This window comes from Meleagris gallopavo, chromosome 2, assembly GCF_000146605.3.
Source record: "Meleagris gallopavo isolate NT-WF06-2002-E0010 breed Aviagen turkey brand Nicholas breeding stock chromosome 2, Turkey_5.1, whole genome shotgun sequence".
Classification (NCBI taxonomy): domain Eukaryota; kingdom Metazoa; phylum Chordata; class Aves; order Galliformes; family Phasianidae; genus Meleagris; species Meleagris gallopavo.
In genome coordinates, this window is record NC_015012.2 from 89,059,265 (window position 1) to 89,110,003 (window position 50,739).

At 36.4% G+C, this 50,739-nt stretch overlaps 2 long non-coding RNA genes across 3 annotated transcripts; both read left to right on the plus strand.

The window, feature by feature from the left end:
* The first annotated feature begins 8,050 nt into the window (after positions 1-8,050).
* Positions 8,051-46,539, plus strand: LOC109366264. Of its 2 annotated transcripts, XR_004158987.1 has the most exons (3): positions 8,064-8,154; positions 16,011-16,157; positions 44,403-46,539. It is a non-coding gene; the product is annotated as an uncharacterized LOC109366264 (long non-coding RNA). The 2 variants fall into 2 exon arrangements; XR_002112484.2 differs by lacking the exon at positions 44,403-46,539 and having other exon boundaries at positions 8,051-8,154; positions 16,011-16,159.
* Positions 34,987-38,013, plus strand: LOC109366263. The gene is made up of 3 exons (XR_004158988.1): positions 34,987-35,098; positions 35,487-35,546; positions 36,047-38,013. It is a non-coding gene; the product is annotated as an uncharacterized LOC109366263 (long non-coding RNA).
* Positions 46,540-50,739: the final 4,200 nt, after the last annotated feature.

The following is a 50,739-nucleotide window of genomic DNA, read 5'->3' on the forward strand; positions in this document are numbered from 1 at the left end:
TTTTTTTTTTAAAGTACAGAACATATGTGCTCGCTAAATTTTGGTTTTGGCTAAGCAACAAAGCCCAAGCTATTTTAATTTATTCTCCTAAAATAGATTCCAAATATTTCTGAGCATCCCAATCATTTTTCTTTGTACCTAGTCCAGCTTGAATCCTAAACTGATCCATTGGCTGCAGTGGAAGCTTTCACAGAATAATTTTTTATTTAATATATCTCACTTCACAACAAACAAATTTCACAGCAAAGAGTCCATTGAGCAATTCTTTTCATTTATTGTTTGGTTTAGAAACATGAAGCTAGATTAGACAAACCACGCTTACTTGCTTACAACATGTGAGGATAGAAGGATAGAAGGAAAAAGCTGAGTGTGTATCCCAGGAAAAATTCAAGAAATTATCCAAATAAAAATGTTGCTTTTTTTCATAATACGGTACAATTTACACAGAACCAAATGACAGATATTCAGAAACTAAGAATAATATCAAAAAGATTTTAATACATTTAATAAGATATGTCTTTGAGAGTTCCGGCATTTCTAAGTTATGTGTTTATGAATTCCATTTATGTAGTAAAATATGTATCTTTTCCAGTCCTGAGTATTGACATTTATATTTTCTGGTGCCACTTACTTCAGTGTTGCGTTTGCTTTGTAGATATGTTTTAAGAGATGCAGTACCTGTGAAATGGAACATAGGGATTTGAGTAAGAAAAGTAGTGTACTCACCTTATCTATGTAAGCTTTGTAAAGCATTGCATAAGTCCTTTTAGTGCCATGATAGTGTGTACAAATATTTTCAAGGATTGCTAGCAGAGCGTTAATACATTAAGCATTTTGATCCCAAACCTGCAGTGAATGTAACCGTGAATAATGCAGAGGATATAACACATTTTGCTTCTGGGCTTTGTGATTTCTCTCTGTTGCCTCTGTATTTAGATCTTTTTGGCTTAAAGATCTTTTTCATTTAATTAAAATTCAGCCCAACTAGTATATTCAAAATGAAAATAATTCAAGCTGTGGTAGAGCCTGAAATGTAACACATATCATTTGCAATTTCTAATGTTTTTACTAATTCATAGCCAATTCACGGCCACAGAGTAGACATTGCCAGTTGCCTGAATGGCTCTAATGGAGCCACTTTCTGCTCACTCCTTAATCTCACTCTGTTCCCCCAGACGGATTAAATTGGTAGTGACAGTATAAGTCCATTTTCAGAGTGTATGCTTTAAGGAACATATCCTGCTTTATTTTTTGAAAAGTAGTCATCCAGTCACAGCAGAGTGATTGAGGGCACTTAATTCAGGAGTTTAAGATTTGTCTGCAACTAATGGAAAAGGCAGCACAGACTTCCAAAGAAAAATTAACATAACTTAATCTGTAATGTGTTTTTCCAATCTTAGTAAAGGACCTGGTACTGTGCATAAAGCCAGATGAAAGACAAAAGTGGGCACTGAAATGTCTGAAGTCATACCTGATGTGGGATTTCACAACTAATATTTCTATCTGGTTGAGCTTTAGATACTGCATTATCTTTGATGGAATAAGTACCCACTGAATAAAAAGAGCAATGGCCTTTGGGGATGCTTGGGTGCAATGTGACTGTGGTGGGTGAATTAACAGTTGTGTATTTTTAGAAGAGACTTTTAGCCATGAACTAGAAGGACATGTTCCTTTGAAAAGTGAGGGTTTTGTTTTGTTTTGTTTCTTACTTTGGGTCACTTTGAAAGAAGGGATGCAATACTTTTGGAATGGAACAGACACAAGAAGATTGATAATGGATGTGGGGATTTTTTTTCCCAAGAAGCATGCAAGTTCCACTCAGTGGAAAGCATGTTAGCACTGTGCTAAGCCTAAGCCAATGTATCTACCACACCACAGAACTCTTTGGTGTATGCAGCTGATGTACATGTGTTCATCTCAGACAATGGACAGGGCACAGAATCTGTACATATCCTCCTTAGCTGAGTGAAAAGGTCACTCCTGGAAGGATGAGTTGTGGGTTCTGGTCACTCTAAAAAGAGATATGTGCTTATTCTTACAGTTTTCAGCTGCTTTCAGAAGCCAGCTGATGCATGGGAGTGCAGCCTGAACTGCTCTTTGGGACCTTGAGTACATGACACAGCTCAGTGTGTCTTTGTCTTTCATCTTTCATTTTGAAGTCAAAACAACTTTTAGGACACTTGAGCTTAAAACATGATTTTTTTCAGATTGAAAGCACAAAAGCAAGTGTATAGGTTTAGCTGTCAAACATCGTTATAACTTATGAAGATCCATGACATCATATCCAGTGGAACTATGCTAGACTACAAAGGGCGGAAAAGCTTATTCAAATAGAAGATCATTCTAAAAAGTGTCTTAAGCTTTTTAAAGTAATAAAGGAGTCAAGGTTTTGAAGTGGTACCGTGACTTTATATGGATATTTCATAGCTACTTCTTAAACTTGTCTAGCATCATGCTGTCAGCAATGACAAGCACTGTCCGAGTAATTTTAGGCCTTGTTACTGGTGCTGCTTTGTTAGATAATGAAAGACCTCTCTGTTTCTTCTAGAGGAAGGGTGTTCATAAATAATGTAGTACATATTATTTAACAGTACACAATAGGAAATAGCAAACAGGCCATTTTCTGGTTCAGAAAACCAAGCTTTCTTGTAAAGACTGTTGCTCCAAACAGGCTCTTTTCACACTATATAATTGACATTGAGTGTGTCCATCAGATCCCATAGCCATAGACAAAAGTTTTCTCCAGCACAGAATAAATTTTTGGACATCTCTTTTAGTTGTTCTACCAAGTTTTACTGGCAATATCTACTGATGGCTCATTGTCTCGTATCTCAGTTAGTGTTGATCTCCAGCTAACTCTCCAAGACCACCATAGGATTCTGATGGAATGCTTGTGTGGACATCAATCTGTTTGCATGGTAAAGAGCCAAATGTTAATAGAACAACATTGCACAACTTGATAGTTGTGCTTGATTAATATCTTGCAGTTTTTCAACTTGCCAGAAACTGGAATAGTAAGAACTAAGTTAATTCTTGTATCAAACGATAGAACCACTATTACCCAGAACACAGTCACATCCTTTTGCCAATCCACTGGTAGCAGAAAATCAACAACAAAGATCTTATAGTTTAGAGGAGGATACTAATCAAACAGGCTTTCAGGTAGCTTACACAAGACTGAGTAGACTATGTACCAAAAGAGAGAAGAACATTTAAACAGCTGTGATTTTCTGCCTTCATTACTGCAGATTTTAATATGCAAACTTTCCATAAAGCCCAAAATCTCCATCTCTTTTTCTTTTGAAAATAAAAGCTGAATTTCTATGAGTAGGGAAAAGAAAGATTCTGTTTTCAAGTCACCTCTTTATGCATACAGTTGAGAAACAGATAAAAGATTCTCCAAAGTTTATGTTGTTTTAATATTTTTTGCCCGGTCAGGGTAGAATGAAATGAATGGAAATAAGAAAAATAAAATACCAATGAGTCTATTGAAAAAAAGCAAGAGAAAAACAGCATTAGATGAGCATTGTAATGAATTCATTGGAAAAATTAATGAGACTGCTGTGCCCAAATGTTTCATTGATATATTTGAATTCCATTGTTGACAAAAATAGTGTTGAACACTTACAGGATGTGGGTTTTCAAATCCAGAACCAGAGTATTTTGATTTTCCAGTGCAGATGACTGAGTCTGAATTAAAACTCTGTGTGCATGCTGTGTTTAGATTCAGAAACTGATAGAAACAGCAGGTGGTGGCTCAAAGAATTTTGCATGGATAGATTACAAAACTAGTCAGATGTCACAGGCTCTTGTACTGTCAAATGTGATGATTTATTTAAACTCGGACGTTGTTTCTGCACTGATCCTTTGTGGTCTGTCCAGCAAGCAAGTTGTGCTCAATTGTTTCAGTGTTTTTGAACAGTATTTCTGGTATATATTTGCCTGTTTTTTTGTTTGTTTGTTTGTTTTGTTAGTTTTTTAGTTGCTGTTTTGGTTGGTTGGTTTGGTTTTATTTTCTTTTGAAGAATGTTATAAAACAAAGGAAAATCCTTTATATTTAAGATTAATGTTCAGTACTTTATATCAATACATCCACCACATCCTGAATGTTCAGAAATCACAGAATCATGGGCACTGGAAAGGACCTCTGCAGATCACCTAGTTCAACCCCACTGTTAAAGCAGGTTCCCTAGAGTAGATTATGCAGGAAAGAGTTCAGGTAGGTTTTGAATATCTCCAGAGAAGTCCACAGGCTCTCTGAGCAGCCTGTTCCCCAATGCTCTATCACTCTCAAAGTAAAGATATCATGTTTGTGTGGAACTTCCTGTGTTCCAGTTTGTACCTTGTCCTATTTTTGGACACCACCAAAAAGATCCTGGCTCCATCCACTTGACACCCACCAATTAGATATTTATAAGCATTGATAAGATCCTCCCCCAGTCTTCTCTCCTCCAGACTGAACAGACCCAGGTCTCTCAGCCTTTCCTAATAAGGGAGATACTCAGGCCTCTGATAGTCTTTGTAGCTCTCCACTGGACTCCTTCTAGAAGTTCCCTGTCTTTCTTGAACAGGGGACCCCAGAACTGGACAGAATATTCCGTTCCTCACCACGGCAGAGTAGAGGGGAACGATCACCTCCCTTGACCTGCTAGCCACAGTCTTTTTAATGCACCCCAGGTTGCTATTGGCCTTCTTGGCCACGAGGGCACACTGCTGGCTTATGGCCAACCTGTTGTCCACCAGGACATTTAAGTCTTTCACTGCAGAACTAGCAGCTCTAACCTCTACTGATGTATGTGTTTATTCCTCTCCCGGTGTAGGACTCTACGCTTGCCCTTATTGAACCTCATAAGATTCCTCCCCGCCCAGTTCTCCAGAATGCTAAGGCCTTGCTGAATGGCAGCGCAGCTTTCTGGTATGTCAGCCACTCCTCCCGGCTTATCATCAGCAGATTCACTGAGGATACATTCTATCCCTTCCTCCAAATCACTGATGAAGATGTTGAACAAGACCAGCCCCAAAACTGACAACTAGGAAATCCTGCTAGCTACAGCTCTCCAACTCAACTCTGTGTCACTGATCACAGCTGTCTGAGCTCTGCCAGCCAGCCAGTTCTCATCCACCTCACTGTTGTCCAGTCATTTGTCTCACAATTCCTAATCTTACTTACAAGAAAGTTATGGGAGACAGTGTCAAAAACCTTGCTTAAAGTCAAGGTACACAACATCCATTCTGTCCCTTCATCTTCCAAGCTGGTCATGACATCATAGAGGGCTATTAGATTGGTCAAGGATAATTTCTCCTTGGTGAATCCATGCTGACTATTCTTCCACTTCCTTGGAGATGACATCCAGAATAAGCTGCTCCATCATATTCCCAGGGATGGAAGTGAGGCTGACTGGCTTGTAATTTTCTGGTTCCTCCTTCTTGCCCTTTATAAAGACTGGAATGACACTGGCTTTCCTTTTGTCCTCGGGCACCTCTCCCATTGTCCTTGACCTCCATCTCCTTGATGACAAAGAGTGACTTGGCTATCACTTCTGCTAGATCCTTGACCTTCCTCACCAGATTTAATTCAAGTGGGCCTCAGCCTTCCTTGTTGCATTCCTGCATGCCCTGGCAATGTTCCTATATTCCTCCCAAGTGTCCAGATAAAACCACTTAAGCTTAACCTACCCATTGTATTTCATTGTGCTACCCAGAGACAGGACAAGAGGCAATGGGCACAAACTGTAACAAAGGAGGCTCCCCCTCCAACAAAACCAACAGCAACCAAAAAAAACCCTCCCAAAAAAAGAGAAACCACCAAAAACAAAACCAAAACAAAAAAAAGTTCATTAGGAGCCAAAGCTCAAATGGTGCACATATTCTCAATTTAGAATTTATGTTTTATTTTAACTGCTTGCCAATTTAGAAGAGAAAGGAAGAAAGGAAAATAACTGTGGCTTTTTCAGCATTTAATATCAGTCAGAACATTTTAGGATGCTCATACAACAATAAAAACAATCTCATCTTTTGTCTCAGAGCTATGGAAAAAATCTGTCATAAACAGGGCTGCTGTTCAATTTTATTTTACATTCATTTGTACTGATATTGAAAATGAGCGACAAGGGAGACCACAGGTGCTAAAGCACTAAAGAACTGGAAATCAAATGCAATGCTTCATTTTCAGCCAGAGGCAGGTTACAGTGTTTCCTGGGAAAATGCTTTTAATAGAAAGAAATTTTGCAGTAAACTGATGGTGACATTAAGCAGAATTGACTATAATTGATTAATGTAATCTGCATATTTTATCATTATCTGAAATGTGGCTACCATATAATGAAAGTTCTGCGACACTCAAAAGCTGTGCACAAGGTTATATCTTCTAGCATAAATCTGAAAGCACAGAGGGGTTTGGAGGAGTACTTTAAATTGCCAAGGATGATCTGGCTGATAAAAATTAAGTACAAAATGAATATTAATTTTTAGTGCAGTAAAATTAGCTGACTCTTTGAAGATTGCTGGTACTTAACCTTTTCTGGAGTACAGTGATCGGCTTTAAACAGAATTTTATAATTATTTTGCCGTTACAATTTCATGTTTGTTTGATGTATGTGATGGATTTGGACTCAGTCAGAGCGCTTATGGGAGATGGGGAGTATTCTGGAGAGGGTAGCAGGGACAGTGCTCTGGGAGTTTTTAGGAGGGATGTTATAGGATGTTTTCTCTGGCATCTTGGCCAGGCCAGTTTAGTACCAGTGGCCTCTTCAGCTATGGATAAGCTCCTTTTAAGTGAATGCACATCTGGTGTTTCCTTTGGAAATCTGAGGAATGGCGTAATGTTTACAGTGTGGGATTTCCCAGAGGAAAATCCTTGTCACCCAACAGGTTTCCTTCTATTCCTTTCTCAGTCTTTCAATATAAACACTGATATATCAGACAGTATTTTGCAGCTGGCAAATGTAATATGAACAGAACAAATGCATAGTGGTGAAATGGCATTTCAGAGAAACTAAGCTCACACAGCTTTTATTATAGTTTTTGCAGGCAGTCACTCCAGACTTTCTGCTTAGCATGGTTTCCTCTTGGTACTGGGACAATTTTTGAAAAGACAGAAGAAAGTCAAGATACTTAGATTTTTGTGTAAATTGCCAAAGATGTCACTTTTCCTTCCAGTGAAGATGCAATATCCTTGATCTTCTTAACTTTTGTTTTCACTCTGATGGGCCGTTCAGCACCACCACACTGCTCTCTCATTTCCTAACCAAAAAAGAACACCAGGGAGAGAATACCATAAGGTTATATTGGGTTGAGATAAGAACAGGGAGATCACTCACCAATTACTATCACAAGTGAAACAGACTCACCAGAGTGATAATAAGTTTGGAGCAGTAAGAAGCAAACTAAAAACAGTCGATAACGCTTCATCTCTGCCACTCCTCCATGGTCACTCTCTGTCCCTGCTCCATGCAGGTCCCTCCAATGGGATGCCGTCTTTCCCCAGCTGATCCCACATGGGCTTCCCCCAGACTACAGCACTCCCAGTACGCAGCTCTGTACCTTCCAGCACTGCTCCAGCACTGTCCCCACAGGCGGCAGCTCCTCCAGCCCTCCTGCCCCACCACAGGCCGTTCTCCTCAGGCCGCAGCTCCAACCCAGGCTGCTCCTGCAGGGGTGTCCATGGGCTGCGGCCTTCAGGCCTCATCCACTGCTGCACCGTGGGCTCCTCTGTGGCTACAGAGGAAGATCTGCTCCATGTGATGCCCATGGGTTGCAGGGATGCAGCCTTCTTGACTGTGGGCTTCTCCTGGGCTTCAGGGAGCTTCTTCTCCATGCCTGGGACATCTGCTGCCCTCCTTCTGCAATGACCTTGGTGGCTGCATCTCTCCCATTTCTCATTCCTTTCTCCCAGCTGCCGTTGTGCAGCAGTTTTTCCACGTCTTAAATCTGGTCTCCCAGAGGCACACCTGGTGTTGCTCAGCTCTGGCAGCAATGGGTCCATTTTGGAGCAGCTGGAGCTGGCTCTGACCTGACATAATCAGGTCACATATTCTAAAATGTGCAGTGAAGATTACTGGAGTTCTTGTTGGAGTCACAGGCTGTGACCTCACTCAAATATTACCATCATCCTGCCCCTTGTTCAAGTTATATTAAATAACAAACTTGTCAGAGGTAAGTTTGACTAGTTCTTTAGGAGTAGTACATTCTTAAGTCACTCTCTCATGGTTCAAAGTTCAGGTCAGGTTCAGGCTGCTTTGCCAAGGAGTTGAATGTTATCTGAATTTTCCATCATCTCAATACTTCGCACATTTCACAAAAAGGAACCATCTAGTGAATTAGTATTAGAACTGCTATAATCACTACTCATTAAAAAATCAGAGTTTTTAGTCTTAGACTCATTTGCAGCTTATATTGGACTAATGCCTGTACAATTTTCCATTATGAGAAAATTAGAAAATGTGTTCTTCCATCTTTGCAGAGAAGAATCACCATCATAGCTGAGATGACTGAGAATCTATTTGCAAGCAATTTTACTTAAGTTCAGCTACTGTCAGACATAAAATTATCATATATGTAATATTACTAAAACAGTTTCATCTATTAACTCCTTGTGACACCTTTGTGAGAAATCATCCAAGTACTTGTGCTGTCACTAAAATTTATTTGTCTAAATTAATGTAACGTGAGTAGTTAGATTTTCTGAATAGTAGAGGAAAAAGTAATTTTACCACTGAAATTGTGTTTGTTTACTTTGTCATTATGCAAAACCTAATCATACTGGGAAAGAAAAAGCAGGTGAAACTTACAAATTTGTGTACAACTGTGACATGTGACATGAAATATCTCATTTGCATGACATTAAAATTCCAAATCAGAAATAGAATGTGCTTGTGAAAAAAAGTTCAACCTACTGATTGATTGTTCAGATGTTTTCGTTTTTATGTTATTTGAAATACTTTGTATGTTTTTGGAGCAAATTCAGATACTTAACTATTTCAATCTGCGTTACTGCTATTAGACACAACATTTGGCCATTATTTATGAAATTTCTTTTCCTCCATCATTTTTCAGAGGTGTGGCTCCCACCACCAGCGTGGGTGACCTCCACTGATGTGCTTTCAGCATCACTGCATGATAATGAAGGAGAAATAGAAAATAGTTTTCTCTATACTTGGTGGTAGGATCCTCAAATACTCTTGCTATCTTCATTTTCAAAACTGTGGTTTATCAAGGCTTTCATAAATAATTATTGGCAGTCAAATTGCATGAAAATGTACTTTATAATGCAGCTTATCAGACAGGTATTTAAACTGTTGGAATCAAAACCCTCCCTGTTCTCCTGCCTTGGCTGCTATGGCAATCAAGTGAAAATAGCTACTGTGTGCCAACAAAAGTACCTCTGAATTTCATTCTTAAGAAAGCACCCCTAAGAAAGTAAAAAGCCTCCCTTTGTGTATATACATATCAGAAAGCTGACATTGCATTCATTAAAAAATAAAAAAAAAAGTACAGTTTTCAATATACTCAGTAAAAATAGGGATTCCTAGAGACCATAGAATCATAGAATCATAAAATCCTGAGTTGGAAGGAACCTCTGAGGGCCATCTAGTCCAACTGCCCTCCAATGAACAGCGGCATCAGAGCTGGATGAGGTTGCCCAGATGCAAAGCTCTTTCCAAGTGTTTAGGGAAGGATCTTCTCTGCATCACATTACCATTGCACTTCAGAGTGTAAAGTGTTAATGTGGAAATCTGGTCAGCAGTGGACATTCCCTAGAAAAAAACATAGAAGAGTTAAAGAGGATCATTGCTTCTACTTGCACAAGCTTCCCAGCTGAGTTTCAGAAGGGTGCTCTCAACAACATTGTCCTTCAAAAAAAAAAAAAAGCTGCAAGCAAAGACAGCGGGACCAGAGAAACAAAGGCTGCAGTACTTCTCTGCGTGCCTTGCAACAGTCATGATCCCCGGATTTGCAACTGGAAGCAGCTGTAAATAGATCTCCTGTGCGCTCTCTCAGCTATGATTATAATGAGCAATCAGAGCCACTGAAGTGTTACATTACTTTCTAGATGAAGCACTTGCAATACTACACTGAGCTCATTTGAATACTAATTAGTAATAGCATCTTTTAAACAAAAAATGCAGCATTGTGAGAAACATTATTAGAAATGAGTTCTATATTTGACACTGCCTTAAGTGTATGCATCTATGTTATAGGTGTTCTTTAATAAAAAAATGATTCACCTAGTGCATCAGCAAGCAATTATACATAGCTTAGATTTGCAAATGCTTTCATTCTTTAGGTATACAACATATCACACCTAGCTAGATGCAATCACATTTCCAAATGAGACAGAATAACACTGTCATAATCCTGTGCTGTTTAATTTATTTTCCTCCTAGAAGAGAATATCTTGGGAATTGTTATTCGACACTGAGCCATTGTTTCTGGAGAACTCTGTAACGTCTCCAAGATCAGCCTCTAGAAATTATATATCTAGACCTAATAGAGCACACAGAGCACTCTAGAAAGCACTACACAACTTTCATTACTGTTCAACTCATTTTCTCAATCACTTATGTACTGTTCAAGAGCATACATCCCAGAATGGTTTTGTGGCATTCCAGTAGTAACTTTCCTACAATGGACAACTATCTCCTAACTTGATGAGCAGTCCAACTGCTGTCTCATTAAGGCAGCACTCCACTTTTTTTTGTTAGAGTGTATTCAGGGCATCTATCTTATTTAGTCCCTCACTAGTTTTTGAATCCCAAAGAAGCTTAAGCATGAAATAAGTATGAGATTTCCATCGCTCTAATGAGGTGCGGCTGGTCAGAAACTTCTGCATCTAAGGAATATTACTGTTGTAAACACTAGCTTCTATAGGCTGGAAAACAACTGACAGGGAATTCAGATGGCCGCAATCCAGGGTGTAGGATTACAATTATGTTTAAATCCTGGTCTTTTAAGTTCTTTTTAGCTGTGAGCTAAGTGAGAAGGTTATGCAGTAAGATCAGGAAAGTCTTGCTATATCTATGCATGTAGAAATCATCAATACCAACAAACTACTGAATATGTGCTTCAGTGAATTTGTTCTGCGTGCTTGTATTTCAGGAAGCATCCTTCATTAGATGGGTGATTAAGCAGGTAGTTACCTATAAGTGTGTACTTAGCTCTTTCATCATTAAATTGATTCGAAATATATGAATAAATGAATTCCCAAACTGAAACTTCAGTTTCTTTTATAGTCAGAGATAAGAGCACATGCTAGACCCCTGATTATTTGCTCCTAGGAAATACAGTAATAGTTTTTCACTCTGGTTCTACATAAAATAGATTAGGCACTGATTTTTCCTTACCGAACTTTCTGTATGGTAAAAATATTCTTTCAATTATTCCTTCATGTAACCTAAAAAAAGCTCCTTGTAAAGCACTGAACTATTGTACAGCTGGAGTTGACTTGTATTTCACTTTGATAATCTAATAATATAATGCACTGCAAATGAATTTGCTGAGAACTTCAAAACATTTCTTTTCACATATGTCCCTATATATATGTCCCCTTTACCACTCTACTAAGTTGAAGAAAAAAAAAGACTGCAAATAAGATATTTTTTTGCTCACAGTATAGTGGAAGTTCAATCTACTTTATAGCCTGCATGCACCAAATTGGTAATTAGCCTTGCATAAATAAAAACATGACATTTTGTACTCTCATTAAGAGCAAGTCTTCTTCCAGAATCTGAATCCACCCTGAATACAGTGGTCCCTAGTTGTGATCATAACTATTAAGATAAAAATAATCTTTGTAGGAAGCATCTTTAAATATGGCAATTGTGCATTTCTATTGGATCTCTTGATTTCCTGCATGGGCTTTTCAAACTTTTTGTTCAAATTTGTTGGTTGCGTTCATTGAGCATCTTTATCTTATTTAATTTTATAGTTATTTCATCTCTAGCTTAGTTATGTGCTAGCATAGGTGTATCTGTAGGTTTGTGAACTCGCCACTATCAGTTTTCTGGAACATAATTTGTATGTAGATTATGTCTTGTTGGTCATGATAGTGACTACTGGTGATCTCCTTTTTGGCACATATGACTTAAATGTGTTAACTTTTCTTCTACATGTTTATTTCCTTTGCACAGATTTACGAACAATTTTTGTTCATCTAACATTTATCCCAGATATTCTGGCTTTTCCCATAGTGATTCAATGGACATTTTGTTGTCTCATTCTTCTACTGATCTATCTATGATTTCTCCATCAACTAACTAAAAACAATATAATCTACATACAAGTTAGCACCTCTTTGCCATTAAGATGTTTTATTTCATTAAGAAATGTATTGGGAAATAACACAATGTGCACAAATCTTTGCATATATCTTCAAAAATTCCTCTATTATAAGCAATGTTCTTTTTTTATACACCTGTATTTACTTACAGGGTGTCTATGTCTGCAGATGCTGTAATGTGACAGGAGTACACCTACTCTATTAGCTCTGCTGTGCAAACTCTAATTTCCTGACTATATCCATCGTCTTTATTCCTTGACCTGGACTGAAAATTACTTCTCTAAAAATAAGACTCAAGGGATGGCTGAGCATTTAGCTTCACTTTATACTCTGCTGAATTCTTTCCCTATTCTCAAATTCCTTTCTACTCTCAGATTTTTCCTCAGTATTTTTCTCTGCATTCTTCTCTCTAGGACCTAGGATCTGAATGATTTTGAACTCCAAAACACTGAGACATTATATCTGTTCTGCTTTACTCTTTTCTCTAGAGCTCAGTTTAATAACTGTTGCTATTATCAGCATTGCAGACATCTTAGGTTTTGCATTTATGTCCAGATTAAAAATTAATTGCTTTGCATTTTGTGAAACTTCATGCTCATTAATCTTCTTCTGCAGCATTGTCCATTGATCTTATGAACAGCTCTTCTCCAGCAACAGTGCTGTGATTTTCAGCTTTGTCTGTTTTCTGCTCTGTGCTTTTATTTGCAAGTTCTTGTCAGGTAGGAAATACAGTGCAATTCTCTTATTGTTCTTCAAATACACTTTGTTTCTTTTTATGGCTGTATTTGTTACACTGTAAGATCCACTTGTATTTATGCAGTTTATCTATGTGCTTTCCTCGGTTCCTGCTTCAGTTTTGTTTTTCTTCCTTTTATTCTTGAATATTCTGGCATTTTGATTTTATCAGGCTACTTTTCATTTGTCAATATGGATCACATAATTTTGTTTACTGTACAAATTCTAGTTGTTCCTTCCAGTTGTTTTAATTAAGTGTACTCGTCCATCTTCCAGTCAGAAACAAATTCTATGTCAGTGTCAGAACATATACTTCTGAAATTGTAAGGCTCTTTTCTCATCAAGAGATAATCAATCATTTTTCTTGGCCTTTATATACTACTGCTTTGCCTTTGCAGAGGTCGTATTTGTCTAATTTCTGCTGAGAAGTTTTATAATTAATTTTCCCTGCTTTGGTCAACTGGAACTTAAGATAACTTAGGGGAACTTCCTCAAGTTAAGTTTTCCTCAAATTAACTTTAAGGGGAAATGGCTGCAAGCTCAAAGAGGGTAGATTTAGGTTGGTTATAAGGAAAGAGTCTTTTACAGTGAAGGTGGTGAGGCACTGGAACAGGTTGCCCAGAGATGTTAATACTCTGTCCCTGGAGACATTCAAGGTGAGGCTGGATCAGGCCCTGGGCAACCTGATGTAGCTATGGTGTCTCTTTTCATTGCAGAGGGGTTGGACTAGATGGACGTTAATGGTCCCTTCCAACTCTAAGGGTTCTATGATTCTATGATTCTAACTTAGAAAATACCACAGATGTTTCAAAATATCTGTTATCTAATATGAGGCAGTGAGTTATGGAAATATACCTCAGGTTAAGGGTGGTGTGTCTGACCAACACCATGTGAGGACAAAGGAAGTCTGAAGCACAGCTTGTGATAGTAGCTGTTTTGGAACATGGAATATAAAGCTATATATACTTTGGAGATATGAAGGGAATTGGTGCACAGAGGGAGAGAATGATGATAGGGTCTGGTGGATAAACGTCTCTGGAGGGTGCTGCACTGAACCAGAGCATAGTTAAAGATAATCACCTGATAGTAAAGAAGATGCATATTATTAACATGAGGGTCAGTATTAGGAGAGATTGCCAACACTGATCCAGAAGCCCAGGAAATCTATTAATTTTAGTCTTCTTATGTATCAAAACTGATTTGATCCAAAGTTGTTGTTTTTGTTGTTTTTTTTTTAATTAACATTCAGTGCCTAATAATACTTACTACCTTAACTGTATTTTGATTTTTTTCGGGATAGTTCTCTACAGTAGTTCCATCACATTTTCAGCATGCGCTGTTCTTACCATGGTTTGGTTCACTTGTACATGAGTAGGTTTAAGCTGCTACATTACTTTTGGAGTAACTCACATGCTTAGTCATCCTCACTGGTTCAGGGAAGCAAATCTTTGTACAGTGCTTACATAGACAATGAGTTCTTACTTTTTGATATTTTTCCTGAAGGAGCTTCTGTCCTTTAACAACACACACACTTGCAGTAAAAGAAATATTTTCTGACATATCACACTTGCAGGAAGAGGTACCATATGAAAATTCATTATTTAACTCTAGGAATTCCACAAAAAATGCATCATTGCATATATTCGGGAAGAATATATCAGGGATTTTGCTGTCTCTAACACCTGTAAAAATACCTGCTGAACGTAACAGAAAGCCTACATTGAACCTAGGAAGGTTATAAAATGATGCCTTTTCAGAATCCCTGAGTTTATGGAGAAGAGAAAAATGTCATTACCAGTGTTTCAACCATGCAAGCATATGCATATCTTCCTGTGAGAGAAGTGTAGATTATAAAATCATGTTACTGATGTCAAAATAATCACGTAAATATTATTTTTGCCTATGTTTGAAAAATAATAGATGTGATTTATATTTTAATGAAGTTTGTTGACTTTGTTATCCATAAATAACATATCAGCTATCATTCTTACAGTTTTTCTGTCTTAGATATCTTCATGCTGCAAAGGAATAATCCGAGAAACTGTAACTTCTAACCCAATCTTAAGCAAATTAATTTCCTTGTTTTCTCTGATTAGGTTTTCCATCTATAAAATGAAAATATACAAATGTACTTTCTCCGAAGTTACAGTTCTTAAAGTATTTTTGAAGATTGAGGTTTAAACTCATCAGATGTTCAGCATTTCTTATTGCTATTTTGTATAGTAATGATAAATTTTGCATTCTGTTGTCATTATGACAATTACATTAACTTGATCACTATTTTACACCTTTGCTTTTTGTAGGGTAGCTACTATTAATGTGCATAACAGTTTACATTCGCTATCTCAAAGCCTTGTATAAAACAGTGGGGTGATGTTTCAGAATATTGCTCTGACGTAAATTTGGATTCTTACCCTCATTTAACTGATAGAAAACTGAGACCAAAGACTGTCAAAACAATCCTAAGTGAGATGAACCATCATCTTAATCATTGTACACAGGACTGCATAGTTACCAAATATCAGAACTGGGTCTGAAACTCAGACCCCGTGTCTCAGATAAAGCCAGAGCTGTCTTTACTTTAGCAATACTAACATGCACAGTCTACAGGTATTCATCAATTAAAATATATATATATATAGATGAATGATAGAATTGTTTAAAATGCTCCAGAATGGCTAACTGGATCTTTTTTTTTATTTTTGTGAACAGCTCAAATTCAAACCAATGCAATCATCTTTTGCATTTCTGGAGTTAATTTTTCATTACTCAGTTTTAGAGTATTTAGCATTTTTTCACTGTGCTGATTAAAATCTGTTGTATATGATAATTACACTAGTTCTACCATTCAGACGCTCAAAAATGATTTTTAAATCTTTAAATGGATTTTACTAAAAGTCTGTTTGCATTATGACTTTTCGTCGTGTTCTCTGTTAAAAGCTAAACCAATGCAAAATCAGTGGATTCCCAGTTCTAAAGACACCACTCTTTTTCATAGGAGGAAGAACTGAGGAAAAGTGGAGAAGCTAAATATGCGCACTTGAGTGATGAGCTTCATGTATTAATTGAAGTGTTTGCTCCACCTGGGGAAGCATAGTCTCGTATGAGTCATGCCTTGGAAGAAATAAAAAAATTCCTCGTTCCTGTAAGTGTCTTACAGCTTTCTTCTGTGACTGTTCATGGTTTCACTACATTAAATTTGTGCCTTCTTTAAATGCCTTCAACTCAAGAAAAAAATTAAATGGTCTGTTGAAGATTCAGCTAAAGGAGATGCTAAACAGACCATTAATTGTCATAGTTGACCCTCTAATGTCTTTTCTGTGTGTTTTAATGTTTATTTGTCCTACTTTCTTGGTTTTTAGAGAGGAAAGTGGACTGTTTTTTTCTGGGTACAGTCATTAATCATTAGTATGCAAGTAAATTTTCAAGATTTTTGAATGCTTACATCTATAAAAACATTTAGATATGTCATAAGATAACGACTTATCTAAAGTAATCAATGATTTTTGTCTGGAGAAAACATGAGCAAAACATTCCTCAGATTTTACACTGATTTTTCTGCTCAAACAGTTAGCCTTGACTCAGATCACAATTTAGCAATCCTCCATCAGCTAGGGAAGTACTCAAGCAGTCACCAAAGCCACTTCTTTAGTACCTTTTCAATATTATTTAAACTAAATACATCACTTTCTGAAATATTTACTGGCTGATTTTTCTTCAAGCTCTCTGAAATGGATTTTCTCTACATTTATACAGTAATATGTGGTAATTTTGTACTTAAAATTGTTGTAGAATTTAAATATATACACACTGAGTATTAAGTACTATGTAAATATTTATATGCTAGATATATAATATATATTAAGTACATATATATATAAAATACTTTTGTACAGTATAATGAGTTATTGTCTGCAGTCTATACTGAGACTATTAAGTGCTTTAAACATGTTCAGAACTTGCAGTCGTTAAGAAAATGAAATAGGAGCTTATTTCTTTTAGTAGAAATGAATTGCAATAAATGTTCATATCTCTTAATAATAACAGAAGGATTCAATTAATGTGTTTCTATCACATTTGATACGATGCCAAGATCAGAGATATTCAGATGAGGCATACATCTATTTGCATGGCAGAAATTAAGTGTTTTATTTCGTTCTCAGCTGGAGGTTCTGAATGTGAAGAAAATAAAATACATGTGCTATATTTAAGTACAGTATTTAAAACTTTCAAATTTTTAAAGCAGTTATACATTTTTAAGAGTTTTAAGAGTTTAAGATAAATAACTTAAATAATTACAAATAACATTAATATTTGTTTTTTGGCACAGCAAAGGGGACAGCAAAGAACCTTTTTTAAAACAGTTGACTTTATCTTACAGATTTTCCCACTCTATTTCATGTTATATTTCCAGGTTAAAAACAAACAAACAAACAAACAATAAACCAAACACAGATCATAAAATACTGTTTTATGTGTTCTTATATGGGAGAAAACCATGAGACGAGGAAGCAGAAATTCATGATTTCTGAGGCTGTTGAACCTGAAATACAGAATAAGATCATTGTTATAACGCTGACAACATAGCATGGAATTGTATTTGAGCATCAAATTAATGGTGAGATTCCTAAAAAATCTGGAATATTGTAGCTAAAAATGGCAGTGGAGCTGATGATAAAGACTGCCACCATTTGTCCTTTGGATAAATGTATTTCCAGCTCATGATCTTGCCACGCTTTGCTTCTATAAATGGTTTCTTTTTAAAAAGATAGCTTCATATGTCTTCTTCATTCTGAAAAGGAGCCACTGCATTATACGATTACACAGTCATGGTCTCCACTTCTGTGTGCTCTTGATTTTTATCATCCATCACATATTCTGTCCAGCCTGAGAAAATCCATTCTGAGTGAAGAAGGGGGAGAGAGTACTGTGAGGAGAGAAGTGTTAAACTTTGCGGTGTATTACTGCTTAAAATATTAAAATATTTAAAATATTCAAAAACTGACCAAGCGTATCTTTTTGTGTGACACGTTATTTATTGATAAGGATTGTATGTATTCTCCATCACCAGTAAAACAGCTGAAATGGAGGAAATAAAAAAAAACAACAAATTCTTTGTTATGAGATTTGGAACCTGGGTGGCAGTGGGCAATAATCACTCCAAACAAGTAACAATCATACTTTATGACTTGTTTGTTGGTTTTATCCCCTCTGCTTCATTTCAGATTTACAAGAATTTGCAAAGCAATTATTAACTGGCTGGTTCCAGCATGCGTCAAGGGGTTTACACTGAAAAAGCTTGCATGAGATAATTTCCATTTTGTTCCCTATTTACAACGTCTCTTGAATTTGTTTTATGATGTATTGTTGTTTATAAGGCCTAATTTATTGCAGCAGTGAATATCAGAATTGCATTACAGGACTGGAAGCAGTAGAACCTAACAGTTTTATTTATACCAAATCAAGGATGTTATAAACTATTTAAATGAGTTTTCACATTGCTTATGAATTTTGTTAAACTTAAGTGAAATATTGCCCTTAGAAATTACATTGATTGTCTGTGTCAATAAGATGAAAGGACATTTTCATACCATATCTGTAAGTTGTAATGGGACTGAATTTTAAAATAAGTGCACACTAATCATAACAACAGAAAAAACAGTTGTGGAATAGAGCAGAAGAAAGAAAAAAGAGAATAAACATTTACTTAACTTATGCAAGGTTATAATGAACAAATACCTCCAGTTTCATTTGGGTTAATTAGTTTTTCATCTTGCCCAAAAACAGCATTGAAATTTTTACTTTTTAAGGTTTCACCTCAAATTTGGAGGTAGAAAACAGTTGCCAGTTTATACTGGTTCTTCCAAATGTGAATACATTTCTAAGTCAGAAGCAGCTCAGCCTCAGGTGGTGTTTTGGGATCACTCCAAGTGGCATTTAAATGTATGATTTAACCCAGGATGTCTGCAGCCTTCAGTTGTTCAGTGACTGACAAGCTGCTAAAGCCGAGCTGCTTCATTTACTGTCTGCTGCTTTCATTTCACAAATGGCTTGCAGTCTGTGTGGGAGCCACATTCAGGGCTTTGCTACCTGGTGAATAAGATTAATTTTGCAACTGACTTTGCTGGATCTTTTGTCTTTTATGCAGAGTGCTGGCTTTTGGGGATGTGAGGAGACCTTACTAATGTCAACTATAGATTATGCTCTGTTGTTTGATATGTTGAAAGAGCAAAGGGGATTGGAGTTTTGAAACTTAACTCCTCTGTGTAATATATATATATATATTGGTTTTTTTGCAACATAATAAGAAGAAAGACCACAATATGCTTCTTAAAATCTATCTTATAGGGTAAAGAACACATTTATTCTGACTTTAACATAAATTATGTTAGCCAGCATTAAAGTGTAAAGTACAAACAGTAGGGACTAGAGGTTTTTTTTATTATTATTATCTTTCTCATAACAATTAAATTCCTTACAAAGTTGCATGGTTCCAGAAGCTATGGCTTTCAGAATAGCAGAATTTTAAGACTTTAAATGGTAATATCTTGATCACTTCGTGTTTCTTTGTATTTGCAAATAGAGTAAGAAACATTCTCAGATTTCTCCACCAGTGAAATAGCCTTAAGCAGAGAGCTTCAGGGAGTGGAAGGCAGGAGGGCACTGTGGCAGAAGGCTACAGTGGAAAGGGTAGCTCTGGGACAGCTGGGGTAGAAGCTGGATTCAGAGCTCTCAGACATGGTGGGAACCTCAGAGCTGAGCTCTCAGGCATGTCCAGGTTTCAGGTATAAAAAGAGCTGGGGTTACCCTCTGACTCCAGTCATCCTCTCTGTAGATTAGATAAGTGACGTTGATCTTGATGATTTCCAGCAGTTCCTTCCAACCTTAGTCATTCTGAGACAGGTTTCTTCTCTACACCTCTATGTGCTTTTTGTGAATACTAGAAGTGCAAGAGGTCTAAGTGCAGAAATGGCTCTCACAATTAACAAGGCCACTCTGATGTCTTAGCTTGTTAGTAAACCACATTTTTAATCCAGCTGATGCACCACGCTTACAGATTACTGGAGTTGCTGTCACTGGATGCTTCAACTTGTTGTTACAGAATAGTTTAATCCCTTCTTTACCAAAATGCAGTAAAAATATTCCCTATTACAAGGAATTGTATGCCATTCTTTTGCATTTAAATTTTAGTATCTGATATTATTTTTCCCCAGATACAGATCTTTTGTTATTCTTAGCAGTAAAATTAACTTTCATCTAGACACAGTCCTGGGCAAGCTTTTCTAGGTGCCTTTGCTTGAGATGACCTCCAGAGGTGCTTTCCAACTTCAGCCATTCTGTAAACTTAACCCACAGATAGATGTATTTTGCATATTCACCTCTGTGGCCACAGATATAATAGAATCCTTTAGTACCTGACAGTCAACAAGTTCTGATTCCAAACTGCATGAGATGTAGGTCTGGGTAAGGACCCACTGATATTGTGTCCCATTCTGAAGGGATGGGATCCAGGGTCAGCAAATTAAAAAGAGAAATGTTTAAAATAGCCAATTATGGAGGAGGAGTAGCCTAGAAGATTTTTGTGCTCTGCTGATTTTATTAATTGCTGTTAAAAATTTCCTCATCACTAATGAGCAATGAAACACTGCATAATTTGTATTAGATATGACTATATCATTCTGCTTTAACACACTAATATAGAACATATATATATATATTTAACAAATTAATATTTCCATATATTAAAGGCTATATGATCCTTAGGATGTTTAGGATTTCTATGCTTCATAAGGTGCAAATTTTTTTCTGACAATCATTTCTACCCCTGTAAGCAGTACATTTCTATTTGCCACAGTTAGCATCCCTTGAGACAAGGACGGAAGCTGATATTGATCATTCATTTCACAGATGAGTGCTCTGTGATAGTGAGCTATTATGTAGAGGATAGTTTGCAGCTGGTGTGCCATGACTACTTCAAAAAGATTGTTTACAAATGTGTGGTCAGATGATCAGAAATTTAACCAATTATCGCTTAAGAGCTGATGTTCAATTTATTTGGCTGCATGCATTTTCCTAGCTTATTATACCCGCTTTAAATTGATGCACCTTGGCAGTGCTCAAGGGCTGGGAATAAACGTGGTCTTTTAATGCAGTTCAGTTGATGGATGATTTCTTGTGATCAACTGTCTGTACATTTTGGCATTTTCTGGGTATGTTTATCATATCAGACCCATCACAGTGTTCAGGGTGAGCTGCAGTCTGCTCCCTGAGTGCTGGCTAGGCTCTGAGGACACACAAATGCTGAGCTGCTCAGGGAGGCAGTTCTCAGCACCTGCAGAAGCAGAGCTCCATGTTTCTCTATGCTTTAATAAAGGACGTTCTTTCTGCTTTTAGAGAGCAGGTGAGTGCAGGATTTTATGTTATCATTGGGAATTCCAAGCTTCCTTGTAGAAGCTTAAATCTCTTACTGAATAATTAACTTATAGAACCATAGACTCATAGAATGGCCTGGGTTGAAAAGGACCACAATGCTCATCTAGTTTCAACCCCCTTGCTGTGTGCAGGGTCACCAACCACCAGACCAGAGTGCCCAGAGCCACAACCAGCCTGGCATCCAGTCTTACTTGATACCATTGATTACAATAATTTTCTTACCAGTAATTTAAGAAAAATAAGCATTCTCACTGATCCAGCTTCCAGCATCAGCTCTTCAGTCTTCCTAAATAGAGATGAAAAGTTATGGAGAAAAAAGTGCCTTTCGTAAAACAAGAGGCTACTAATTTTGTGCTAAAGTTATTCACATCAAGAATTAGTACAAAAAGAATGAGATCTGAGGGCATTTGAAAATAGACTCTGATACTGGTTTGTTTCAGTGGGAAAAATTAAATATTGAAGTACTTTAATCCCTTGAAGGCATATCTTTTTCTAATGCTTCGAAAGAAATTGTTTTACATCCAGCATATATTTCCTGTGTATATACAGGAACTCATAGGTACTACAGTCCAAAGTTGCTGATTGTCTGCTATGCCATGTAGTGCTAACTGTATTACTGTATACAACATAAACTAATAATACAATGGTTTGGCTTTTATAACAAGTGTACAGAAATATGAGACATTTATTTTGCTCATTTTTACTAGTCATCTAAATTCCTTCTGTGCTGCAGTACAGTATGAAATCTCTACATACCATTTCACACTCTGTGGTTTTATAATCTTACTTTTGTTTCTAAATAAGCTATATTATTGCTTCTTATTTCCAGTCTTTTTGTCCTACCTCAGATATTTCTGTAACTATGATAGTGAACAGTGGTACAGTTCCAATCCAAAAAATAGACATCTTTTTTAGTTTTAAAAGTAAATAATTTATACGTGCACATTCTACAAATGTACTTGCATATGAACTACAGCAATTATTTAAAACTATGATAAGGAAGTTATTTGAGTGGCTGTCTCAGCTGTGCTGGGAGCTCTGTTTTCCCACTGTGCAACATTTCTTATCAATTTTATACAAAAGTTGTGCTAATCAAGGAAAGAAATTTTCAGAGATTCTGTTGAAGCTAAAATGTTGTATAGCACTTTACCTCTTAACATTTTTCTTCACTAAAAATTGCCCATACCAAATTGAATCATTATAAATGTGTTCAGATACAGGTGTACTCAAGAGAGATGTAAAGACTTGTGGGCAGTAGCAGTTGACTTTTTACAAATAGTGGAGTTTTTCTGAACACAGTACAAGTTGCTCTGGCAGTACGCTGAGCAGCACTGAAGCAGCACTGAAACAGCATAATTTAGATCACTTATTTTAATTTCGACAAGAATAAACATAAAGCTATCCCTCAAAGTGAAGGTTTAAGGAGAGAGACATACACTAGACTTACACAGATGGCATTTTTAACTGAAAATCAAACTCCATTCTCTCTCAGCTCACTTTTTATATGCTCAGTAATGCACAGTGTAGTCTGCTGATATTATTTCTGCTGTGAAATGGAGAGCAAAACAAAGAGCGTGCAATTCCTCACATATCTGAGAGAACAAATGCTAAGTGCCCTCTGCACAAACAGCTCTAAAAGTGGGCTGTCTGTTGGCCTACAGCAGACCCCTTTCAGCTGAGGCTAAGCTCCACAGCTGCCTTGGGCGATTCAGTGACTTTACCACCTCATATCTGCTTCAAGAGCTGTTGCTCCTAAGTGGATTAAAGCCTTTTTTGATATGCTGGAGACATATTTAGTCTGTGAAAGCAATCCCTAGGTGGTCTTGCTCTGACACACAGAGGAATCAACTTAAAAGTCATGTTGGTGCTGCTGGAGCTGGCTCTCTGCTTTGCCTTCCAGATTAACTGGAAGCGTAATCCTGACTGGGGCTTTCACACCAACAATTAATCTCAGCATTTTACTGAGAAATACGTGTAGTTTAAAGACGTCTTTATGATGCACGTGGTGAGTCTGTACTCTTAAGCAATTGTGTGGGATTGTATTTTTCCTTACTGAAGTTAGGGTGCTGTTTTTTCACCAGTGACAGATCAGAAGCTATGGTTTGGATCTTAGTAAAATAAAAGTCATGCAAAGAATTTTGAATCCCACAGTACTACTCCTGCTGTACTACTCCCGGTTTCTCAACAGAAGAGTTACCTAGGTCTATAACACTCAGAAAGTACTTTGGCTTGGCATCACAAATTAAACTCGCTTCAGAGGAACCCCCAGCACCACAAACCAATCTATCATTCAATTTTAGAATTTGGTGGGGGCATAAATTTGACCAATCTCATCAATAGCATTAAAGATCAGATATTTGATACAGTGAAGAGCCTGCATTTTCATGGCCTGTAAATAAAATTACATCTAGTTCTATATAAAAGTAGGCATGAAAAATGTATCTAAAACACTTGTTTTTTTCATGCAAGGAATAACTTTGTAATAGTGACAAAAAATGAGGTGAGAGACAGCATTGGGTGTTGCCAACATGTATACTAGTCTCATTTTTTAGCCTTCAGTAAGAGGGAAGAAAAGGAAAATACTGAGGAAATGGGACTGGAAGCAAAAAGATAGGAATTCTTTATTTAGGCTCTTTCAAGGAAGTTGTTTATTTCTTGTATCACGCTGCTTTACCTCCATTTAACTTTTTCAGTAAAACACTGGGATCTTTGAGACTTATTTATTTTGTGGAGGTAGACACATATAATTAATTTCTTTTCCTACTTTAATATTAATTGAAGAAGCATACTGCAAATGCTACCTAGGAAATCTGTTAATTTTTCTTGGTTGGATCCATTTTGTGATTTTGTGGTGTGTTTTCATTATTATTGTTATTATTTTTCTTCCTTTAGTGGAAGGTGGAGGAGGAAGGTTTTGGTGACATTTTAAAGTCTTTTTTTAAATAAATATGTAGAAAAGGTCAGCATAGCCAATTCTGATGATGCCTAGTTGTGGTTGCTTGAGAAAGCATAAAAGGAAAAGCACAAATACAGAGTAATCTTTCCCCTGTTGTGTATTTCCAGCTCTCAGCAGTCAAAAATTAAATCTTTGCAAAGCTACATTTACATCAACTTGCTTTCTGCTCTGTGGTAGGTTTGTTTACTACTCTTTGAGCTTGTCAATTCATTTTTTGAACCTTAGTTAAGTTTATGGCTTCATAAGAGATGATGTGGCAGTGAGTTTGACTGTCTAATTATGCACAGTGCATAAAATAAATAAGTAAATAAAAGACCACTTCCTCTTGTTATTTAAGACAACCTTAATACTTTATGCGTGCCCTCATCTTCACGCAGTTAAAAGCAATAGTCTTGCACTATTCATCTCACTTACATTCCTCTGGATTTGTTTCTTTTCTGTGCTCCTGATCTTTTCATGCACTGAAGCTGCAATGTACTTCATATCATCCCTGCAACAAACCTCTGACAATCCTTTGCACTTGTTTCAGAATATTCCTTAGCCCACTCCTTCTTTTTTGTAGGGATGGAATGGCCAAGAAGGCACGCAATAGCTTCATCTCACTGGTGAAGAAGCAACATGCTTCTGATGTGGATCTTGTGATATTTTTCATTTCAGTATCAAGCTTTGTGTCATTACTGTCTGCTATTCTTCTTCCTTCCACTGATCTGATATTCTCAGAATGCCATTTGTAAAAAATCTGTGGCATCTGTCTTGAATAATAGTAACTAATTTAAAGCTTTATATTTTTGGTGCTATAATGCCTATCAATACTTAGCTTTAATTGTGGTCATTATTTTGTCATAAAATGCATTACTTTGCATTTATAAATACTCATTTTTTCTGTCATTTTCATTCAATATAATGAGATCTTTCGTCAAATGTTTGCAGTAACCTTTAGATTTTATTGCCCTGAATAACTTTGAACTAAATGCTGTCAGTTCACTGAGGTTTTTTTTTAGATAATTTATGGATACGATGAGCAAAACAGATTATTTTGAAACACCCCAATACAGTCTTCCGCTCTGAAAAAAAAACAAACAAAACAATAAAATAAAATAAAACAACCCAGCTATTCCTAATACTCTTCCTCTCATAATCAATTAGGAAATCATTAAGCAACGTGGTGATCTCTCCTGCCTTTTGACAACTCCAGCAATTGCTGATAATCATCTGTGGAGTTCCTTTTAAAATGGTGTCTCATGCTCATGCTAAATCATACACCTCAGAAATAGTATGAAGGGTAATGATACATTAACCCATAGGTGTTTTCCTGATGTTTTAGAACATTGGAAGTTGTCTTAAGTGCAAGAGAAAAATATGACAAAATGTTAGGATGAGATATTTTAAAACAAAAGTTTAAATATCCAGTTCTAATAGAAAAAGTCATTGGTTGTGAAGAGCCTGCAGAAAAACAATAACTTTAGTTTAATGAGTTTTTCAGTTCAGCCACAGTGATGAAGTGAAGGCAAGATGTTTTAAATATTATACAAATATTAGGGAAACTTGCAGAAGACAGATTAATACCAATTAAAACTGGTAAAATAAAAACTGCATGCTTAATTGAATTTGGAGTTGTGAAAGATATATATGGTGAATAATGCAGTGATAGTACATGTAAGTTCAAGTAACATCAGAAGTAAGAACTATCCTAAAAAATAGATAAACTTCAGTGGTGGTAACTATATAATTAACATTAATGATTCAGAAAAGGCAGATTTTTTCCACAAATAACCCTTTCATAGATGGAAAAAATGTTGAATGATATATTTGCATTTTACAGGAATTATGTAATACTTTGCAGTTTTCTAGAACAATAATGCTATTTTTAAGAAAACCCTTTAAGGAAAAAAAGATAAAATAAGGAATACTAGGGAAAAGATCTTTGAGTGCTGATCTGCTATGTGCACCAGAGCTAATGAAGACTGATTTCTAAAGGCTTTGTTTCTTGCATTGAAATTTTTGAGGTCAGGTAATATGTTCTCTGAAACTTCTGCGTGTTTCAGACACTAACAACTTCATTCATTTGTACATTTTTTTGGTTAAGCCTTAATCTTATATTGTTGTTTGCGCTTTAATAAAGGCATTGACAGTTTCTCACTTTTCTGGATGACCATTCCATGAAACTGGACAGGACTCTCTGCTTTAGAACTACTAGATATCTATCAGATATAGCTGGAATAGACGAATGAGTAAAAAATTAATTGGATTAGAAAGGCAAGCAGTTGAAAAAAAAAAGTGTGAAAAAAAATCTTGCAGTAGCAGAATGATCCAAGTAATTATGTGGTGACCAACCTGTCACTAGTCTTTCACAGAACTATAGGGAAAAATTGCAAATAATAAAAAAGTTAAAAGGTATTTAACCTTTGGTTTTATATGTGTATATTTGTCAACAAAATCTGCTTTTTCATAATCATTGAGAAAGTTCGGTGATAAAATCATGTTAGGCATTTAATTTAGTGACATCTGACGTTCTTGTAAAAATCCATCATTTGTACAGTGTAAGTAACGAGGCTAAAAATTCCTTGTTAATAAGAAAACTTTTCTAAATAGGTGTGACTGTAGCAATTTTTTAATGGATTTGATATTTCAAATTGTCAACCATGGTTTCTGTATCTAATCTTGAAGATGGAGATCTGCTTCTTAGTATTAGGCTTCAGCATATTCCTCTCTCAACAAAGCAGGGTGAGATCTTCAGAGGGGTACAGGTGTTGCAATGCTCAGAACTAATACTAAATAGATTAATTCCCGTGTCCATGCCTCAAAGTGAATCCGATAGCCATAGCCTGTTTACACTAATAAGGAAAACACATACTGAGAACTAGGATGCATCTTATATCCTGCTTCCCAGCCAAGTTTAGTCATTTTGTAAACAACTCCTTAAACTTTCTTAGTCTACACACCTCCAGATTAACTACACACACACCAAAGTAAGCTTGAAACTCAACAAGGATTTTACCAAGAGATGACTCATTCTGTGGATCTGCCCATTGTCGATTGACTACAAAAGGAATCCACCAGTGACATAAATTTAAACAAAATGAAAGTCTTATTTGGTCATTGTTTTTATTATTTACTTTACATGTCTGATGCTTTTGAGAAATAGATTAAATAGTGCTTTGTTCTAAAGACAGTATTTCGAAGTGGACTTAATCTAGTCATAAATGCCTGGTCTGTGGGGTTTCCTTGGGTGACAAACATGCTTGGGCCACCAAGTTAAAACAGATGGGAAAAAGCAATCAAGAGGTGCGGAATAACAGTAGATGTAACAGATTTATGAAGCAAGAGCTATTATCTCAGAAGAACTAAGAAAATCTCCTCAATATAAAAAGGCATTTGCATGTTAACATGGTGCTAAGTAACAGGATGGGCGTTATCTGTACCCAGTCATTATCCTTAAATTGGTCAGCTGGAAATCAGCGAAAGGAACCAGTGTTAAAAAGAATAAGGATTTTGTTCTGATTTTAATTGAGATTTCTGCCTATAAATACACAGAAAGATAGATTGTACCTTCAGTATTGGCTGGTCTACACTTCTCTGGGTATCTTTTTTTGAAAAACAGTTAATAGATTTTTGTCAATTTGTAAAGACGAGTTGCTTCCAAGGTAGAAGCTTGCGTATCAAACCATGTACAAGTACAGTTAAAACAGAGGTTGTATAAAGCTCTAAAAATTATTTTGTGCGGTGGGAATCCTGGCAGTCTGCTTCACTGTGGCATTTGCAGTGTACTGCAGTGATTAACATCATAAAACGTTGTGAGTTCCAGATATGCTATTGCATACCTGCATACCTGTATGAAAATGTGTTTTTCCCCTCTCTGTCTCTCACAGAGTGTGAATGTATTGCAGTATGTTTAAATAGCTCTTTGCTTTAGTTCAGTTAATCAGTTGTTGATCATAGCTCAATTATTTCTATGATCAGAAATCCTGTTTTCTTCTGCGCACTAAAATGCAGTTTGCCTTTTTGGCTGCCACCGCACACTGCTGGATTTGAGAAGACAGTGAAGAGAAAGAAAAAGATGTGAAAGAAGTGAACTAAGCAAATTATATAATAAAAATATTGAACAGAAATTAATAGTGGATAAACAATGGACAGAAAAAGTAAAGAATCAAAGGACTATAATTGTGACTGATTTTGCCTTTATTTGTAGGAAAAAGATGCAAAGTGAAAGCTATGAATTTTTTGTGTGTGTCTCAATGTGTATTTTTTTGATACTAGTTGCTTTAACTGCAGGGGGTAACATAAGAATCAGCTGCAGGCTCTGCACACCCGGCAAAGATGAATGATCACAATACAGTGAATAAAAATGATACGCATAAATTCTTATTTGGCTACTAAATTGTGAAAAATTACACAAAAACAATTATTTTGCTTCCGAGTCTGGGAGCGTTACCCTTAAAGTTTACTACCTGATAGGACAGGTAGTAATGACAAGCAAGCAAATGTGACTGGCATCTAAGACTGCTTTGATTAAAGTAGGTGATTTTTGCATTAAATCTGGGAGAAATTTGCTACAGTTAATCTGATTTTTGCCTAGTATAATCTTTATTTGGCAGCTTAAGTCTCTACACATGTTTATCTGAGCCCTGCAACTTTGGGAGCTCTGATTCCCATTCGGACTCTACCCATGTAATAAGTGACAGAGAAGAGAAACTATGGAAGTTAGGTACAACATTGCATTATACATAAAAGTAGAAGGAAGTAAGGATGGAATTGTAAGAGAGTGAGAGCTCTGAATACATTGAGTCCTTGCGTATAGTTAGGAAGATAGCACCGATATAAAATACCCAACACAGGCAGCAAACAAACGTGAGGGAAAATAAAGAAAAAAAATAAAAAGAAATATTTCCAATCAGTGCTAAGTAGAGTAGACATTTGAGAACTAGAAATAATTATACGGAATGCAGTAAAAAAATCTTCTTTTGAATTTGTGCATTCAGCAGTATATAATCCTAAAATTAATTACAGAAAAATAATAGAAAGTAGTTAGGTAAAATAATACAAGAGACACAGTTGTAAAAGAAGGAAGAACTCTGAAGAGGAAAAGTCCTATCTATATAGAGAGATGAGACATGTTTAAGATGTAGAACAATGGAGAAAGCAAAAATAGTAAGATAAGAGAAGGACAGGAAAGTAAACAAAAGTGAAGAAAATTAAACTATCTTGAAAAAAAAATGAGTAACAGCAGCAAGATGTGATCTATGCTTGTAACATCTATGAAAAATACAAGTGTTACAGATTGTTTAATTTTGAAAGAGAATTAGCTTTTAAATCAAGTGTAGCATAAAGATTTATAATTCTTCTAGTTATTAATGAATTTATAAATTTTTGAAAAAAACATAATTGTTTATATCCATTTTATATTTGCCATTTTCATTATGATGAAAGCATTTCATATGAGAGTGTGACAGCTGGTAAACTCCACATAAAAATTACACATTACCATTAATATATCAAGCATTGCGTGTTCTTTCTCTCAAAGACAAATTTTGATGAATTATTACAGCACATACATGCTTATAACAGAATAATAACAGATTACATTTCATTGAGATTGACAGATCAAATACGATGCAATTCCACATTTAAGTTTTTGCCATCAAAAATAAAGCATCTTAAAATATCACAATGTTTGTAAAGGTCTTGTGAGAAGGAAAGCACTATGACGTGACCTTTTGATAAATGTTGGCTGAGAAATTATTGGCCAAAGGTGTAAAATATCAGACAAATTGGAGAAAAATCCACAAAACAACAGGTTTCTTTTCCTGGACATCAGTATTAAATGGAATCAGATCAGTTTTGTTCTAAATAAAATTCTGTAGCGAAGTCAGATTATTTCATGAAAAATTAGATTGGAATTTAGTATTCAATAAAGTTTAATCTGAGAAAAAAAAAGTCAGTCTTGTGCAAAAAGCTAGAAGCTAGAAAACAAACCTGAAGTTTATTCACCACAATGCTATTAACTAATTTCTTTTGCAGCAACTCATCTCATAATCTCAGAACTTTCAAAAATTAACATCAACTTGTGAATGGTAATTGGAAATTTGGATGAGGAACTGCTCGTTATTGGCCAAGAGTGGTTAACCACAGAAGATTTACTGAAAAAATAATATTTTATTGAAGAATGGTGCTAGTCTTGTGAACGTACATTTATATATAGAATTGCACACAGATGTGAGGTCTCCTGCAAAATTACACAAAGTCCCATGAGCTGATTTGAGCTAATGCAACTATTTTATATTCCAGGACAAAACTGTGGAGTGTGTGCAGACTTAGCCATTACAGATGCACTAATTACTCTGACTTAGGTCATAATCAGGTCATAATTATCCACTCCAGAGTACTTCTGTTGACAATCTGGGCGTATATATATGGGATTAAGTACATACAAGTATGTCCTTAAAAATCATCATTGTAATTATACCAGGTTGGTAATAACAGAACCATAATTTAAGGATATAATCACCACGTAAGTGTTCAGTGCCAAGATCCATTCCAGGAAAAAAATGTGAATCTGATAGGTAAGCAGTTGTTTAAGAACTTGGAGAAATGATCAAGAATTTTCACAGATGAAGCCATTTAGAAAAATCAGACAATTTATTTGTTTTGCTCTAGTGTAAAGCTTATGAATGAAAAGGCAGATTTTAGGGAGCTATCAGGCTTTAGTTATAGCCACCGTTCTGCAGGGAAGTTTCACATTTTATGCTATTGCTCTTCTGTCTTTTTCAAAGTACACAACACTTGTAGCCCTGAGTGCAAGATCAGAGGTAGCTAAGAAAACATGATCTGAAAAGTGATGATGCTGTAACCTGGTAAAAATGGCACATGCCTTAAGAATTTCTAACTTAGAGGTAGAACAGCCTTACCAAGGCAGTTTCTGCATTTTATCTGACGACACTTAAACAAGTTCAATCTATGTGCAGTCCTGGCAATAAGGAGCAGAGCCTGTGGCTTTGTTTTCAGAGAGGCAAGGCAAGGCAGACTCTGCTCATACTTGCCAGAAGAAAGGAGAACACAGCAGAATACAGTTGCTGCAGAATCCTTGTTTGGAATTAGGTCTGCTGCAATACTCTAAGGTAAGTAATTAAGAAAAATAATATGATAAAAAGACCTTAGTAACATTGCAGCTTACCTTGGTTTGGAGAATGAGACGGACCTCTCATCAGGTCAGTAAAGAACTTGGGAGTTCATATACTTCTCCTTGTCAGTCTCTTCAGACTCTCATTTGGAAATGTTTACATCCTGGGAATGACAGATTGAATTATAGAATGGCTTGTGTTGGAAAGAGACCTCAAGGATATCAGCTTCCAACTCTCCTGCCACTGGTAGTGTTGACAGACACTAGATCAAGTACTAGATCAGATTGCCCAGGACCTCATCCAACCTGGCCTTAAACATCTCTATGGGGCATCCACAACCTCTCAGGGCAACCTGTTCCAGAGACCTCACCACTCACTAACACACTCACCCAACATCCAATCTAAATCTTCCCTTCCTTTAATTTAAAACCATTCCCCCATCTACTTGTGTAAAAAGTTGATTTCCCTAATGCTTATAAACTGTTTATAAATATTGGAAGGCTGCAGTGAGGTCTCCCCACAGCCTTCTCTTTTCCAGGCTGAAAGATAGGCTCAGTTCCTTTGGCCTATCTTCACTGGAGAGGTGCTTCAGCCTTTTGACTATCTTCATGGTCCTCCTCTGGACCCTCTGCAAAAGTTCCACGTGTTTACTGTGTTGGGACCACAGACCAGGCTGCAGTACTCTAGCTGGGGCCTCACAAGAGCAAAGTAGAGGTGGACAGTCACCTCCCTCACCCTGCTGGCCACCCTTCTTCCAATGGAACCCAGGATTGGCCTTCCAGGCTGCAAGCACACACTCTTAAAACGAGGCTGGCTCGTTTTAAGTTTTTCATCAACCAGGACCCCTAAGTCCTTCTCAGCAACCAATTCCTTATTCACTGAATAGTCCACCCTTCAAATCCATATCTCTCCAATTTAGAGATAAGTATATGTTAGGGGACCATGTCAAGGGCCTTTTGGAAATCCAGGTAGATGACATCAGTTGCCTTCCCTTTGTCCACTGATGTTGTCACTCCATCATAGACAGCCACCAGATTGGTCAGGCATGACCTTCCCTTGGTGAAGTCATGCTGGCTGTCTCAACATGTCTTCTAGGAGGATCTGTACCATTATATTCCCAGGCTTAATTGCAGGGTGTTCCCGGGATTGACTACAAGGTGTTATTTAATTTAATTGAATTTAATTTGTTTTCTTTATTCTTTTTTGTGTATATTTACTCTTATCCTGGTTCTCCATAGCCATCTTTTTTTTTGGATTAAAGGGAGTATTTGAATAGTGTATCTCAAACTATATTCTCACTGTATTTTGGAACAGCAAGAGATAAGGGTTATTTTGTCTCTCAACATATACTTAAAATATGGCAAAATCGGGGATCTATTTTGATAATTTCTTCATGCTTTTAATGAGTTGCACTCAAAGTAGCAGTCAGCAGTACTAACAACAGATCTATAGATCAAGACAAGATCCCCTGCAAGTCTTTTCATATTTCATGGCTAACTTTTAGTGAAAAATTACTAATTGAATTAAAATCAGAGAAGCAATGTATTTTCTTCAAGGTTAAGTTAGAAAAGATTGTGCCTGACATTGCCATAAAGCATTGATGTTAATAAAAAGCACTTTTTTTGCCTCATTACTTTAATAGGGTTTACTTAGGTATATTCCCCTCTTGTAAAATTGCTAGTTGAATTTATACATTCTAGGGCCATAAATATAAATTAATGAACAACGGAACAATCTCTCTTCCAGTTGAAAAGTATGATTTGGAGATTATATCCTCAGGAGATTTCTGAGTGCTGTTAATGACATTTCATGTTCATTAAATTAATGTTCTGGATTTAGGAGCAGGCTTCTACACTTCCTGAAAAGGACTGTGGGAAAAAAAATAGGGTGCCTTATAGGAAAGGAAGTATAAACTCTATTCCATTTCCCCCACACCATTTTTTTCCCCTGTACTAGTCTGTACAGTTCTTTTTTCAAAAGGCTTATATTTTGAACTGGAAGAGCCATACAGTGGCATCCTAACCCATTAGCTCGAGTTGTAGGACTGCACATACCGAATAAACTTAGGAAACATGTTCTAGAAAATTGCAGAATTGTCCAAGTTATGCAAATGTCCCAAAGAACTGAATAATGTGAAAATATTGTTTCTCTTCATATTTAAAGTTGTAGATATTTAAAAATTGTATATCAGCAGCAGGGTGTTAGTCAAATAACAGGTGAAGACCATCTTCTTAACTGAATTCTAACCTTAATTAAATATTGAAAATTGATTCTTAATAAATATTATTTCATTATTTTTTAGCATAATAAATACACCTTGCAGTGCACTAGTTTTTCAATATTTGATGATTGCTTTATAGTTTTTTCTCTTGACTCTTCATTGTTAGATCACAAGCTACAGGAAAATACAAATTTTATGGACAAGCTTGCTAACATGATTAAGTGCTGTTTTGTTTTGTTTTAATTTTAAACAAGTAAAAAAAAAAAAGTAGAAATTTATTTTTTACCTACTTAGTGCACCTTTGTGTTTCTGTGTGTATATATGTCTGTCAGAAAATTTGAAATTGGAAAATTTCAAACTGGAAGAGTACAGACATCAAAAATATTGTCTACAGGCTATGTGAAAATTGGTTTATTGGTCAAGAAAACCCTCAAAATGGTACCCTTAGGAAAAAAAAATGAATTTTTTTTCATTTTTTTCAAAACCAACATTTGTGCATTTTAGCTTTCCAAATACCATCATGCAGTATTAATTTCTCATGGTGTCTTAAGAGCCAAATAGTTACAGAATCATAGTATCATTTGAGTTGAAAAGGACTTTTAAAGGCTACCTAGTCCAGCTCCCCTGGAATGAACAGGGACACCACAGCTAGATGAGGTTGTTCAGAGCCCTGTCCAGCCTGACCTTGGACATCTTCAGGGAAGGGGCATTGTATGGGATCTGTTGAGTCCTGGCCTGAACCACTGATTGATCACCAGAGAGAGGACCCAGTCAGCCATGGGAGCACAGGTGAAGGCAATTCACCTATGTGACTGGAAGGCTTGGCTACACCTCTCTTAGACCTCATTTAAAGGCTGACTGCCACTAGGGAAGCATTTTTTTCTGAAGATCTCTTGTTGGTGAAGCTTTCTCCTGCAAACCTAGAATCTTCTGATACAGGTGGGCAATCTTCTTCCCTTTGTTTATAGCACCTCTCTATTGTGCTAGTCTTTCTGTCATCACACCTTTCCTATTGTATGATCTGTCCAATTGCTACAGGCATCCACTACTTCTCTAGGCAACCTTTTCCAGTGCCTCACCACCCTTACTGTAAAAAAAAAATAAAAAATGTGTTCCTTATATCCAGTCTAACACTCTGCTTTTTAGTTTGAAATCATTTCCCTTTGTCCTTTCCAGTAGACCCCACTAAGGATTCTGGTCCTTTTTTTCTTATATCTCCCCTTTAGACACTGAAAGGCTGCTCCCAGGTCATCTCAGAGCCTTCTCTTCTTCAGGCTGAACAGCTCTAGCTCTCTCAGCCTGTTCTGTAGGAGAGGTGTTCTATCCCTTGGATTTTCATGACCTTGGTCAAGGAACTGGTATGCTTATGGTACAGAAGAGAACTGCAAAGGGGGGTGGTCTGATGGCTTGGAGGGGTCTAAAGTAATGCTCCCTGTGCGTCTAGGGAAAGTGGTAAATTGGAGATCCTGGGGCCAAGGATGTGGGAACATTACCTTGGGACTCTTGTGGTGAAGTTCTTCAGATAGAAGTCAAAAAGATAGATTTATATCAGCAGCGTGCCAAGGGGGAGCAAAGCAAGACAGGGCTTACACTTCCTCAGCTTGAGGGAGAAAATGTTTGATTAACTATGCATGTGAATGAAGATTATTGTTTTTTATCTTAAGGCAAAATGATTGTTAATGGGAAATGCAATTTGTACTAGGAGTAACTCTCATAATTTTTTTTTATTTTTCTATATTTTTCCAGTATTAAAACCTGATGGCTGAGAAAAAAATTGGTAATATTCCACCACTATGGAAAAACTTGGTAATTTGTGTCCTTACTTTGAAATTAAATATAAACTTGAAAAACTTCGCACTGTCACATTTTTTAAAAGTCTGGTGATGATGATGAGCTCTTAAAGAGAGGAAACTTGTGACCAATGCTTAATATGTACACGGTGGCATTGAAACCACTATTTTTACTGGTTTTGGACCTGTAGAGGTCTTTTGAGGAAAGAAAGGTTGTTATTAGCCTTTGAGCCTCACAGATCACTTAGCTGCCTGCAGGCATACCAATTAAGTGGAATTATCATCCCAATTAACCATTGTCCCTTGCCAGTCAAAACTCATTTGGTTTAATTTGGCTCCCTAGGAAATGTCCCAATTAACCAGATTTCCTAATTATCTGTGTCCTGATTAAGTGAAGTGTACTAATAAGCCACGTTAATAAAAGAGCACTTGTGTTGCTTAAATCATTTTCCAAAGTTTTGGTTTATGTGTAACATTCTCAGAAAAAGAATGGCCCAACTTGGGTTTTTATTTTAGCAATTACAGACTCAAAAGACAATTGGACCTCTGGCATCAGTAATTAAAGCAGGAATTGCCAAGAAAGTGTTATCTGCAAAGGCAACAAAGGTATTTGTATTTTGTGTTTCTACCTGAGTATTTCATTCTGATGTGATGCAGCCATAAGGTTAGTTTAGTTGGTAAAAACTGTAATTACTTCTTGATTTCATAAGGTCTTTACAGTATCATGTGAGCTAGGAGACCAATGGTTTTTTATATCTTTGGTCACATAATTAGCCATAGAATGTGTCTAAAAAGTGTGGTCTTCTACCGCTTGAAATGCACTTAGAGTATGTTCAGTCCATAGTCATGCTCTTTGCTTCAAGGCATGCTTTAGTTTGTTGGCAGGTGATGCCTTGGTTTCCCCATGCTTGTGGCCTGTTAGTAAATATGAAACTGAAATTCTTTCTAGTAATGTGACTAATACTTCACCTCACATAAATATGTTAGAATGTGTTGTCATTGGACATGCATGACGAAATGAAGAATCTACAGTATTTTATTCATATGCTTAGATTATTATATTGTGTACAATATATTGCCTTTATCTTGTGTACATGAGTTTACTAAATTTTAATGTGATGATTTTCATCCAAGCATCTCAGATCATGAATGTACAGAAACCTTTTGAGAAAGAGTTGAATATTCTGTAGAATAGAATTCCTCTATGGTTTTCTTTTAATTGAGGAGTAAGAGAGTATTCAGTTTTGCACCCAGACATTTCTTGTGCCTTGGTGTAACATCTGAATGACTTGCCTGAATTTTCCTTCACTTCATTGCCAAAATAATCCAATGCCCTTACTGACCACAATTACACTCCCTGACTAGCTCAACTTGAGCTCCAAATTGAACAAACCTGTTACTACAAGGTGCTTAAATTCTGAACAGATGATCGCAGTGTGCTATCTGATTTGGCACAGGTGTGACCTCAGTCTGCCAGCATGCAAGTACACCTAAATGGAGCTTTTCAGTTATACGTGGGTTTTTGTAGTCTGTAATGTTGTTCACTTTTGATACAAAAAGCAGGTTTCCAGATAGTTCCTGGACCTAGTATATAAGCCATTGATGACTTTCCTTCTTGCTTGACTATAATGGATATCAAGGATTGGCTGGCAGAACTGAGCTCACCTATATTTTTGGAGGAACTCTGCTACTCAGTAACTTGAAGTATTCCTTTTTTTTTTTTATTTTTTTGAATGAATTGTCGTTAGAATCTTCTTTTATGACAATCTGACCATGATCAGGATGAGTCAAGCCAGGATGAGGAGCACTGTACATATACAAGAATCAAGCCCCACACTAACAGGAGCAGAATACCTAGCACTCCTAGGTGCTAGAAATACAACATACAGCAAAGAGATGTTATTGTGCAAAAATGATAACCAAAACTATCAAGAAGTAAAGAGGCATGCACAAAAAAAAGATAAAAGCCTGCTTTATCTTTTCTGGGTGGCGTAGGTATCTCTATTTATGTTTTAATCAGATAAAAGCAATAGTGAAAGAGGAAAGAAAATGTCATTGGCTTGATTGCTTTCACAGTTTTTACTGTGGGAGATATTAAAAACATTAACAATAGATGGTATCATAAGAGGCTTCTGATAACTTATAATTCTCTCGAGCCAGCTGGGAATGAAAAGCTTGAAAATGTTTCCCAAGTGAAAAATTTATCTGTCAGAATGAAATTTTCATTTTCTGTCTCTTATGCTGTGACTCTTCTATCAGACTCACTTGGGATGTACTGAGTAAGGCAATATTTAAAAAAATAAAATAATAATTCTCTAGAGTGCTCATCCAGCACTGTCATGTAATTTGAAAACAGCTGAACTGCATTCTTGTCCTTCTCTCCATGCTAAGATGCAATATTTTCATTCATGTTTGTTGTTGAGGTTTCACAGCTTAAGAAATCTGCCTAAATATTTAACTTCCTTGGAAGTCAGCACTCTTTGATTAAGGATTAAAGACTGCAAGTATATTAGATGTGTTAGGTGGGGGGGGGAAAAAAAAAACACAAAACACATTCTTAGGTATTCATTATTGCGGAAAGCAAACGTAGATTGTCAACACTTGTTATTCCTACTACCTTTAAGATTTCTGAATAAAATTATATTAACATTTATATTTAAAAGAAACAACATTATTTTCACTAGTTAATAAAAACAAAAAATAATTGTAGAGGGAAAATACATCACTATCCAGAGACTACTTACTGATTCATTTGGATTTTAGAAGACTGCATATTTTGGATAGAGATGAGCTATGATACTGCAGTAACCATGAACAAAGTTGAAATTAGTTGTTGATTCATACATTTGAAATACATGAAGCTCCTACTGAGGCAAAGAAAGCATTCAGTACCTCAGCATTTTCTCTGTTCTTTGTAACCAGGTCCCCTGTCTTGTTCAGCACTTTTCCCTAGTTTTCTTTTTGTACTTCTTGTTGTCCCTGAAAACCCTGGCCAGATTCAATTCAATTTGTATTTGACTTTTTTTGCTCTATCTATGGATGCTCAGACAGTGTCTCTGTATTCCTTCCAGCTTATTGTCTGTGGTTCCACCCTCTATATGCTTCCTTCTTGTGTTTGAGTTTGGCCAAGTTTCTTCTTGTTCAGCTCTCCAGCCCTTGTGGCATTTTTTTACTGGTGGGTTTTTTAAGTTGTTCCTGTGGTTGGCTGGTTTGTTTGTTTTTTGTTTGTTTGTTTTAATCTTAGAAATTCTTGATTATGCATAATGCAGATAGAAAAAAGTAATGCTATCTGATATTGTCTTTATTATCATTCTCAAAAGTGAGGGATTGACATTCAACAGATACTTTGCTGGATTATTTTCATGCACGAAGCAAAATAGGATTTTTTTTGTTGACTGGATGTGTTTTGTAGTTATATTGATGACAAGGATTAACGATGTGAATACCAAAGGATAAAATGACCAAACCCAGAATTTCAGCAATGAATCCTCCTATGATTATGCAGGTATCCATATCCTTGTAGATATATTGACTTCAAGAAAACCATGCAGAGCACTTCAAAAAATATTTATTTCTTTTAGCTCTGAACATAATGTTGCTAAAAGGAGGGGAAAAAAAAACTGATTATTGTCTTTCTGTTGAGATCCACAGCAATCTTAACTGTTGCTAGTACAGGGGAGGTATATAAATGCAGTATATTGCGTTTTTTTTATGTATTTTTTTCTCTCTTCTTTAACTGCTCTATAAGTCGTTAGTGTACACCAGTGTTCAAAGTTTGCTCTTCTGAGTATTGCAGCTGCCAAGTCCTGTACTAATGGCAAAAATTCAAGGGAAGTAGCAGAGAAGCTACTTCAAGTATAAGAATGTAATAGTTAGAATGGAAATTTCTGAAAGCGTTAAAGAAGAGTTCCGTCACACTAAAAAGAAAGCCTGGTAGAAATTGTCAATAACAAAACACTCATCATGAGAACTAATATGATAACTATCTCTTTATGGGATTTAGAGGTGGAAGAGAGTGTACTGTGTTCTATATCCCCTGTCAATACTTACTTGGTCTTATTTAAAAAAAATAAATCTGTACTTTATAAAAGAGCAATTAAAAACAGTATATGAAAAGATGAAAGTTAGAGGAAATTATTTATTCTTCTGAACTCTAGCTTTTGGGACAGTTGTTGCATTTAAATAACAATTATATTTAATTTAAAAGAAAATACTGCTAGTTTCAGCTACAAGCAGTACTGCTTTGAATTGTTATCAGAATTGTGACAGGAGTTTAGTAGAGTTGTTTATGATAACTCCATATTATAGCAATTGATTATGGTTTAAACCCGTTGTAATCTACCAGTACTATCTGCCTCCACATGTTCCTGTGGAAACAAGTTCCACTGTGTGCCTGTGGTGTAAAATATTTTCCTTCACTGCAGCACAGCCAACAGGTCAAAAGAGGTGATTCTCATGCTATATTTAATATTGGTGCAGCCTCACCTCTTGAGTATTGTGTGCGTAAGAAGGACACAAAACTAAACCAGGGAGATTCAGACTGGATATCAGGAAACACTTATTTACCATGATGGTAGTCAAATATGGGAACAGGCTACCTGGTGAAGCAGTTCATACCCAGTGCTTGACAGTTGAGGAGAAGTATGGACAAAGCCTTAATGCTCCAACTTCTGGTTAGTCCTGAAATGGTCAAGCAGTTGAAGTTGATGATCTTTGGAAATCCCTTCAAACTGAACTGCTCTGCTCTTCTCTACCTGACTTGACTCTACCCTTTTCTATTCCATTCTACTCTCTTAAATGAACTGCCCTTGATGCGTGCTTTTTTGTAGTTGTTTTGTCTTTAGCAAGGCAGCTGCAAAGCAGCAGGGAGATGTATGCTTCTTTGTTCAGTTCATCAATTGTCAAAGCATTCGTGGTTTTATAAACCTCAGTCTTATCTCCCCCAGTATCTTATGTTCCCAGTGCCAAGACAAGAGGAGGCATTGGAGGCAGACTGGAATGCAAGAAGTTGTAAACATCAGGAAGCACTTCTCTCTATTATATCCTTTAACCTCCAGAATTATACATCTTGCACATAACTTTATCTTCATACATTTTGAGATGTGTGAACCAGGAATTGACTTAGGTACAGGAAACCTTTTCCATGATACTTAAAGCTTTGTTTGGGGTATTAAGGTCAGTATTTTCACTCCTGTGGAGCACTTAGTCTGAGGTGCTCTGGTAATATCATTGACCAAGAATTCAATATTAAGTATTTTGAGAAGACTGTTAATTGTAGTATGTCTCTTGTTAACTTTGGTTTCAATTCTGATTGCTGCATTACCTAGGTCAAGCTCTGGGAATCTTAGTTTGGAAACTGAAACCACTAAGAATAAAAGCTGGCATAGCTAACTTGCCCAACTTAACTAGTCTGTCTACCCAGCAATTCCTTTTCTCATTATTGGTGCATTTTCTAACTTGTGTAGCAGATAAAACAATGTTTCCACAAGCAGTGTTTTTTCAGTATGCTACGTGTCTTGGAGCACTATTAAATCTACACAGAGGCTGAAAAGAGTTCCAAAAAAAAAAAAAAGCATTTATTTTACACTAAGGACATATCAAAGTTAAACTAAAACATCAATTTTCAGACTATCACAGAAATATATGCATAAGAATATGGGCTAATTCTTTTCCTGTGTCTCAGTTGTAACAAAAAAAAAAGTCTGGAGAAATTAAAACAGAATTAGTTAGTATAGAGGTATACATTAAAAGTCTAATTTTGCTTTTTTGATTTAATATTGTACTTCATTGAATATACTTTAATAATTATCAAAACTATTGGGACTGCCACAAAATTCTTACACTTACCATTTAAAACTTCTGAGAACATACAGAAGTCACCCCATTATCTGTTTAGTTATTTACATTACTGGTATCTACAAAATCCCTCTGGGGGAAGTTAAATCAAGTAATTATAACAATGAACTGTAGTGGTATGCAGTTCTTCGTGCCAGTAAGTAACTGTTCTTTGCTGCTCATTCTCTGGTAATTTTTAAATAAACTCTAAATCATCGAACATATCCATAGTTACTAAAGTATTTATAGAAAATTAAAACAAATTATCTTTTTTTCAGTTTAGTATGACTAATATTAGATAATGCTTATTCTCTATAAACCTGTCATATTTGGAGAACTTCACTCCTAGCTGTTTGTAGAGAAGCTATAATGTTGTACAGCAATCTAAAAATACAGATGGGTACTTCATTATTCTACTTGCCAGACTTCAACCTTAAGGAAACTGGAAATACTACCTGAATGAAAATAAAAAAAAAAAATAAGCTCTAGCAGGGCTGTGAATTATGTGGTGATGGCAGGTTGATCATTCAATTCTGAGGTCACTGTTGAATCTAAATAAAATATTCTGGGAATACTCTTCTTATTATTTTAAAATAACTATATAATAATCATTAATAAATTTTAACTTGTAAAGCGAAGAATTAAATATCAGTTATTGTTGCTACTTCAATACAGAAGTAAAAACATAATGACAGTACTCATCAGCTTAAGTGATACTGAAGTCTAATCTGCAAGTTGTATTAGTGCAACAGAAAAAACAGGATGTGTTATCTTTCCTCCATACTCCACTCATCCCTGATGCATGCTTATCAGCAACCTATACAATCCTAAGAAACTATAAAATGTGGCTCTGAACTCCACTAAACAAAGTAGATCTCAGACTACGAGAGGAAAAGCTGCAACTGGGAACATGTCAGGTCTGTTGTTTTCTATTGCTACTTTTAACAGGTTAAAAAAAAGTGACATAAAACATCCGATGCTATAATTGTGTACTTTGCATGTGTGATTATACTAAACAGCACAGGTGCTCAGGATACTGAAATGAGGGTAAACAGTCATCAGGAATTCAGTGGAACAGCTCAATACTTCTATGCCTAAATCTGTTGGCCTTCTTGCCAGCGTAACAGTCTGTTCTGATAAGCTCTGGAAAAGAAGAATAGTGAACCTTTTGTTGCCTTCAAGATCAGAGAAGAAGAAAATCAGGAGTATAATTACAAATTTAAAATTAACTCCGCTTTAAGCTAAATGATTTTGCCTGTGGATTTCAGCATTGAGGAATGATAAATAATGAAAGAAATGTTTTTTACAGGCAGAAAGTTCATGCTTTATTATCTACATTTTATAGAGAGAATGCAGATGTTGTATGCAATTGTAGATTTTAAAAAACTCATATTAGATACTCCAATTTATACAAAAGAACTGTTTTGATCAATATTATAATTTTACTTGGGTATGGTTGGGGAGAGATCTCAGCAGATGGTTGTCATAAACTCCATACGTCATTTTGGAATTAGTGTACAAAGCTACCCAGCTTGGCACAAATTACACAGCATAATTTTTTTCTGTAAGTTAGTGCCAAAAGGAAACTGGCATAGAGAGTATTCTTCTAATTATTTTGAGATTTTATTAACCAACATCAGACCTGTTTAACCTGTAGTTGCTCTATCCATAATTTTTTGTTTCATTGTTCTATGAAAAAAGTAAATTATCATAGAAGAGTGACACAAATTACTAATTGTTAGCATTATTGGCAAATTTGGAATTATCGGTGTGTTATCTTGATACTTGATCGTACTATTGCCCAATGGGAAGTCTATGTGAAATGGTTCTATTTTTGAGATAAATCTTTAGAGAAAAATAAGTTTAGAAGACATACTAATAATAATCATCATAGGGAAAAGCTGTAATTATCTTATTTTTGTAATACTTATTATTTTTAATAGGGGAACAATTTCTCACTGTACATCTCTGAGAAAAGAGGTAGTGCTATGAGATACTCTTCCACACCCATTGTCTATCTCGCCTATGTACTTATGCATAGAATCCTAAATACCTTTACACATTTCTATTTCATTCTAAGTCTGGCAGAGAAAAAAGAAAAGAAAGAAGAAAGGAAGCCCTCATTTAGGGCAGTCTTAAAAGCATATTGACAGAGTAGTTTCTGAAAATCCATGACTGTTCTATGTAATTACATACAACAACATATTGTCTTCAGAAATACCTCTGAAATAAGGATTTACCTCTGGGCAGGTGTTATATACCTTAGAGAGATTAATTAGTTATAAAAAAAGGAACGGATACTACAAAAAGCTAGGAACTTCTTAGTTATTGTGTCTTGTTAAGCAAAGGCTTTTATATGAGAAAACATAGTATGGATGACATTTCAATATCGGAGCCTGAAGAGAAAAATAATGAGTCTCAACAGGGATAAAGATTTTTACATCTTAGACCTCAAAGAAACACCAATTTTGATAATCTTTTCTACAACATAATAGTATGAAAACACGTGGAGCCAGTTCTCCTGAAGCTCTTTCATCAGACAAACTCAGGTCATCTTTTCTGCTGTTCTTAAAAACAGTGAGCCACAGTGTTAAATTCTTTCCCTTTTTCCACGCTGGGGCACAGACACCCAGTGTCAACAGTCCCACCACCACTCCTTGAGATGAGCAAACTTATTCTGCCAGAAGAAGAGTGGAAGCCTTGGGGAGTTCTCCTCTACCAACTGAAAAAATTCTAGAAATGGCTGCTGGAAACTCCTCTCTGCAATCCTGTTGCTACCTTTGAAAGCAAAATATTTATCTGTTACATATACATCTATATTAAATATCTCATCTCTAGATTGACTGTTTAGGGAAGGACAAGTTTTAGGAACTGAGTTAGAATAAGCTTAGATTGCTTGCGTCCTTGGCTTCTTTGGACTCTGACTTTGTATAGAAATTGATATATTTGTGGAAGTGTGACTAACAGTGCTTTCAGACCTGAGTATTTTGTCATTTAGCATAACTTACAGAGATGTAACTGTAATCTTTTTTTCTAGGATACAGTATTAAGAATGAGGATCCTCATTTGAGTGTCAGCTTTGTAACTGCATCACCTCTACCCTTTTGGAATCACTGTGAATATCGGACAGAACAAATTTGGATTCAAATGTCTTAATATTTTTTCCCAATTGTTCATTCTTGTAATAAATGGGTAACCTGTAACTTTGCTTAAAAACAGAAACATAAAAAAGAGGATAGCCACTTCATGAAAAATTGTGTTGTCTGTATTTTATACTAAAATATTAGATATATTTTTTTCCTATTCTTGATAAAGACAGTTTAGTATGTTTTTCTTTGCAATATATGTTACTGATGTAACAATGATGAACAAACTGATGTGCAAATCAGGCAACAGTTTTCCAGAACTTAACAATGTGTGAACCACAGGTATTTACCTATGAAGCTTGAATCTGGAAATACAAGTTGTTTTTAAGACCTAAGTTGTAATGATAGAAAACAAGAGGTAAAAGTCTAAACGAATAAACAGAAGCAGTCCTTACTATTTTTGATTGCATTCACATGAAACTTTATATGCATTGTAAACTGGTATTTTTACATAAGAGTAGTGACTGACGGGAAAAAAAAAGAGGCCTTTATGATTATCTTTTTTTCAGTGCCAGGGGAAATTAGTTTGTAAATAATGTACCTGCCCTTTACACTGTTATCACATTTATGATAACTCCACTGGCTGTTCTACAGTTATGCTAATGATATATTTGACCTAATGTTCAATGCAGGAGGTTGGTGCTTGAATTGTGGTTGTTTTTTTTTTTTTGTGAGTGGATTCCTCTACCTGTTTTCAGCCTTTCAGTATTTAAAGTATAATTTAAAAAGGAAAAAAAAAAGCATAATGTGGAATCAGTAGAAATTAAATAATGTCTTCTGTACAATGATGATTTCTATTTGTGTTTCAGCTTCATCTTCTGCATCTTGCTTGCATGGAGGAAAAAAAATTTAGTGTATAGTTTACGTTGGTTTCTTCTTTGGGAACAGGTGGGACAGATAGTTGAGAGGGGAGAAGGTTTTGATGATCCAGTAGGACTAGCATAATTTCTGATGTTAAAGGAATGCTAATGGTGATATTGTTTTAAATCTCTTAGTCCTGGTGACTAAATACATCCCTCATGAATGAAGATTGAGTCAATTTCCCATGAACTTGTAGGCAGGTTCCCAGATCCCTGTGGATCTTCAGTCAAGTATTAGAGAAGGGTTCCTGCTGTCAACTCACTTTCTAACCTTATGGAAGACATTTAACATTGATGCAACTTTGTTCCTAATTAGGAAAATAAGCCTAATCATACTTAATTACTGTTTCTATTTCATAGGGGAATATGATAAATTAGGTGTAAGAGCTTGAAATATAAAAAGCTTTTTAAGTGGATAATATGATCCATTGACCTCAACTGATTTTTTTTCTTTTTGAAGAAGTTGCAACCAATGTGTATAACAAGTCTTGTGTTAACTAGTGAGTGTTCTGCTACACAGGGGCTTAACAGATCTACGGCAGAGCCTTTTCAAATTGTGAATCTGCAACTGCAAATGTTGCAGAATATGGTGTCAAAAAAAAAAGTAGGCAATTGAATATTTTTGTATGACTTCAAGGTAAAGACTTGTCAGCTTTACATAATCAGGATTCAATAACAAGGACAGGGATTACTGTGGCCCAGAGTCTTTGTGTACAAAATGCTAAAATAAGCAATGCCTCAGGAAATCATAGAATGGCCTCAGTTAAAAAGAGCCACAATGATCATCTAGTTTCAACTCCCCTGCAATGTGCATCACTTAGCAATATGATGCAATACAGGTACAGAAATGTAGATTATAATAACCTTCTGTTCTGAAGTTTAAGCAAAGATACATTACTAAGAAACACTGTGCATGCATACACTAAATCATCAAACAAGCATGATAAATGGTGATGAAGATGATACAAATGACCCACTTAAACAGAGAAGAGTGAGAACTACAAGAAATGACAGGCAGATGGCTGTATTAGATATAGGAGACTTAAAATGTCTGTAGCCCCAGGATATGGACTCAGCTATAAGTTGAATACTGACATGTCTTTTATCCAGCGTGTTGGGGGGGGAAAAAGACAATTGTATAGAAAACAAGAGAAGTACTGGGCAGGAACTGCACTTTGTGTGCTGTATTCTGTAATGAAGAAAAATTGATGAGTTTTGTGAATCAAAGAAAAGAATCACCAGGTTGGAAAGGACCTACAAGATCATCTAGTCCAACCTCCCTCCCATCACCACTGCTACCACAAGCTACTAAACCGTACCTTGTAGCTCCTTATCCAGATGCCTCTTGAACGCCAGGGGTGGCAACTCCACCACCTCCCTGGGCAGGTGCATGATCACTCTCTGAGAGAAAAAGTTCTTCCTTATATCTAATCGAAGTCTCCCCTGGTGTAACTTGTAGTCATTTCCTCAGGTCCTGTTTCTTGCCTGGGAGAAGAGGCCAAACCCCTCCTCATCACAGCCTCCTTTCAGGAAGTTGTAGAATGCAATAAGGTCTCCCCTGAGCCTCCTCTTCTCCAGACTAAACAATCCCAGCTCCCTCAGCTGTTTCTCATAAGACTTGTGCTCCAGATCCTTCACCAGTTTTGTTGCCCTTCTCTGGACGTGTTCCAGGGCTTCACTGTCTTTCTTGTAGTTGAGGGCCCGAAACTGAACACAGTACTCAAGGTGTGGCCTCAACTGTGCTGAGTACAGAGGGATGATTACCTCCCTGCTCCTGCTGCCCACACTATTTCTAATGCGGGCCAGGATGGCATTGGCCCTCTTGGCCACCTGGGCACACTGTCGGCTCATATTCAGCTGAGCATCAACCAATATCTCCAGGTCTCTTTCCTCTTCACAGTCATAAGGCAACAAGCAAGCTTTAGGAAAAAGAGCATTTAGAGAATGTATTAATTCAATATTTCTGTTACATTTCCTTTTGCTTTTCCTTGCTTATCAATATGACAGCTGGTTTGTGCTAAAAGGTCTAGATGTCTTTTTTTCTGTCCAGTAGACATTTGTGTGGTGCCCCTGTTCCAGATTATAAGATTGAACAGAAAGCAGGACATCAGTGATGTCAGATACGACTCTTGTTGTTGCTATAAGATGATAAATGTGTTTAATTCTTTCCTTTAACAAACTCTTCCTGGTTTTCAACTGAGTTCTATTGGAAGAAGAGTGAGAGTGATTATTCAGGCAAGATTGGAAAACAGATGGGATTGAAATAGCAAAACTGAAAGCAGAATGGTGTTTAAAACTCCAAAAGGGTAGAAATGGACCAGAAGGAAAAGTTGGAACTGAGAAAGGAGAAGCAAGGAGTGGAAAGAAGGGGAGTGCGTTGTTCCTGCACAATAAATTTCACCTCTGCCCTTCCGAAACTCAGTCTTCAGGGCAAATCATCAAGATGATGGCAGTGCCAAAGAGCAGTTGCTGGGGAGAGTGCAGATAGCCTAGCAGGTGTTGCTGGAGCCCGTGAGACACAAGGACATCATAACAAAGCATGTTTCTCAGTAATATGCCCAGGAGCATTGTGAGGTGCCTATGGAGTCCATGTCTGCCAGAGTCTTTGCTATGGTTGGTACTTGTTTGACAGTTTTTGATTTTGTGACAGCTTTGTTCCTTATGTCTTCTTTATTCATTCGTGATGTTTTCTACACCATCTGTTTCTTCCCTTTCTGCTTTTTCTTCTGTTCATAAGATCATAAGCAACATTCAGTGTAAATATGTATGTATACTGTTTCTCATCTCGTATTTTAAGTTGTTTGGGTTTTTCATTAGTGCAGAGCTTAAGTTCTTGTCCTTACTTTGAACCTTTAAGCAAATGGCTAGATGTCACTATTATTTACCATTATTGTGAATTCTAAATATCTCTGTTATATAAATTCACTATAGACTGCTACAAATGACAAGGTATTTTAACTGAGATCCAGGCCAAACACACTTCTTGTGTGGTGGACTTAGAAGGATACATGGCAGCTCAGTGAGAGCTCTCATTTTTTCCCCTACTCTGTGCAACTGTCTCAGCCCAAATATTTGCCAAGGCCACATACACTGCTATCTCAACATGGTTGCAAGGTTACAGAGGATGAGCTATCAAAATGGAAGTCATGAGTGTCTCCTCTGTTCTGCTATATAGCTTTTTTGCTTGAAGACTTGTGGTGCTCACTTTCAGCCTTAACTTCACCATATGCTGGCTCAGCATGGCTTTGCGTATGTTCCCAGCCCTTTGCCATACTTGTGGCCGGCCATATTGAGCCCTGCTGCTTCATCTCCTGGCATAGAAGCATGCTTGCTTCTGTTGCTAGCAATACCATTGCTACCAACCCCTTGAATGTCTGCAGTGGTGGTTTTCTGGATGAGAACTCCAAGATATTGCTTACCTAATTTTATTGCAGTTTTTAGGAGTGAAACTTCTAGCTGTACTTCTGTACTGTTGGGTACTTCAGTAAAAAAACTTTCAGACTTTAGTTGGAGGACTCTGACACATGCAACTTTACAAGCAATAGCAGAACGTCATTTCTTTGTTGCATCATGCCCAGATCTCTCAGTATCAGAAAAAGTGATACCTTCTACAGAGCACTGAAAGAACACTGAATCTTTATAAAGTTTTCCTGAGTGTTTAAAAGATACCTTTCTTCTTAAGATGTCAGATCAAGGGCATCAGTATCACTGGGTGGGGAAACAGGAAAATAATCTGTGGATGTCAGAGATCAACAGCTGTAGCAGTGCATTTCTTCACTGTAAAATAGACTTGTAGGTTTTCTTGTTTTGAGAAAAAGATAGGTGAGGGAAACACTTAACAAATTCTGGAAAGCAACCTGGCTTCTTGAAGATGAGCAGGTTTGTCATTGACTGCCGGAGCTATCTTTCAAATGAAGATGAATTAAATAGAATAATTCAAATAAAGAGATATTAAATGTAATATGTTTGACTTCAAGCAGAAGCTATTCATGCAAACAATGAAGCAACTCATTAAATAATATTGTTACTTACTATTTTGGTTATGATTCAAGTTAATCAATTAGCAAAAACATTTTAAATGGAAAAGGAGCAAAATTATTTTCTTTTTTTTTTTTTTATTTCTTAGTGTATGTGTTATTCTAGCCCTTCATGATGGCATGAAACTGCAACATCTATCTTCTAATGCTGTGTTCATATTAAGGGATACGACCTGAACACATACACTGCTTCCACAGCCTTGTGTTTGCTGTCAGAAACCTTTACCACAAAATATGTTGGAAGGAAGAGATTGGATCAGGTGTCCTAAGAGACATTGCAAGGTATTTCATTGGCATTTGTAAATACATGTCCATGGTTTCACACACATAATCCCTGGATAATTTTGAAAATCAGAACAAATAAGCTGTCAGTGCAGGTAATTGCATGTGTTCGAAATACAGGGAGGAGCAGATCACCCTGGAATCCTCCTTCCCCTCATTAATTCTCTTTCTCATTTCTGTAAGTTTTCTCCATCCCTCCAGATAATCCCCACCATTCTATTCTCTTTCTTTACCCCACTGAATAATTTCCAAAGGCACCAGGAAAAATTCCATCCTTTGCTCATGTAAGTACAAGCTTTTCCTGGCCTGATTATGTTGAACATATTTTGGCTCTCTAGGACAAAGACATTGGAGTTTTTCCAGCCTCAATCCCAGAGAACTTCACTCAGAGGAGAAACCCATGTTCCAGAAAGGTAACAATTTCAGGGTTACCTACAAAGAAAACAGAAGATAGGGATAAAATAAAATACATTGTTCTTTTTCCTCTGGATTTTCTTAACTGGATTTCTCAAAAAGCTTTTGATGGCAGCGGAACAGAAATCCTCAAATGACACATTGTTCTCCACTGACGTGCTTCTGCAGCAATCAGATTACCCTGTGAGCAGTGTCTTTACAGGAGGAAAAGCCCAGAAATGTTACATTTTCATTTCCAATACAAGTTATGACTTCAGGATTTCTTTGATGTTACAGACAATGATTACTGGAACTGACACAGCCTGACTTAGTTACTGAAAGAAAGTTTAATAAGTTTTGATGGGCTATTCTTCAAACTTATGTTAGAGGCATTCGGTTTGATTTTTTTGCTGGAAGAAGTCACTGAAGTCAGATGTCTTTTTTTCTGATTCTATGTTACTGAGATTTTTCTCTTAGGATATGAAATAAATGTCATTTGTAATGAAAGCTGATCTTCAGCCTTTACTATGGTATTGAATAGAAATATTTTCCTGACAAGTAGCACAAGAATGTTCCTTTCCTGTAGAATACATAAAGAGGAGGGAGCTTCTTTGTTTACCTTTTTTAACATCTAACATGGTTCATAGTAAAAGTTA